This window comes from Meriones unguiculatus, chromosome X, assembly GCF_030254825.1.
Source record: "Meriones unguiculatus strain TT.TT164.6M chromosome X, Bangor_MerUng_6.1, whole genome shotgun sequence".
NCBI lineage: Eukaryota > Metazoa > Chordata > Mammalia > Rodentia > Muridae > Meriones > Meriones unguiculatus.
This window is the reverse complement of record NC_083369.1, coordinates 13,654,921-13,727,009: the sequence shown is the minus strand read 5'-3', so window position 1 is coordinate 13,727,009 and position 72,089 is coordinate 13,654,921. Positions and strand designations below refer to the sequence as shown.

The window sequence follows — 72,089 nt, the reverse complement described above, 5'->3', positions numbered from 1 at the left end:
ATGGGAACCAACTGCACACTCAGAATTTCCCTTACCCACCATCTTGTTTTGTTATGCACACACAATGTTAGTCTTCTGTTACCATGGTCAAATTTTTTTTCCTCTGCCTGGGAACACATAATGAGCCTACATTTTTTATAGTTCATTTGCATGCTATCTCTAATTAAAACAGTACCCTGAATCTCAAGTAGAGACTGCCATTGTAAAATTGTAAATCAACAGATCAGGCCCCTGAGGACATATTTGGGGTCATAATAGTCTTTCTAGGTTTCATACCATGTACAGGAGTGTCTATTTGGCCTAAGAAGTGAGTTGCTCATTGTCAAGTTGTGCTGTCTTTTCCACTTTCGAGGTATTGAAATAGCCTGCTACCAGCTGGACTGGCAGCTATTTTGAATACTAGTTTACTATGGCCTTATAGTTAGGGATTGAGTCCTTAATAAATTGCCTCTTTAAAGGCAATTTCAGTGACTTACCAGCATATTGGATCTGGGTAAGACATAAATCAGACCGATTATAGATTTCTGAAAAAAGAAAACTACCAAAAAGACACTTGCCGTTTTATTCAGTTTTTATTTCTGCTTTTAATCATAAATTGGCCCTGGTTCACTGGAGAGCATTTTAAATCGCCCAGAAAAGGGTTTTCAGCTTTGCTACAGAAAGGGCTGTCTTTGGGATACTTTTTCCTATTGCAAATATTCTTGAAAAACAGACTTCTTGGCTTCTTTTGCAGTAAATGTCCTTGTTCCATTAGATGAAGTTGTTCTTTTTCTCCCTCTGCAAAATTAACCTATAAACATTTTGAAATATAGTAGTCTTGTATTCTTCCTAACATGTTGAAATTGTTTAAATTTTTTAAGGTAGCCTAACAAAAGCTGCTACATGCACATATTTATATGAAAATGACTGTTGTCTTTCTTTCTTTACAGTTATAAACTGCAGCTGGAGAGCTTCTTCCCCCCACTCTTAGCCATTGGCATGTTCTGGTTTATGGTAAGAGAGAATTTTTTTTAATGACCATGTCTTAGAATGGGCCTCTCTATGGTTCAGAGCCTCTCTATGTCAGACTTTTGAAAGACCTTTTTCTTCTTACTGCACTGCACTTTGAGGCATGAAAACTCATAAAACAAAGGCGCTGCTATGGAAAGAGATGCCAAGGTCACAAACATTTACCTGAAAGAAGTAACAGGATATAAGAGTCTAAAGTGAAATGAAAGCTGCTGTGGACAGCCCACGCCGCCCTGCCCTGAGGGGAATAGTAAAAGCACATATTTATTTTCCTTAGTCCTTAAATTAAAGGAGAATATGAAGTATGCATTCATGCTTCAAGAGAATTATTTTATATAATTTATTCTGTAAAGAGAGAGCAAAGAAAGATGTATATATGTTTGAACTAATAAAGAAACTAGTAACTCAGCAGAAGTTTTATTCCTGTGTAGTGTTCATATCTCTTTTCATGAACTATTCTAATAAGTCATCAAAGAACAGTATTCAGCAAGTTTAGTTTTGCCACCAAGGGAGTCTTCTTCATTTTAAATAAGATTGTTATGCTTTTGTTTAAATGTGTAAAACTTGACACATTGTTGCCTTTATGTAGGACTTAGAGTCACACTTCTTACATTTTAATTATAGATTCCTTAAAGTGCCTAGACAATATATATATATATATATATATATATATATATATATATATTCTATGAGAGTTATGTTTTCTTACAATGTCCCCCTACATTTTTCTGTCAACAAAAGTCACATATTAATATAAAAATTATCTCCTTGTATCTTTAACAATAATGAAAAAGTTGTGATCAAAGTGCTTATTTCTAGAACAGCTGTTTTAGAGAACCCTAACATTTGTTCCCTTTGAAAGCCTTGTCTTGAACTCATTCTCTAATTAGATAAATATGATCAAATTACAAAATTTAGAGCTAAAATGGGGAGGGAAATATTCAAAATGTTTATGCTTTGGAGCACAAAATCAGAGCAGAGTTTTGTAGTGAGAAATGATATAATATTAATCTTTGTTGAGGAAGAGTCATCATTTGAGAAATAAGAAGCATTAGCTAAAACAATCTGTTTGAGAAGTCCCAGTAAGTTATTGTTTGAGGAGTCCAGTAAATTCTTCTTTGCAGAGTCCTGGTAAGTTCTTGTTTACAAAGTCCTGGTAAATTCTTGTTTTCCAACAGTGAAGAACATCAGAATCAATGTGACAAACCCTAAGTATGCTGCAGCTTCTGTGGTATAAGCTTGTGTTTCTGAAAACAGGAGGTGTAGCTATTAAACATTATGTTGCCATAAACTAAAGTCAGAAATCATTGAAAGTCTTAAAATCATTGAAAACACCCCCCCCAAAGAGAAACCTTTATAATGTTAAACCACTTAATAATAAGGAACTAGAATCAGGAGGTATGTGACATTTATTTATAACTAGGGGATCAAAGAAGTTGCATATGTTATTTATGGCAGGGCAATTATTACTAATGCAAATGTTTGAATCCACTGTAGCTTTGTGGTTATCAGTACAAGGTTCTCCTAATGAAATGATACAGAGGTCTGGAGGGGGCCTCTATGAGTTGGAGATTGTCAGACTTTAAGTTTTCTGTGTTCTCTGTTCAATGAATATTTCCACCACACTTTGCCCTCTCTACTGTTGTAAAATCACAGCCTACAAATGGTGAACAGCTATGTGGACAAGAAGCTGTGGACTTCCAAACCGAGGAGGGAAGCAGCTGCCCTCTAGAGGAGGGCTGGAAAGGAGATTAGCTGAGATTTCTTTTCAAGGCAGGCTGCACTTTGAGACCCTTAGAAACTTGATAGCTTCCAAATGTTCTTTGTGTTCTTTACAGTAAAGGGTCTTTGAGGCAGAGCCAGACCCAGAGTCATACACAAAAGGAAATTATTAAATACATACTTCCCCTCATTGTGCCTCAGCCCCTTCCCCCACCCAGACTGAATTGGCCAAGATTAGTTACAAGAAATACCTTAAAAACAATGGGAAAACTGGACTAAACAACACTGCAGTGAAATAACTCGTGGGAGAAACCAGTCATTCAAATATTATTAACGCTGCGCTTGCCTAGAAAACCAGCAACTATCTAGCCAAAAATGTTCAGAGTTGAGTTACAGAGGCAATCGTCATCTGAATTTATATCCGAAACACCAAGAAACGGCCTTGTGAGCAATCAAATTGTTTTTCTTTGGAGCTCCATTCCTTTCTCTCTTACTTAATCTCTTAGGCCAGCAACCACATCCTGTCTTCTCTCTTCCTCCCTATTCTGGACTCCATTTCAACGACTCTGAAACTCACAAGCATTTTCCATTCCTTTGACTCTCTCAGCTTCCATATCACAGTTTTGGCAATCCCTACCTAGTCCTGGATCACTTCAGTGGTCCACTTTGCCTGTTCTTGTTCCCAGGCTGCTAATGACCTATCTGAGGAAAATTGCATATCCATGCTCATTGGCTCCACTACAAATGCATGCTCTTCCACCTTAGCTGGACCCTCAGCTCTTATCCCTAATCCTTTTTTCATCCATAGCTGGCTCCTGCTAGTATTTCCCACAGCAGCTGTTCCAAACCTTCATTTATTTCCTCAGGGCCCCACTTCTGGCTTCTCCACTTTAACCAGATGACCTACATTTCTGTTTCTTTTAAAACTTCCATAAAGTAACAGCATTCTCTCATTGTCTCAGCTGATGTCCTTTATTTTTTTCTCCCCTGTATTATTATTTTTAACTTTTATCATCTGTTCTCACAGCTAGGAAGTTTGTTCCAGTATCAAAGATTTTTGGGCAAACACCATTTATTATTCCTTCTCTTTACACCTCACTTTTTATTTGTTCAATTTTTTTTATTTAAATTTCTGGATATATTGAAGCAATAATTAGTATAAGATGTCTCTGGTTGTTTACCATTGATTTGCTTTTCAACCTACTTCAGGAGTTGGCTTCATGATTTTGATTAGGCTTTCCACAAAGACTCATAAAAATAATTCCTCCACAGCCCCCCCCATTTCTTTGTTTTCCCAAAACAATAATGCTCAAAGCTTGCAGCTGTGAAAGGAGTTGTCTCGAAGAGACCTACTATCTAGTATCTCAAATTTAGTTGTCACTTCTCCTGTTTTCTTTGCTTTTGTGAATTTATGATTATGAAAATACTACACTGTTGCATCAACTTGTTTTCAGGGTAAAACCAAATTAAATTCTTAGGTTAAATCAGTGATATTTCCTTAGATCTGCCTTTTTCTTTCTCTTGCTCCCATTATCCTGCCTTCCCCTCTAGTGGCCATTTCTCAGAAAACTGTCCTCAGTTTCCTGTCTCATTCTATTCTAACACTGTTCTCCTTCACTGAGAAGATGATGAGAAGATTCACTCCTTCATTTAAAAGATTCTTTTTTTTTTTTTTTAAGGCATGGTTTCTCTATGTAGTTCTGGCTGTCCTGGAACTATGGTAGACCAGGTTGACCTCAAACTCACAGAGATCCACCTGCCTCTGTCTCCCGACTGCTGAGATTAAAAGCATATGTACCATACCTGCCTAATTGTGTTTTTTTTAAAAAAAACATAATAATCTGTATCTTCACTCTTAAATTCTTCCTGATTCCCAGACTACCCACTTGTGCACTGAAATTATCCAACTAAGTGTTTTATAGGCTTGCCAAACTCATCTTAACCTCCAAAATAAAATGATCTTACCTTCTACATTTCTTCTTCTAATTAATGATATTATTTGTCATCAGAGGTAGAATATTCAGACTCATGTCTACACATTTTTCTAACTATGAATCTGTGGGTTTCTGTGGGTTTCATGAAGCAGAGATATCTCATTTATTTCTGGGCCTCCTAGCCACTAATTATTTCAGATACTCATATAAATTTGTTAAATTGATGGGAACTTGATTTTGGAATCTAGATACAGTGCAAGGCTAAAGTTGCCAAATAGACAATGAGGCACACACCAACGTGTTCTGCTTATGCATAGACAAATTGCTTATTTTATGAAAATTTTCCTTGACATGAAATTAAGTTAAACACAATTTGTGGTTAAAGTCACCTCTCTTGTTTTTCTTTCTTTTTTTTTAGCATTTGTATTTTTCTTTTTTTATAAATTATATTTTATTCACTTTGTATCCCCCATAGGCCCCTCCCTCCTCCTCTCCCAATCCCACCCTCCTTCTGCCTTCTTCACACATGCCCCTCCCCAAGTCCACTGATAGGGGAGGTCCTCCTCTCCTTCTATCTGATCTTAGTCTATCAAATATCATAAGAAGTGGCTGCATTGTCATCTTCTGTGGCCTGGTAAGGCTGCTCCCCCCTCAGGGGGAGGTGATCAAAGAGCAGGCCAATCAGATTATGTCAGAGGCAGTCCCTCTTCCCATTACTATGTAACCCACTTGGACACTGAACTGCCATGGGCTATATCTGTTCAGGGGTTCTAGGTTATCTCCATGAATAGTCCTTGGTTGGAGTATGAGTCTCTGGGAAGACCCCTGTGTTCAAATTTCTGGTTCTGTTGCTCTCCTTGTGGGGTTCCTGTCCTCTCCAGATCTTTCTATTTCCCACTTCTTATATAAGATTCCATGCACACTGCCCAACAGTTGGCCATAAGTCTCAGCATCTGCTTTGATAGTCTGCAGGGCAGAGCTTTTCAGAGGCCCTCTGTGGCAGATTCCTAGCTTGTTTCCTGTTTTCTTCTTCTTCTGATGTCCCTCCTCTTTGCCTTTCAGGATGGGGATTGAGCATTTTAGTCAGGGTTCTTTCTCTTGATTAGTTTCTTTAGATGTACAGATTTTAGCAGGTTTATCCTATATTACATGTCTCTGAAAAAAGAATTAGAAGAAGAAATCAGAAGATGGAAAAATCTCCCATGCTCATGGCTTGGCAGGATTAACATAGTAAAAATGGCCATCTTACCAAAAGCAATCTAGAGATTCAATGCAATTCCCATCAAATTACCAACACAATTCTTTACAGACCTGGAAAGAAAAATTCTCAACTTCATATGGAATAAAAAGAAACCCACAATTGCTAAAACAATCCACTACAATAAAAGATCTTCTGGAGGTATCTCCATCCCTGATCTTAAGCTGTACTGTAGAGCAACAGTAATAAAAACTGCATGGTACTGGCATAGAAACAGAATGGTGGATCAATGAAACCGAACAGAAGACCCAGAAATAAACCCACAAACTTATGGACACCTGATTTTTGACAAAGATGCCAAAACCATACAATGGAAAAAAGATAGCATCTTCAACAAATGGCGCTGGTCTAACTGCATGTTTACATGTAGAAAAATGCAAAAAGATCCATACTTATCACCCTGCACAAAGCTAAAGCCCAAGTGGATCAAAGACCACAACATAAAACCAGATACATTAAATTGGCAAAGGGCACTGTCGTCAGAACAAAACAACACCCTACAGACTAGGAACAGATCTTCACGAACCTCATATCTGACAGAGGACTAATATCCAAAATATACAAAGAACTCAAAAAATTAAACAGCAACAAATCAACTAATCAATTAAAAATGAGGTGCAAACAACAGATCATCTGGAAGTATCTCTATCCCTAATCTCAAACTGTACAACAAAGCAATAGTAATAAAAACGGCATGGAATTGACATAGAAGTAGGAAAGTAGGTCAATGGAACCAAATAGAAGACCCAGAAATAAACCCACATAACTATGAATACTTGATTTTTGAAAAAGAAGCCCAAAACAATTAAATGGAAAAAAAAAGACAGCATCTTCAACAAATGGTGCTGGTCCAACTGGATGTCTACATGCAGAAAAATGAAAATAGATCCAAATTTATCACCCTGCACAAAACTAAAGTCCAAGTGTATCAAAGACCTCAACATAAAACCAGATTCACTAAATTGGTTAGAAGAAAAAGTGGGGAAGACCTTGGAACTCATTGGCACAAGAGACAACTTCCTGAACAGAACACCAACAGCACAGGCTCTTAGAGCAACAATTGATAAATGGGACCTTATGAAACTGAAAAGCTTCTGTAAAGTAGAAGATATTGTCATCAGAACAAAACGACAGCCAACAGATTGGGAAAGGATCTTCACCAACCCTATATCTGACAGAGGGTTGATATCCAGAATATATAAAGAACTAAAGAAATTAAAAGGCAATAAATCAAGCAATCCACTTAAAAATGGGGTAGGGAGCTAAACAGAGAATTCGCTGTAGAGGAATATAGAATGGCAGAGAAACACCTAAAGAGGTGTTCAATGTTCTTAGCCATCAGAGAGATGCAAATCAAAACAACCCTGAGATTTCACCTAACACCCATCAGAATGGATAAGATCAAAAACTCAAGTGACAACACACACTGGAGAGGTTGTTGGAGAATTGGTAACCCTCCTCCATTGTTGTTGGGAATGTAAACTTGTATAACCAGTTTGGAAATCAATCTGGCACTTTCTCAGACAATTAGAAATAGTCATTCCTCAAGATCCAAGGATAGCACTCCTAGGCATATATCCAAAAGAGGCTCAAACAAACAACAAGGACATTTGCTCAACCATGTTCATAACAGCTTTATTTGTAATCTGGAAACAATCCAGATGTCCATCAACGGAGGAATGGATGCAGAAACTGGTACTTTTACACAATGGAATACTACTCAGCAATTAAAAACAAGGAAATCATGAAATTTGCAGGCAAATGGTGGGATCTAGAAACGATCATCATGAGTGAGGTATCTCAGGAGCAGAAAGACAAATACATTATATACTCACGTATATAGGCCTATAAGATAGGATAAATATACTAAAACATGTGCACCTAAAGAGGATAAACAAGAAAGAGGACTCAGGGTAAGTTGATCAATCCTCACTTAGAAAGACAAATAGGACTGACAAGGGAAGTAGGAGAAAACAAGAAACAGGACAAGAGCCTACCGCAGAGGGCCTCTGAAAGACTCTACCTAGCAGTGTATCAAAGGAGATGCTGAGACTCATAACCAAACCTTCTGTAGAGCGCAGGGAATCATATGATAAAAGGAGGAATTATTATGACCAGGAGAGGGCAGAAGCTCCACAAGGACAAAATATATCAGGGCACGGGGGTCCTCTATGACACTGTATCTCCAACCAAGTACCATATATGGATATAACCTAGAACCCCTGCTCAGATATAGCCCATGGTAGCTCAGTATCCAAGTGGGTTAGCCTAGTAAGGGGAACAGGAACTGTTTCTGACATGAACTCAATGACTGGTTCCTTTACCTTTCCCCCATCCTCTTGCTAGGGGATGGAACAACCTTGCTAGGCAACAGAGGAGGACATTGCAGCCAGTCCTGAGGATACCTAATAATTTAAGGTCAGATGGAAGGGGAGGAGGATCTCCCTGAACAGTGGACTTGGAAAGGGACAGGGAGGAGACAACGGAGGGAGGGTGGGATTGGGAAGGAATGAGGGAGGAGGCTAAGGCTGGGATATAAAGTAAATAACCTGTGATTAATATTAAAAAAAATAATAAAAAAAATGAGGTACAGATCTAAACAGAAAATTCTCAATGGAAGGTTATCAAATGGCAGAGAAACACTTAAAGTAATGTTCAGCATCCTTAGTCGTCTGGGAAATGCAAATCAAAACAACCCTGAGATTCCACCTTACACCTATCAGAGTGGCTAAGATCAAAAACTCAAATGACAACACACGCTGGAGAGGATGTGGAGAAAAGGGGAACCCTCCTTCATTGCTGGTGGGAATGTAAAATTTGTACAAATGCATAGGAAATCCATGTGGTCCTTTCTCAGAAAATTAGGAATAGTTCATCTGCAAGGTCTAGCTATACCACTCCTGGGCAAATAGCCAAAAGATGCTCAACCACATAACAAGGATATTTGCTCAAATATGTTCATTGCTTTATTCATTATGGCCAAAATATTGAAACAAAGTAGACATCCCTCAATCAAGGAATGGATACAATGGAACACTACTCAGCAATTAAAAACAAGGAAATCATGAAATTTGCTGGCAAATGGATAGAACTAGAATAGATCATCCTGAATGAGGTAACAGAGAAACAGAAAGATACATATAGTATATACACATTTATAAGTAGATATAATATAGGATAAACATACTTAAACCTATATTTCTAAAGAAGCTAAACATCAAGGAAGACACTAGGGAAGTGTCTGAAACCTCACTCAGAAGGGCAAGCAAGACAGACAACAGAAGTAGGAGAAGACAGGGAATAAGACAGGAGTTTGCCACAGTGGGCATCTGAAAGACTCTATCAATCAGGCTTTTGAAGGAGATGCTGAGACTCATAGCCAAACTTTGGGAAGAGTGCAGGGAAACTTACAGAAGAAAGGGGAGATAGAAAGACCTGGAAGGGACAGGTGCTCCACAAGGAGACCAACAGAGACAGAAAAAAACCTGTGCCCAGGGTAGGCCTGCAGAGACTGATACTCCAACCAAGGACCATACATGGAGAGGACCTAGACCCTCTGCTCAGATGAAGCACATAGACCTCCCAATTTCCAAGTGGGATCTCTAGAAAGGGGATGAGGGCCTGTCTCTGACATGAACTCAAGTAGCTGGATATTTTTATCATTTCTCCCTGGGGAGTACACCCTTGCCAGGCCTCAGGGGAAGATGATGCATCCAGCCTCGATGAGTCCTGATAGAAGGCCAGATAGAAGGGGAAGAATGGACTAGTTTAGGGGCATAGTGGGAGAAGAGGGAGGTTGGGTTGGTCTCGAAGGAGATAAGGGCAAGGTATAGCCGGGATACAAAGTAAATAAACTATAATAACTAATAAAAAATAAATACTACTAGTGACAGATAAAAACAAAAGTATTATAAAGGAATTTATAAATAATTGTATGTTAAATTTAAAACATAAAGAAAATAAATTCTTATAAACACACAAACAACTAAATTTAGAAATAAATGGAAAATGTGCATAGTTAAACTCCAAAAGTGTTTAAATTAATGTTTTAAAAATTCCAATAAAATGTTAAGGGGACAGATGTCTTTATAGGTAGCTTTTCCAATCATTTAAGGAACAGTAAAAATCAATCCTCACATACTTCCCTGAAATAAAATATAAAGGAACATTCAATTTGCTCTCTAAGGCTCCTCTTTTGTTTCCTTAATATCAAAACAAATTACAAGAAAGATACTGATCAACATTATTAGTAAATATGGCATGGAACTCCTTCAAGTATAAGGAAATAGGGGCTGGAGAGATGGTTCAAAGATTAAAGGCACTGGCTGCTCTCTAAAGAACTCAGGTTTAATTTCCAGTACTCACATGGCCTCCCACAACCATTTGTAACTCCAGTTCCAGAGCATCTGACGACTTTTTCTGGCCTCTGCATGCAATACATGCACATAGTGTACAAACATACATAATTGTACATAGAAAAATAAATATTTTTTTAAAAAATTAAATGTATCTGTGGTTGTACAGGATCATTTTGGCAATTCTGAGTTTTTTGTTTTTCCATATGAAGTTGAGAATTGTTCTTTCAAAGTCTGTGAAAATTTGTGTTGGTATTTTGAAGGGAATTGCATTGAATCTGTAGAATGCTTTTGGTAAGACGGCCATTTTTACTATGTTAATTCTACCAGTCGATGAGCATGGGAGATCTTTCCATCTTCTGATATCTTCTTTGATTTCTTTCTTCAGAGACTTGAAGTTTTTTTCAAACAGGTTTTTCACCTGATTTGCTAGAGTCACACCTAGGAACTTTATGTGATTTTTGGCTATTGTGAAGGGTGTAATTTCCGTAATTTCTTTCTTAGCCCTTTTGTCTTTCTTATACAAGAGGGCTACTGATTTTTGTTTTTTTAGTTAATTTTGTATCCAGACACTTTGCTGAAGGTGTTTATCATCTGAAGGTGTTCTCTGGTTGAATTTTTGGGATAACTCATGTATACTATCATATCATCTGCAAATAGTGATACTTTGAGTTCATCCTTTCCAATTTGTATTCCCTAAAGACAACTCCTTTAGTTGTCTTATTCCCTAGCTAGGACTTCAAGTACTATGTTGAAGAGATAAGGAGAAAGTGGGCAGCCTTGCCTTGTCCCTGATTTCAGTGGGATTGCTTTAAGTTTCTTTCCATTTAGTTTGATGTTGGCTATAGGATTGCTGTATATTGTCTTTACTATGTTTAGGTAAGTGCCTTGTATCCCTGATCTCTCCAAGACATTAAACATGAATGGGTGTTGGGTTTTGTCAAATGCTCTTTTGGCATCTAAGGAGATGATTATGTGGTTTTTTCTTTCAGTTTGTTTATATGGTGGATTACATTGATGGATTTCAGTATATTGAACTACCCGTGCATGCTAGGGATGAAGCCTACTTGGTCATGGTAGGTATCTTTTATGTGTTCTTGTATTTGTCTGGAGGTATCTCCATCCCTGATCTCAAGCTGTACTACAGAGCAACAGTAATAAAAACTGCATGGTATTGGCATAGAAACAAAGTGGTGGATCAATGGAATCGAATAGATGATCCAAAAATAAACACACACACCTACTTGATTTTTGACAAAGTAGCCAAAACTATAAAATGGAAAAAAAAAAAAAGCAACTTCAACAAATGGTGCTGGTCTAGCTGGATGTCAACATATAAAAAAATGCAAATATATCCGTATTTATCACCCTGCACAAAACTAAAGTCCAAGTGGATCAAAGAACTCAACATAAAACCAGACACACTAAATCTGTTACAAGAAAGAGTGGGGAAGAACCTTGATCTCATTGGCACAGGAGACAACTTCCTGAACAGAACACCAGCAGCACAGGCTCTAAGATCAACAATCAATAAATAGTATCTCATGAAATTGAAAAGCTCTGTAAAGCAAAGGACACTGTTGTCAAAACAAAAAGTCTGCCTACAGACAGGGAAAGGATCTTCACCAACCCTATATCTGACAGAGCAGAGCGCTAATATGTAGAATAAATAAAGAACTGAAGAAGTTAAAAAGCAACAAACCAAGTAATTCAATTTAAAACTAGTGTACAGAGCTAAACAGAGAATTCTCTATAGAGTATTATCTAAAGGTAGAAAAACAAATAAATGCTCAACGTCCTTAGACATAAGGGAAATGCAAATGAAAATACCCATCAGAATAGCTAAGATCAAAAACTCAAGTGACAATATATGCTGGAGTGGATGTGGAGAAAGGAGAACCCTCCTACATTCCTGGTGGGAATGTAAACTTGTACAACCACTCTGGAAATCAATCTGGTGCTTTCTCAGACAATTAAGAATAGCACTTCCTCAAGATCCAGCTGTACCACTCCTAGGCATATATCCTAATATGCTCAAGTACACAATAAGGACATTTGCTCAACCATGTTTGTAGCAGCTTTATTCGTAACAGCTGGAACCTGGAAACAACCAAATGCCCCTCGAAAGAGGAATGGATACAGAAATTGTGGTATATTTAAACAATGGTATACTACTCAGCAATTAAAAATAAGGAAATCATGAAATTTGTAGGCAAATGGTGGGACCTTGAAAAGATCATCCTGAGTGAGGTATCCCAAAAGCAGAAAGACACACGTGGTATATTCTCATTTATAAGTGGATACTAGACATATAATATAGATATACATTTTAAAATCTGTATACCTAAAGAAAGTAAGCAAGAAGGAGGACCATGGGTAAGATGATCAATCCTCACTCTTTAAGGCAAACAAAATGGACATTGAAAGAGGGAGAAAATAAGGAACAGGACAGAAGTCTACCACAGCCAGCCTCTGAAACACTATACCCAGCAAGATATCAAAGCAGATGCTGAGACCCATAGCGAAACTTTGGGCAGAGTACAGGGAATGTTATGAAAGGAGGGGGAGAAAGAAAGACCTGGAGGGACAGGAGCTCCACAAGGAGAGCAACAGAACCCAAAAAATCTGGGCACAGGGGTCTTTTCTGAGACTGATACTCCAACCAAGGACCATTCATGAAGATAACCTAGAGTCCCTTCCTCAGATGTTGCCCATGGTAGTTCAGTATCCAAGTTGGTTCCATAGTAAGGGGAACAGGGACTGTCTCTGACATGAACTCAGTGGCTGGCTCGTTGATCACCTCCCCCTGAGGGGAGAGCAGTCTTGCCAGGCCACAGAAGAAGACAATGCAGACAGTCCCGATGAGACCTGAGAGGCTAGGGTCAGATGGAATGGGAGGAGGACCTCCCCTATCAGTGGACTTGGAGAGGGACATGGAAGGAAATGAGGGAGAGAAGGTAGAATTGGAAGGGAATGAGGGAGGAGGCTACAGCTAGGAAACAATGTGCATAAACTGTAATTAATATAAAAATTCAAATAAATAACTAAGAGTATGAAGAAACACATAAAAAAGATTGTGTTTCATGACCAAGTAAATTGCGTACTGGAATACAAGGTTGCTACAACATATAAAAATATCTAAGTAAGTCATCATATTTGTAGGATAAAGTAAAAATATTGATAGACAATAACACAACAAAAATAACTGACACAATTGAATAGAAGTTCAAGAACATAACACTAAACAGACCATGTATAGAACCGAAACTCAATATGCTGAACTTTATCTTTAAAAAATAAAATCCAGAGCCAATGTCATACTCAATAAGAAAAGACTGGAAACATTCTCCCCCAAGTCAACAAGAATGAATGTCTGTTTTAAGTATTTCACCCGACAGAGTGCTAGAAAAAAAAAAAAAGAACAATTAAGCAAGAACAAGAAAAAAATTATCATCCAACTAGGAAAAGAAGGACTACAATTTTCAAACAGCATGATCATGTATTTTAAAGCAGTTCAAAGAGTTAGAAAACACCTATTAAGAGAATAAACAAGACTATAGGTTTCAAGATATAAAATCATTAAATTCTGTATACTAGCAATGAGCAATCCAAAGGGAAATCAAAAGAACAATCCAATTTGTTTACAATGGCAAAACCCTAAAGAAAATACTTGGGGCTCATCAGGAAAAAGTGCATATTTCTCCTCGGGAGATCCCAAGCTCGATACCCAGCATCAATATGGGCAGTTAACAACTATCTGAACCTCCAGCTCCAAGGAAACTCTGCATCTCTTTTCTCTGTGAGCACTCAAAATGATGTACACATACTACCTAACACACACACACTCTCTCACACACACAAGTGAAAGAACAAATCTTTTTTTAAAGAAAAGAATTGAGAAGAAATTTAACAGATAAATGCAAATTTGTATATTAAAAACTAAAAATGACTGTTAAAAATTATTGTTGAAAAGGATTTATAAGAATATTTAAATAATGGAAAGAATATTGATTGGATAGCGAAATATGTTGGGGATAACAATACTACTCAAACAGATTCACAAATTCAAGATAGTTTACAATCAAATTACAATCAAGCTGTCTTCTTTATAGAAAATGACCAGGTAAAAGTTCCATGGAAATGCAAGAGACCATTCAAATGGCCAGAATAATCTTCACAGAAAGCAATAAACAAGCTGATGTAATTACTCCTAACCAATTTAAAAACTAACTATAAATTTATAGCAACCAGTAGTGTGAGGCTAGCATAAAGAAAAATAGAAACAGATCAGTCATAGCAGTGAGAATTCACAAATGAGCCTACATAGTCTAACTAGTAGCATCATGACTGAGTGAAGAAAATAAATCCCTTTTAGAAATTGTGCTAAACCAATACAAACATTCTAAAGACTAGTACTCCTTATTTAACTCAGTGTGAATCATTTACCTAAAATTAAGAGACAAAATTATGAGACTTTTAAAGTAATCAACGCGTAAGCCTTGTGCTTAAGAAGCCATGACTTCTAAAGTACAATATCAAAATTTTAAAGTATAAAATGGAATAATAAAAAGCTAAGTGTTATCAACGTTAAAACTTCTGTCAATGAAAACCTATCCCCAAGAAAGGGAGGGAAAAGGCAAGATTCTCAGAAGCCTAAGAATGACTGCGTTAGTTGCACTACAAGCTGGATGTTAAGTGAAGACAACTCTAAAAACTAACTAGCACAATAAACTGGGGGAAGAAAGAGAGGGAAAAGACAACATATGAAATGAGAGCAAACATTTATTAATTAGTTACCTAGTGTGGAGAATATATTTATTTTAAAACTTTTACAAGTCAGTGCACTTTTTTTTTAATTTTATTTTTCTTTTTAGTTATATTTTGTTAACTCTGTATTCCAGCTGTATCCTGTTCCCTCATTCCCTCCCAGTCCCTCCCTCCCTCCCTCGTCTCCTCCCTGCCCCTTTCCAAGTCCACTGATAGGGGGGACCTCCTCCCCTTTCATTTGACCCTGTTTTATCAGGTATCTTCAGGGCTGGCTACAAAGTCCTCCTCCGTGGCTTAACAGACTGCTCCTCCCCTGGGGGTGGGGGGGGAAGTAGGGAGGTCAAAGAGCCTGCCCTTGAGATCCTGTTGAAATAGTCCTTGTTCCCCTTACTTTGGAAAACTACTTGGTTACTGAGCTACCACGGGCCACATCCGAGCAGAAGTTCTAGGTTATTTCCATAGATGGTCCTTGGTTGAGTGTCAGTCTCAGAAAAGACCCTGTGCCCGGATATATTTGGTCCTTGTAGAGCTCCTATCCTTTCCATATCATACTAACTCCCCTTCTTTCATACGATTCCCTGCACTCTGCTGATGGTTTGGTTATGAATCTTAGTGTCTACTTTGAAACACTGCTAGGTAGAGTCTTTCAGATGCCTTTTGTGGTAGACTCCTGTCATACGTTCAATGCACATCCCATTTGTCTTTCTAAATGAGGATTGATCATCTTCGCCTGTGTCTACTTTCTTGATTATCTTCTTTAGGTGTGTAGATTTCATTATGTTTATCATATCTTGTAGGTCTATATAAGCGAGTATATACCATGTTTGTCTTTCTCCTTCTGGGATACTTCACTCAGAATGATCTTTTCTAGATCCCACCACTTGCCTGCAAATTTCATGATTTCCTCCTTTTTGATTACTGAGTAGTATTCCATTGTGTAAAAATACCACAATTTCTGTATCCATTCCTCCATTGATGGACATCTGGGTTATTTCCAAGTTCTGGCTATTACAAATAAAGCTGCTACAAACATGGTTGAACAAATGTCCTTGTTGTGCAATTAAAAAATGCAATTTTAAAAGAGAAAAAAAAAATCTGAACTGGCATTTACAGATGAACAGCCCAGTAAAGATATGAGAAGGTCATATAGTCATGAAGAAAATGCAAAACAAGCCCCAAATGAGATACTGACTCACATACCCTGGGATAGCTATCATCAAATACTATCTATAAGTGAAGTGCTGCAACTTAGAAAAACAAGTTGGGAAATTAATTAATTGTAAGATCAAAATTCTGCTTTTTTTTCCAACCGTGTTATTTTAATGTAGTTTATAAACTTTATCTTAGCTTCTCATCTTAGTGGAATTTCAGAAATAATTAACATTAAACAATGTATACTTTATACTCATTTTTTCTTTTTTAACTGAATTTTATTTTTTTTTACATTAATTATATTTCTTTGTATCCCAGCTGTAGCTACCTCCCTTATTCCCTCCGAATTCAACCCTCCCTCCCTCATCCCTTCCCAAGGCCCTCTCCAAATGCACTGATAGAGAAGGTCCTCCTCCCCTTCCATCTGACCCTAGCCTCATCAGGACTGGCTGCAATGCCCTAGGTCTCATCAGGACTGGCAATGACCCTAGGTCTCATCAGGACTGGCTGCAATGCCCTCCTCTGTGGCCTGGCAAGGCTGCTCCTCCTGTGGCTGTGGGGGAAGGTGGTCAAAGAGCTAGCCAGTGAGTTCATGTCAGAGTCAGTCCCTGGTCCACTTACTAAGGTACCCACTTGGATACTGAGCTGCCATGGGCTACATCTGAGCAGGGGTTCTAGGTTATAGCCATGAGTGGTCCTCAGTTGGAGTATCAGTCTCAGAAAAGACCCCTGTGCCCAGATATTTGGTTCTGTTGCTTTCCTTGTGGAGCTTTTGTCCTCCCCAGGTCTTACTAACTTCCCCTTCTTTCATATGATTCCCTGCATTCTGCCCAAGGTTTGCTTATGAGTCTCAGCATCTGGGGAAGAGCCTAGAGCTCATTGGCACATGAGATGACTTCCTGAACAGAACACCAACACCACGGGCTCTAAGATCAACAATCAATAAATGGGACCTCATGAAACTGGAAAGCTTCTATAAAGCAAAGGAAACTGTCATCAGAACAAAACAACAGCCTACAGACTACAAAAGGATCTTCACCAACCCTATAACTGACAGAGGGCTAATATCCAGAATATATAAAAAACTAAAGAAGTTAAAAAGCAACAAATCAAGTATCCAATTAAAAAATGTGGTACAGAGTTAAACAAAGAGTCAAAATTTTAAGATTGTAAAAAAATGTTACACATAGTTACATATGTGCAAGTAACTTCACTCCCTTAAATAGAATCAAAGATGTTAAATGTGTATCTGTCCAAAAACATATACACTAATGTTAATAACAGTGGCATTTGTAGTAGCCCAAAATGACAAAACACAGATAATAGTTCATTAATTTATAAGTAAATACATAAAATGTGACACATCCGTACAACAGAATATCATTTAGCATCATAAAAAAGTAATGGAGTACTGGCCAGGCATGGCAGCACATGCATTTAATCCCAGCACTCTGGATAGATCTCTGTGAGGTTGAGGCCAGCCTGATCTACACAGTGAGTTTCAGGAGAGCAGGGACTCTGTAGAGAGACCCTGTCTCAAAAGAAAATGAAGTACTCATATATCTATTAAACCTGAAAACATTCTGTTAGGGAAAAGACAGTCACAAAGGATCACAGATTGTCATGTGATTGTCATATCCTTGTTGTAAGAAATGGCTGAAATAAATCTCTAGAAAGAGAAAATTAGTTGTGTAGGGTTATATTGAAAGAAGGTACAGACTATAGTGACTACTACTGAGTTCTAAATTCACTTCAAGGCATGAACACTTATATATCTGGCTATTGTAACAATTACACTGCTCAGTGGTGAATGAACAACAGAACCATATACTTTAAGTGGGTAAAATTTAGTGATATCTAATTTTTATTTGAGTAAAGTTTGTCAAAATAGAAAAGACTTAACTAAACGATTCCTAAAATTGAAAGGGCCTTCAATTTTGGAGTTTGTTGTTGTATTCACATACAGACAGAAAACAGAAAAGGGCGGTTACAACCCTCAGGTAATGCTCCTAATGACCTACTTTCTTCAAGTATTCCCCATCTCCCAATAGTGTCACCATATTATTACATATCCAGAGAATTAATACATCAGTGATATCAGAGCACCCACGGCCAGAATCTCTCTGGAAACATCTGTGTAAGCATACCCAAGGGCATGTTTTTCTCACCTCCTAGGAGGTTCTTGATCCAATCAAGTTGACAATCAAGATTAACCATGAAATTATCACAAGTCAGGTGTATTCATACATGTAATCCCATCATTTTGGTGGCTAATGAATGAGAATTTTAGTTCCAGCCTGCACTACATAATGAAGTCTTATCTTCTATACGTGTGTGTTTGTGTGTGTATAATTGTCCACACAGATCTTTCCATTGAAATTGCTGAGAATCTCAATGACATGTTTTAAATCATTTTTTTTAATATTATAATATAATTACACCATTTTCCCTTGCCTTTTCTCCCTCCAACTTTCCTCCATTGACAGCTCCTTGCTCTTTTTCAAATTAGTGGCTACGTTTTTTTCCTTAACACATAAATACTACCTGCTTTGCCTGCACATTGTTACCTGTATGCAAGTTTTTCAGGGTTAACTTTTTAGTGTTGGCTAACAAATTGGTGTGGTCTTCCCTAACTAAGACTATTTCTACTGCTCTCAGCATTCCTTAGTGTCTGTAGTTCTTTTTGTATAGCTGAGGTCTCATGCCTAGCCCACATTGGCATGTTCATTAGTGTCATCCTTTTTAGGCTCACATTTTTGGCAGTCATGTTGGTGAGATTTTATGGGTCTATCTTCTGACATTCCTAGAAAACATAATCTCACAGCAGACTCCCTGCTCTCCTGGCTCTTACAATCTTTGCACCCCCTCTTCCACAATGTTTACTGATCCTATCATATGTCTTCTGATACTTTCTTGAAGAACTTTCTAAATATTATTATTCAGTGTTCATTTACACTGTTTATGCCTATGCTCCACTAATTTAAAAAACTCAGACAGGAATACATCTTTTATTAATTCTTGTATCCTTCAATTATTTTTCACAAGTCTTGCACATAGTAAAAACAACTTAATATTTTGTATATATGTATGATATTCAATAATTTTTGTGCATGTTCAGATGCTTGTGGTCACATGTGTGTGCATGCATGTGGAAGCCTGAAGTTGATGTTTGTGTCTTCCTCAATTACTTTTCATTTTAGTTATTGATACAAGGCTTCTCTAGCTATCCAGTTTAACACAGAGATTTCCTGTCTCTGCCTCCCCAGTGCTGGGATTGCAGGAGATGATATGTCTGCCCTCACAATTGGGCAGCAAGAATTTTATCTTATGAATCATCTCTCTAGTCTGAGAAACAATTTAATAACTATTTCTACACTTCATTTTTAAAACAGCCTAAATTTTTTTCATAAGTTTCATGAGTTTTCAGTTCTTGATTCATATAATCAATCCTTAAATCAGTACACCAAGAGCAAACAGTAGTCATTTGTAATCTATAACATTATTGTACCTGTAACACAAGGACCTAGGTGAGGGGCTCTTAGAAATTGGTAGAGGAAAAACAACAACAACAACAAAACAGAAATGAAAGATGAATCCTATGCACAAGAAGAAAATCAAGGTAAAATGTAGGAGAAAAACTTTGGTTTTTTTATGTTATATAATTTGAGGATGTTCTCTGATTTTTATGTGGTTCTCATTGTTAGGATTAGAATTAAATGGGTGCAAAGGTATTCTTCTGTCTAATAAACAATTTAGAAAATTCTTTGATAAATACTGCATTATTGGCTTAAATAGATTGTTTTCCCCCCTCAAATATATTGACTATGCTTCACTGTGGGGTACTTGAACCCCTTGTAACCAGGGGAACCAGTCTGGAGCTAGAATGAGGTCAAGACTTGTCCAAACCCCCAAAACCTCAGTCTTGAGACTGGCAGGAGTAAGGATCGTTCCCTCCCTGTTCTGTGCCTGAATGCAAGGAGTCTTGTGACCCCCATCTCGGCCATTCTTGAGAGTGTCACGTAGCCTGGTGACCAGGTTCGGATTTCCTCATAGAGAAATATCCAGATAACATCTGCAAGTCCTCTCCATGCAAATGAAGCATTCCCAGTGCCTCAACTCCAGCCAATGATGTACACTCACCAGAAAACCCTTACCCAGTTCCCTAAGGTTTATATAGTTAGCCCTTATCTCTCCACCCCCAATAAAAGGAGGTATATCACTGGAAAAGCTATGTTGCTGAAAGGGCTGTATCACTGAAAACCATATAAGAGAAGGCTTTCCCACCCTCTACCCACCCACCCCACATCTCACACCCTCCTCAAAGCATTATGTTTGAAATGCCAAAAAAGATTGTGAACAATGAAATTTTACTAGTACAGTGCTCATAGACAAAGAGAATTCTTAGTTCTTTGAATGCATTAATTTTACCTCTTCCCATTATTTCTTCTAAGAGCTGTTTTTGTTTTTTAATTTTTAATTTTGTTCAGTTCAAGGATCCTGATTCTGAAAGTTCTAAATCCAAAGTGACCTAAAATCTAAAATGCTTTAGGTTCTAGGATAATGTTACTGGTAAAATATGATACTCTTGACCTCATGTGATGACTTTCACACAATGTTTGAGTAACTGTAAATATTGCATAAAATGAGCTTCAAACTAAATGATTTAGACACATATGAAACATAAATGAATTGCATGCTGAGGACTCTCATTTTCATGATATGCACATACAAATGTTTTACACTAAACATTTCAGATGTAAGATATTCAAACTGTATTATCTATCTAACCCCAACTATGGAATCCTTTCTCCACGAAGTAATAGAACATTAGAGGCTCTGACTAAGATTCAAGACATTTGAATGTCTAGAAGACTAGGAGACAATTTTACTCACAGAGACAGAGAAAGTGAAGTAAATGCTTTACAATTGTTTTTATTTCCCCTAAGAACTTGACTTTTTGAAAAACAAGAGAGTGAGTAAGTATATACCGTGTGTGTCTTTCTGCTTCTGGGACAGCTCACTCAGGATGATCCTTTCCAGATCCCACCATTTACCTGCAAATTTCATGATTTATTTATTTTTCATTGCTGAGTAATATTCCATTGTGTAGATGTACCACAATTTCTGCATCCATTCTTCAGTTGAGGGATATCTGGGCTGTTTCCAGCTTCTGGCTATTACAAATAAAGCTGCTACAAACACGGTTGAACAAATGTCCTTATTGTGTACTTGAGCTTCTTTTGGATATATGCCCAGGAGTGGTATGGCTGGATCTTGAGGAAGCGCTATTCCTAGTTGTCTGAGAAAGCACCACATTGATTTCCAGAGTGGTTGTACAAGTTTACATTCCTACCAGCAGTGGAGAAGGGTTCCTCTTTCTCCACAACCTCTCCAGCATGTGTTGTCTCTTGAGTTTTTCATCTTGGCCATTCTGATAGGTGTAAGGTGAAATCTCAGGGTTGTTTTGATTTGCATTTCCCTAATGGCTAATGAGGTTGAGCATTTCTTTAAATGCTTCTCTGCCATTCGATATTCCTCTACAGAGAGTTCTCTGTTTAGCTCTGTTCCCCATTTTTTAATTGGATTACTTGGTTTGCTGCTTTTCAGCTTCTTTAGTTCTTTATATATACTGGATATGAGTCCTCTGTCAGATAAAGGGTTAGTGATGATTCTTTCCCAATCTGTAGGCTGTCGTTTTGTTCTGATGACAGTGTTTTTCGCTTTACAGAAGCTTTTCAGTTTCATGAGGCCCCATTTATTGATTGTTGCTCTAAGAGCCTGTGCTGTTGGTGTTCTGTTCAGGAAGTTGTCTCCTGTGTTAATGAGGTCAAGGCTCTTCTATATTGTTGATTTTCTCAAAGAAGCAGTTCTTCCTTTTCTTGATTCTTTTAATTGTTCTCTTTGTTTCTAATTTATTGTTTTAAGTCCTGGGTTTGATTATTTCCTGTTGTCTACTCCTTTTGGGTGTGTCTTTTTTTTTTTTTTTTTTAGTGCTCTCAGCTGTGCCATCAAGTTGCTTATATGAGATACACTGAATTTTTTTATGAAGGCACTTAGTGCTATGAATGTTTCTTTTAGCACTTCTTTCATTGTTTCCCATAAGTTAGGGTAAGTTGCACCATAATTTTCACTGAATTCTTTAAAGTCTTTAATTTCTTTCTTTATTTCCTCCCTGACCCAATTGTCATTGAGTGGATAGTTTTTCAGTTTCTATGTGTGTGTAGGCTTTTTGCTATACTAGTGCTGGGGGAGCCAGAGAATATTTCCTGGTATTAGCCAGGTGTCCTGAAGATGGACCTTTGAGTATCGCCATGGATACTCTCACCTGAGAAACACAGATGTAGGGTTCTGCGTTCCACAGTATGGCCTGCAGGTCACCCTGCTCTCACTGCTGAGCTGCTGTTCAGATACCCTGGGTGGTTCATCCTGTCATCTTGGATCTCCCAATACTTTTATTTTTTAAGTACAACAATTACGTTTACTATTTTACCTTTGATTTTATCTAGCTAAAAGTTTGTCAGTTTTGTTGATTTAGTCAAAGAAGTGACTTTTTCTTTTGTTAGTATTTTGGAACAAAACCTGCTTCTGGGTTACCTAGCAATTTATGATGTCATCATGTGTTGCTGGCCAGTTGGCCGCACCTGGAAGGTATGGTTACTTTGCCCCTTAAAGGGACAACTGGACAACATGGTCGTTCTCTTACTCTTCTCTCTTATTCTTTTCTCTTGCCCTCTTGTTCTCTTGCTCTTCCTCTTGGTTCCTTTCTCTATTGGGGCGCCCCTCAGTCTCTCTCTTTCTCCCCATCATGTCCCCATCATGGTCTCTCTCTCTTAATATCCACCTAATAAGCCTCTTGCATAGAAGATCGGTTGCCAGCCTCATCTTTTATTAATAGATCTAATAACTTTCATTATTTTTTCCATTTCTCCTACTACATATTTTATTTTTTTATATACAGTAACACTAATTCTTTTCATGAAGTTTCTTTGGATTTGAGTAATCTGTCTAACTATCTGTCTATCTATCTATCTATCTATCTATCTATCTATCTCTACCTAATCTACTTATGATCTGTTATTTGTTTATTACTGTCTAAGAGTAAAAAATAGTCTTTTATTATTGACTAATATATTAATTTCCCTCAGAGAAGTGTTTTTGTTGTATTATTAATTTTTTGATATATATTCATTTTTATTAATTTAAAAATGTTTCTATAATGATTTCTTTTTGATATACTGATAATTGGAAATTAATTATTTAATTATCACATGATTTTAATTCCCCAAATTTCTTTCTGTTGATTATCTCTAATTTAATTTCTCTAGCATTATTTATGTCTTTCATGACTTTAATCTTATTTTCTATGGCTTAAGCATGTGGTCTATCTGTAGTATGTTTAATGTGTACTTGAAAAGAATGTCATGTAAAAATATAAACATGTCAGGAATAGCATGATTGAATACAAAATCAAACCAATTAGACAGACTGTGAGACTGAAGACTAGTTCTTAAGCCAGGGATATAGCTCAGTAGTACAGGACTTTTCTAGCTAGCAAGCAAAAGTCTGGGTTCAATCCTTAACATTCAGGCCAAACGTAAATAAAAGCATGCCTCAACTCTAAGCAATTGAAATTTATTGAGTGGTACTCAGTTATGAAGAAGAAAAGCCCATCTGTTTGAGAAACAGCTAAGAGATGGAGGAGACCCAGTATGAAGGATAGGATGAAAACAAAATCTCCCAGAGACTGCTCTCAAATCTCTTTCCTGTTCGTTCAAGGATGCAGTGTCTTAAATGAACTGGTTGGGAATCTGACCTCTTGATCCTTTCCTCCCCTTGAAACAAAAGAAGACCGTATACAAAACAATGGCTATAAGAGTCTTTGTTTTCTGAAAGGTTTCAAGGTATTTGTGAAAGACTGTGTAGCTAATTAATGCAAAGTTAGTAATTAATTGGGTCCTTTTCTCTATAACACTGCTTTGAGGTTTATATAGGCAGTATATTTCTTGCAGATTTTTGAAAGTTACTAAAACTGTTAGCTAGACTTTAATCCATACTCATAGTTAAAATCCTTTGGTATTTGTACTGTTTCTAGGGAAACTAGCATAGTGTTGCGCTGCTGGCAGTTGGGGTGAATTTACCCAGTCCTTTGATATTGTTAGTAGAAAGAAAAACTGATTTAGGTTTGGAGAGTGAAGGTCTTAAGAGTCTACTTGTTTTGATTCAAGTGTATAAATTTCCAGGTGGAACTTAGTTATATTTCAGTTGCTTTTTTTTCCTCAAACAGATAAAAAGTGAACCATATACTTCCCCAGATTATTTTGAAAGCACTTTTTCAGCTGCGTATTCGTTCTATACCTTCTGTAGCAAAAACAGCAACTCAGTGGAGCCCTGTTTTAAAGGATATTTTGAATTAGTGTGGCTGTAAACTGGGGCTATTTGGAGATCCATCCTGAAGAGCTTTCATTTTCTTCTGCCTTTCAGATACCAAAATAAGCAAAACTACAGCGTTTGCAGCATGGAACAGGGTGGTAGAGCATAAGTTTTCATTTTTGGCAATAGGACTTTTTCCCCTTTATGTGTGTACTATTTGGCTTTATACAGCCCCTTGATGTGAATTAGTATGAAGTTGTATGAAATAATAGCATGGGTTTTCAGCAGGAAAGTTTAAAAAAAAAAACAATAGTTACTTTAGTTGCTCAAGATAAAGGGTCAGGAAGAGGGATTTTGTGAATGGTAATTTGCAAATAAGGGGATATGGAACTTTGGCGCTTGAATTGGGAGAGATTAGCAATAATCAAAATGTCATGCAAACAAATCACACAAAACACCTAGGTGCCCCTGCACACATGTAGCTGAGGGGAGGCTTGGTCTTCAAATGGAGTACCAGGTGAGTGGAGGGGGGCTGCTTCTAACATGGACTCTATTGCCTGCTTTTGGATCACTTTTACCTGGCAGGGCTGCCTTGCCTGGCCTCAGGGGATGAGGATATGTGCAGTCCTGATGTGACTTGGTGTGTTGGGGAAGGTTAATATGGAGGGTATCCCTTTTCTGGGAGAAAAGCTAGAGGGGAAGGGACAAGGAGGAGAAGTGGCCAGACTGGGAGGAGGGAAGGGAGAGGGCACCCTTGGAATGTAAAGTAAATGAACTAATACAAAATTTAAAAAAGAGCTTTGTTCGTGTCCTCTTTATGTGACTCTAATATCTGGATAAGCATAGAATTGAGATAATTTTCTTGTATTTTTTATGAATTAAAATGTCCACTGATATTTGGGGTTGCTAATAAAGCCATGATGTCCTGATTTTTGTTGGATATGTTCCTATGCTGCCCTCTAGCCATCTGCTTATCAGTAACCTTCGCTGTTTGTTCGTGGAGCCTGTACTTCATACTAGGTCTGTCTTTCTCTGGTGTCTGGAGTATTTTTCAGGAAGATGAGAGAAGTCCACTGTTTTGAGAGTGGATGTTGGTGTTTCAGCTGTAGTTAAAGGAGGACTGTCGCAGGCACAGGTGCACAAGTGAGGGAGAGCAATCGTGGGTGTGTGTGAGGAAGTGTGCCTTGAAGGACAGGGCGTTAGAGTGTGTAGATGCCTAGAATGTGGGGCTTAAGTGCAGGAGGGGGTATACACTGGTGTCCGGAATACCTCAGTGGCTTACAGGCCTGTGGTACTATCTTCCTGGTGTTCAGATCTGTCTGGGCTCCAGGAATTGTTTGTCTAGACTCCACTGGTAGACCCACAGAACAGGGGCTTCCATGTTGAGAAGGCTGTCCTAAGAATTCCTATGTTGCCCACAGTGGGTGTGTGGGTGGGAGGAATCCCATGTCTGCCTGCTGGGATAGAGGGACCTTGCATCTGGAGTTCTATAAGCACTCACTTGAAGGTACACTCACTTGCAACGGGCCTAATAGGAAAGCACAGGTTTTCCCCCATTCTCTACTCTCAGATTTGGGCCTGCAGGGGCAAGTGAGAATGTGGAAAATCAGTCAGCTCAGTGGTGTCCCCTGTTTATCTCCTGCGCAGGGAGATCCTTATTTGGGGTAGCCACTTCTGTTTCAGTTAGGGAGCATGGAGGTTCCTATTAGGGCTAGCTACTACCCAGCAGCTCCCACCGCAGACCTTGAAGGGTTGGTATAGCCACCAGCTGGGAGGCTCTGGGAGGCCCATACAGCTGCCTGCCCCTGCTGCAGACCTGTGAAACCTGTATGGTCACCCACTTGGAGGTCCTGGGAAGCCTGTACAGTGGTCAGTAGTCCTGGGGCCTATACAGCTGCCCGCAGACCTGGAAGGTTAGTACAGCTGCCCCCTGGGAGGCACTGGGAGGTCCATACAGCTGCCCGCTGCTGCCCTCAGACTTGGGAGGCCCATTCAGCAGCCTGTTGGGAGGCCTATACAGCCACCCTCAGCCACAGAACTGGGAGGCCTGCCTCTGCTGTCTCAGTTACAGAGCACGGAGGTCCTTGCTTGAAGTAATGGGTACTATGAGCTGCCTCCTCTGAGGAGGGAGGCCAGTCAAGGGGAAGTCCAAGGGAGTTGACTATTCACCACTCTTAGTCCCTGGAGATATCCGCAGGTGACCTGGATCCAAATGGTCTCAGATCACAGGTTGTCCCCTCGCACCCAGGAAGCCTCAATGTAGATGTTCTGGCTCCAGCTATCCCTCTAATCACCAATTTCGGATCCTGTGTTTCTCAGATATGTTGGTTGCCGCCATCTTGGATCTCCTCAGAGGGGAGAATTGGAAATGTCCATAGTGAGAGAAACCAGAAATTATTCTAAAAAATAGAAATGAGTTTTAACCAAAGTTTAGACAAAGAAAGAGTGATAATCTGGGGGCATGTGATTATTTAAAGACCTTCTAAGAGGTCATTTTGGAGATAAATCAGAAAGATGCTTGCATCCCATAAGGAGAAATGAAGAGAGATGTGTTGGAAGACTAAGGAATGTTTATCCCTCTGAAAGATGGTGAGCATCACTACAGATTAAGACTGAGCTCAATGCAGCCACTCCTGATGAGATCTGATAGACTAAGATCAGAAGGAAGGAGAGGAGGACCTCCCCTAACAGTGGACTTGGGGGGGGCATGGGTGGAGAAGGAGGGTGGGATTGGGAAGGGAGGAGGAAGGGAGCTACAGAGGGGATACAAAGTGAATAAATTGTAATTAATAAAAAACAAACAAACAAACAAACAAACAAAAAGAAGCATCTCCACATTAAAAAAAAAAAGACTGAGCTCACTATTGCACTGAGTACTACAATAAGAATATTTCTCAATGTCTCAATGGCTCTTCACCTCACTTTTCTTTTCACTTCACAACCAGGCTCCTCCTCTCCTGTCATTCCTCATTTTCTGTATTTTATCATTTCTCATAAACAGCCTGGAAAGTTATCCCTTTTCGTTTTGTTTTACTTAAGCTCTGGTCATTCATAAAGTCCTACTCAAACCTCACATTATCTGGGAAGCTCTTTTGGCTCTAACTCTGGTGCGTTGTTTTCCTTCTCTGACCTACTGCAGAACTCCCCCCCCCCCCGTTTTTTTTTTTTATTTTAATCTGTTCGGTGTCTCACAACTCTATATGTCTTTTTACCTTCCACTGAAGAATGAAACTCTGCAGGAGAGTGACTTCATCTGTAACCTTTTCAGCCTACGGAAAGCTGGTCTAGGCCCAGTGTAAATGAGGAGATAACTTGTGATGATGTAATCAATGTTAGTGAGAGACAGAAATAAACTAACCTGAGATAGGCTGAGGGGAACAGAAAACAGGGATGTGTGTGTGGGGGTTGGGGAAAGGCTGTAGAAAAGAGATTTTTATAGTCAGTTACAAGTGTCAACTTCATAATCACTTATTAAAGGTCTAGATGGTTAGTAAGGGGAACCCCAAAACAGGTCTGAATAGACTGAAGATCAACAATCATGAAACATATTTTGTTTGGGATTTAACTTAACTATGTGGATTTAAGTTATGAAGCAGACAGAGCTCTCCCATTGCTCTGGGGACATGATTCTGCCCAGAAAAAAAAAAAAAAAAAAGAAAGCAAGTTATCCCTGCCAAGGGGTTTCATTCCTAAGAAGAGGCAGGGCGGTACTGTTGTTGTTGGTTTTGGCATTGTGTGGAGATAGAGGAGAAAAGGATGCAGCGGGTGCTGGTAGTAGGGAAAGGCTAGCAATCACTGTTCCAATAGTGAAGTTTCCACAACAAACTCAGATCAGGGTGAGGGAGGAGAAGAAAGAAAACTGGGGGGTGAGAGGGTGGAGATGAGGGGGCCGGGAGAGGGGAAGCAGTGTGGTTGACCAAGGACCAAGGCATTTCACCTCTATGATTAAGAGCTTGTCTAGGGGAGAAGTGGGGTAAAATTGAGGATAACTGCTCGCTGTGTACAGAGTGCATCTGTACTAATTATTTTACTTTTAGTAAACCTGTGAAATTTTCATGGTAATTAGACTTCTTGCCACGCAGTGATTTAAAAGAAATGACTCTCCTTTTGCTATAGAGTACCCCCTGGATCAAGTAAGGGGAGTGTTGTAAGTCTAGGAATTTAGCACACCTCCACCAGGATAGTCTGAGAGCATTTTTTTTTTTCTGGCTTAAGCAAGTTACTATGATACTGAATTGAATTTTGTTTTGGAGAGTGACAGAAATCTAATTATATGTAGTGTAATAACCATGCATTTCCGGTTCCCTTAGCGTTTTCCCTGTCCTCTACTTAATTCTTACTAATGTTGTCGGTTGTGATTGTTTTAAACAAGGAGGATCATACATTGGCGGCTCCTCCCAGTTTGGAGTTGTCTCCTCCTTCTCATTAGAATTGTAAGAGGGTAGCGGTCCTCCGGCAAAGACAGGCAGACAAGCTTTCTCTGTAAATTAATTGGTCAGGAAAGACACTTTTTATCCTGTCAAGTGGCACTTAAGCTAATTCTTGACTGTGAAACTGCTTTTCCCCGGCAATGCTCTTTAAGGAAAAACTTCTTCAGTCCACCCATTGGTGACTAAGGGAACTATGAAGCACAGGGGATTGGGCGGGATCACGGCTCCTAATAATGCCTCCTTATCCAATGAAAAGCATTTCCTATTGAGACCCCCAAGAGTTCCCCCGGGCGGCCCTCGGCTCCAGCAAGGACTTTGGGCCTTTTCTTGTGTCCTGGTTTTTAAAGGCATGCGAGCTACAGCCTTCAAGAGTCCTTAACAAAGGGAAAGAGATAAATGTAAATAAGCTCACATTTTCAGAATGAGCGGTTTGCAGTAAGGAGCTGCACCAGCCGAGTCTGCTCCTTGGGGCTGGGCTAACCTTTCCCTTTTTTTTTCTTCTTGTTGTTGTTTGTTTGTTTTGTTTTGTTTTGATTTTGTCTTTTGGTTTCTTTTTATGGATAAAAATATGCACTTCCAAAGTGCGAATTGCCCGTTTACATTTGATTAGCTAATTATCTACAGGCATGAGCACATTCTCTCATCTAGCACAATCTTTTTTGGGGTAAGTCTCTTTGAGAAAGATTTGATTTTGGCGTTTGTGGGTGGGGGATGGTGTAACAAACTTCAGCATTGATGCTTTGAGTGTTAGAGAAAAGAAGTTAGACTTCAGTTCTGAAGTACTGAACAAGGATCATCGTGTTGAACGGTTAAAAACAAACAAACAAACAAAAAACCCAAAAAAGAAAAACCAAGAATTTCTATTGTTTTGGCAATAATATTATTTCAGTGGAAGAGAGACAGGATTTTCAGGCTGTTTCATGTAAACACAGTTCTAAAGAGCTGATTCAAAATCACAGGGTAGAACAAATTAGAAAGTCTTGTCTAGCGTTATATTTCTATGGTTTACAAAAGACTGTGAGCTAACGTGGCTTTTATTATGATGAGGTTTCTTCTAGTAAAACTATACACTACATGCCTTTGATGCTTAATTGATTTATGAAGAATGTGACATTTGCTATATTGAATAATTCATGAACTTGCCCATAAAGGAAGAATCATGTTTGAATGAAAACTTAATTCTAGCAAAACATAATTTTTGATTATACATGAAATTAATTGCTGTTTGCCATGTACATGCAACACAATGTGGCATCTTTAAAACTCTGTTCTTGCATAGTCTGAATAGTTTAAATATTTTTAGTGAAAAGACTTGTTGAATCAATTAGTAATGTATGTTAGGTAATTTCTGTTTTGGGAGGAAATGGAGCAATGTAATTTATCATGATTTTTGTGTGATAAAATGACCAGAGGAACTGAATAATTAGAGTATTTCAAAGTTTAATGGTGTTATTCATTTTGCTGCTTTACCAAATTATGACATCTTTCATTCTCCTTGAGTAACATAAAAACATCAATAGTAACTTACAATCAAAATTACCCAGTGACTTTGCCACATATTTACTTTTCAGAACAAAATTCCAACAGCTTGTCCCATCAAAACTAGATTTTAAATCCCTTTGCCTTGTTAAAATGAGAAGTTGCACTCTTGCAAAGGATGAGTTCAGCTGATAAACCTCATGGCTACTACATTCTAAAGCACCTCCTGCTGCCAGTCAGAGCTGTGAATGCAAGCCCCTTTGGAACAATCAGGGCAGCCTTTCAGAATGTGTATTCTCTAAGTTAAAAAGGACTGGGAAGATGCCTCATAGCAACACTCAGGCTAGGCTTAGACAAAGTTTCATCTATTCAATTCCCTTTGTGGGAGAAAATGCACTGTTTGTTGCCCTTGCTGTGAGTTGGTCTGTGCTGCCTTTTAGTCTCTGTCTATCATCATACACAGTCTGTTCTTGGCATTCTACAGTGAGGAAGAGAAAAAAACCTACATTTGTCTATGTTGGTACTGAAAATTGGGAATTTCACAGAAGGCCACTCAGTACTGAGAATCCAGTCTCGGTTTTTAGGGGATAAACAATTGATAAGAAGGGTGCATATGTAGTCCACTGATTCTGCAGAGTTGTACTCTGGAGTTGGCTGTTAACCCCATATGGTAAGGGACAAGGTGAAAAGGTAGGAGGACTGAAGAGCTGAGACCTCCAGAATTAAAACGGATATGCCTGTTGAATAGGCGGTACAGAAGATGAGGAAGATGAGGGCATGAGGATGACTTTAGGAGGTAAACGTCATCTTGCTCTCTAATTCTAAGTCAGCTCTTCATAGTAATTGATATTATTTATTTCTGACATTCAAATAAATATATCAATTGTTGTATTTGGTATAATAAAGTTAATGACTCTTAGTACAGGCTTTTAGGGTTTTGTTTGTTTGTGTGTTTGTTTTGCCATGACAAGCAAACAGAAGTGAAAATAATTGACAGACAGGAACAGCCAGTGAAGACACTACCATGGCACCAGATGAAGGCTTCTTTCAGTCAGTGTCAAATACGGACAGTGAAAAGAAACTGAGGCCCAGAAAATAACTTCTGCTTACTGTACCATAGTTCACTTTTGATGAGGATAGTAAATCAATACCTTTATATTAGATAATTATCTGTAGGCATGAGTACTTTCTCTCATCTAGCACACTCTTTTTGGGGGTAAGTCTCTTTAAGAAAGATTTGATTTTGGTGTTTGGGGGTGGGGAATGCTGTAACTAACTTCAGTCGAAACATTGATTAAAAACCTTGGGTATTTAACCTCCTACTTTTTTCTGTATTTCAAATAAAAGAGGCTTATGTATAGTTTACATCAAGAAGGAGGTCCATAAAAGAAAGAAGTGCTAAAATCTCATTTTCTTTTCAGGCAAACCAATATAATAATATTTATTTCATATCAGCAATATTGCTCTCTAGAGGTCAATGAAAATCAAATCTCTTTAGTAATAAGGTGATCCTGTGTATTTTATGTTGTCTAATGGTTTTATTTGCTTTGTTTCTTATGTAAAGAAAAAACATTTCAAGAGAGTTGTTGGGCCATTTGGCAGCCTGCTTTGCTTTAGTTTAACTTTTGTTCAGAAGAAGGTGGCTGTACGAACCATATCAGTTTGGATTAGCAGATACTTATGCTTTACAGGTACTACAATGAGTAGGATCCAAATGTAGGTGCCACTTGTAAGAATTCAAGCACGACATCTATCTTGTTTCATATGAGTATGCTGTACAGAGCTGTGATTTTCAATATACATATATCCTATGTTAGGTATGTTTAGGAATCTTTAAGATATGCGATTTTCAGTAAGCCTGCAAATACCTAATAGTGGAAGTTTTTCTCATACAGTTCAGGAGAGGAAGAAATTTAATGGAGTTACAGGCTGGAGACAAGTCAATGGAATCCTCACCTGTTGTCCCAGTCTTCCTTCCTTTTTCCTTTTGTCCAATCATAACAGTTGTTGCCAGAAGACGAAAAAAGAAAATGAAAAAGACAACAGAAAACATGCTAATATAACTTTAGACCACCAAAGACATCTTTGTTCATTTATTTTTCTTTATGTATGTGAGTAGGAGTATTTTTATGCTCTTTTTGTCATTAGTTATCTTAAATGATTTTAAGTTACTCTTTTACATTTTAGGCTCCAGTCAATACCACTAATAAGATATGTCTGCAGCAGTGATAGATTTGGAAAATAACTGCTATCTTCAACTGCGGTATAATGAAATCAAAGACATTTATTATCAACTAGAAATAAGTTGTTTCTGATACTCTCTGCTTATATTATGTAATGATTTTTTTTTTTACATTATAGTCCTGGCATATGTTTTATTGAGAAGCTGTCTTTCTGGAACAGTATTGTTTATTTTATTCCACAGCACTCAACTGAGGAAATCTTTGGTGATCTGCCTCCAGAAAATTCATTGACTATTCAAGTCTCAGATAAATTTGGTGCCAGAATTTGGTTTGAACTAATGTGAGTACCATTGTTCAGAATTCATCTTTTTTTTCATTTTATTCTTCATTTATTTTTGTAACTAGTGATTTTATATTATTACATACCATGTGATTCAAAGTTTCAGAATAAATAAAGTAGAGGCATTCTGGTTGTTTATTATGATACCGGCAATTTCGTTGAAGATGAATGTTGATACTTTGACTCATTTCTTCTTTGTCATTAACAGATAGATGATAGACAGACAGACAGACAGACAGACAGACAGATAGATAGATATGAGGCCTGCTTTTATTCATATGATCAGAACTAGTATCCAAGCATAGCAAATAATTTGTGTTCAAACTGATTAATAATTTGTGTGTTTGGTTACAGGGATAAATCTGAGTCCTGTTGGCATTTGAGTCTTGCATAATTTGAAAATGAGATCTTTCAGGAACACCCAATAATGTTCTGTGAATGTCTGGGGCTTCTACTAAGATGAGATATTGAGCCTTAAGACTCCAGGCAATTTCATCATATTAGATAGTGCAATTTCTCTGCAGTTTTCTTAATCTCTAACTAGGTACTAAGGAAAATTCTGCTTTAGTAGTTCTGATGCAATCTTTGGTCCCATCATATTGAGCACTATACCCCAATATTCCCAAAGGGTTGTCATGTGCCATTAGGTGAAGGGTTAGTTATTTTGGTGAAAATAAAAATATGATGAATTTAGTCACTGAAGTTAAGTTTTGTTCATATTGGAGCTTCTGCCCTTTCTTGATGTCTTCAGATTAGTTGGCCACAGTGACAGAAATAACCTTAATTATTTCAGTGAAAATCAGTTTGTATATAGACAAGCTATTTAAAAAGAGGTGTTAATTGTATCAAACACATACGCTTGATATGGATCAATATTAACCAATGCATAGGAACATCAACTGGAACCAGGTGTTACTTATGCCTGTGACTTGGCCTACATTATTACCATCAGGGAAACTTATCTGTTAGCAGCCCACTTGTTTGAGGAGCAAAAGTCTAGATGTACTTCCCATTGCTCTATCAGAATGGTTTTGCATTCGCTTTGATTTACTGCTACAAGGTATAATCAAGAACACACCGGGCTTCAGTTTTCAGAAGCTTTGGCCAGAGCAAAGTGCTTTAGTGGCCACAAGCACTCTGACCTGCCCTAATGTCATGAAAAACTGGAGCAAATTTGAGCATACTACATGTGGGGGTTTTTATTTTCCTGGGCTCTGGACTGTGTTAGACAGGGAACAAAGTTAAGTCAAGGCTTTCTAGGGTATTGGGTTTATGTCAAAACTTATAATTTTGTTTTCAATAGAACTTCTGAAATTTTAACAGGCTATAAAGTATTTAATATATGTATTTATATGTATTTTATATGTATTTATATATATTATATGTATTTATATGTATTTATATGTATTATATTATATGTATTTAATATATGTATTTAATAATCCTTATAGGGAACAAAGGATTTCTTCTAGTGGTCGCCCAAATTCCAAATATGGTATATGCCATTATTATTGGGCATCAGAAAAAGAAAAAAATGGAAAAATATAGACATTATTATGAACTCCCTGAATGGGCTCTGGTAGTCAAAGAATTAAAAAAAAAATGATAGCCAGATTTTTTATTGTATAAAATATTTCATTATTGTCTAATAATTGCACAAAATAATTTTATGATATTTTCATGAATATATATAACATATTTTGATCATATTCACGCCCACCTTACTCACTCTTACACTTCTTCACATGAAGCCTTACTCTCAGGTCTATTTTAAAAAACTTTTACATTTTATTCTGTGTGTGTGTGTGTTTGTATGTGTATATGTGTGTGTACATGCATCTGAATACTATGGTACATATGGAACTCAGGACTACTTGCAAGAGTCAGTTCCTTCCTTCCACCATATGGGGATCCAAGGATTGAACTCAGGTTGTCAAGTTTGGTGTAAGTGCCTTTATCTGTTAAGCCATCTTGCTGCCTTTTTGGATTTCTTCTTGATCAAAGTCCAGCTGACCTGGTTTCTGACCAATATCAATGAAAATATGTGTATCCAACACTGATCCCTCCTTTAGTTCAGTATGTTGGAATAATTGGTTATAAACATCTTCACAAGACAATAGCCTGGAGCTCATATAGGCTATTTCTTCCGTATTTCTTCAAATATTTAAAATGTTACCTGTACATTTAGTGGACACTATGTTAAACATTTAGGAGAAAAAAAAACAGTCCTATTTCTTGAATTTTTAAAAAATTCTCTCTCATAGTCACCTCAAGAGGCAAATACTATTCTCATTTTTATAAACTGGAGCTCTATGTGGGATGTTCAATGGGGACACCTTCCGGAATTCCTCTGTTAGAAATAAATTGTGTAGTTAAGAGTTCAAACCCAAGGGGGGATCTTTTTGAGGTTAACAGAAGGATACATTTCTAATACAAAGTTATGGATACTTATAAAGATGGATGGGGACTTCTAGACATGGATAAGAGGAACAGACTTCTATAATGTTTCTTTGTGGTAGGGTTGGAACTGGCAAGCTCCTCAAAGTACTCATAAGCCCTGTTGAATCTTCCTAGCCTCAGCTGTGAGGCTCAGTGGTAATGTTTATTCAGGAAAAGAGAAAACAGTATAGCCAAGTTACAGAGTGAACGGTGTCTGAGTCAGAAATAGATCTTTCTGCTTCCAGTGCTGTATTAGGACAGGACGCCACACCCTGCCTGCTAGACAGCAAAGGTGCTGTGTGTTCAAGCAAGGGAGAGCTATGAATAGGGCTGTCGTGGCAGTTTTCCCATGCCCTCCCTTTAAGAGTGAGACTGTACTGCTTTCTTGTCTGTGGTCCTCTCTCTCCCATCGCAACAGAGTAGAACTGTCATACATTTACAGACTTCCTGCTGTGGGTATAGTGTGTATGTTCTGTGGGATAGAAAACTGAAGTTCAGTGATGGATGTATTAATCAACTTGATTTAATCACCTTATATTGAATCAATATAAATATGTATTGATTCATTTATAAATCACATTGTATTCCATAAATATAATGCAGTGATTTATGATTTTTAAATTTAGAATAATGTGAATTAACAAATAAAACAACATGATTGTATTTCTGAAAAAAAAAAAACTGAATGTAAAAGTAGGATACAAACTCAGCTATTCAGAATACGTATGTAAGTACAAAATAAGACATAGCCAGGGAACTAGTGGCACTCTGGGCATAAATATAAGCAGGGGATATAATGTGAGGGGCCTCTGTGAAGAGGTGAGAAGCCTCCTAATGTGGAATCCTTTACCAAGTTAAGTAAACTTGCTTGCAGTGTTTATTGTATAAGATAGATGCAGGCAATCATGGATGAAGTCTGGTTTTGCAATCATGGATGAAGTCTGGTTTTAATGTTGGGTTTTATAGTCTTTAAATGTATATGACTGTTAATAGGAAGTTATTTCTTTCATTGTCTTCTTGGTTTCTTCCAGCAATGATTTTATTTAATGGAAATTGTGTTCTTTTGTGTAAATGAGTCTTATGGACTAATAGACTCAAGAGATTGAGAAGTTTGGCATTATTTTTTTTCTACTACTACATTGGTGAACACAGGTGCAAACAAAAACAGAAACAACAAAAATTTGTGCCTGTAGCTATGAGCATCATTAACTGAGACTTTTGAAGGTCTTTCAGTTTCAGCTGATTGTCTTCAGAGTCCTTAAATACAGCAATTCAAAACTATCTTTTCATCTCACAAACACGGAAATCATAAGATAAAGTAGTGAGGGTGGGATTAGAGGAACCTCTGTCAAGATTCTTAATACAAAGTAGACGGCCCAGAAAAGTCCCATTTTTCTAACTCCCTCTTTCTCTTCATACCTCTGTTTATCTTTTTCTGGCACCTTCTTGCTCATCTCCTCTCTGACTTCCCTGCCTATTTTTATTTATTCCTCATCTGGACCATCTCTATTAGACTTTACTTGGTCAAAGTCACTACTATACTTTGCTTTTGTACATCAAGGTTGCTTTGGGGAAAAGTTGAACTGGGTCTATGAGGTGAAATGGCCAAGAAGAAATATGATTTTAGGTGAGTGACTTCATAAAGACTTATTGAATGGTGATTCATGATAACAGGTTCCAACTGTAACTGGGACACTGTTAAAATGATAATCCTATGTGTTTATTCCATATTATGAAAGTCATCTCTCCCTCTGGGTACTGCAGTGAGGGACTTTTTCTCAAGCTAAGTATATTTTTCTCAAGTCAGACACTTGAGGTGACTTCAATCTTCTGTATTTCTAGCAGATTTGTCATTTACTCTCTTCTCTAATGCAAACAGATGTCTGTTGACTTGTTTCCTCGGTGCCTAGAAGGGAAGAGTGAAAAAGGGAATCACTTCAGAAAACAACTGTTTGTATTTTACAACACAATCATGTGAAAACTCATTACTGCCTATGTCAGAGAACAAAGGCTACTTTCATTTCATATCTCTACTCAAAAGAATCATTCAACAGTTACTTATGCACAATGTATTTTGGGACACATTTGAAAGACAGACTAGTAGCTATCAACCCAGGAGAAAGTTGATAAAATTTCTACATGTATCTTCAAACCCTGTTGGCCTAAATATGTACACAGACAATTGAATTAATGGCTACCACATATAAAAAAAAACTGTGTTGGAAAGAAAGCCTCTAAATGACCAGATCAGATTTTGTACAAAGAGGTATGAGGAGTCTGTTCTAGCCCCAAATTTCATATCCCGTTTGGAATTTTTTGCTCTTTATGTTGAGACAGCTTCTGAATATATAGTTAAAGCTCACCTAGAACTCACTATGTAACCCATTCTGGCCACAAACTTAGAGAAATTCACCTACCTGGGCCTCTCCAAGTGCCTGAGGTTATAGGCATGATCCACCATACCCAGCTGTCATTTGTGTTTGATGAGAAAAGTTTATATTGACTAGGTCTATTTTAGCAGAGGAAGGCATTAATATGGGTGATGGGACAAGCAGTGGGTGAAGAAAAGGAACATATATATGTTAGGCTAATGGTATAGCAAGGAAGAGAATCATGTAATTCCTGAAGGAAATGAGTAGTTTGACATTTTCATCTCTTTTTTTTTTTTTGGGATGGCCATGTGATGTAACAGTGCAGAAACATTTATTTTTCACCTTGAAATTTTTTCCATACAATATATTTTAATCATATTTCTTTTTCTCTTCCAGTTTCTCTCCAGTTTCCACCTCTCACCACCCAACTTAATATTCCTTCTCTCTTTAAAAAACAAACAAAAAACACAGAGTACATTTCAATTGGGGTAGAGCAGTAAAAAAAAAATCTTAACTCACAGATTTGATTAACTAAAGATCATGTCTTCTGAGTTTCTGTTTTATAATTAAAAAGGTAAACCAATACATTGCTTTAATAGTTTATTGATAACTTTTTAGAGCTTGTGCTGGAGGCTTTATAGCTATCTGCTATCTTATACAATAAAGTTAATAATCAGAGAAGGTATTTTAATTATAGTGGGGAGTAAACAGTACACATTTGAGTAACTTGAAAAATTTATGCTTTAGGAATCAATGCTGTGATTTCTGGTCTTGAATAATTAATTCAAATCCTTTTTTAAAATATTTTGAAAGTTGAGAGAAGATCTACAAATTTCACATTAACAACATCTTTGCTATCAAGTATTTCTCTTGAATAAGTATACACCTTATTCATATTCATTGTCATGCTCTGCTTATTGTACTGTATGATTTCTCCTATATCTGCAATATATCCTTTGTAGTACATTTACATGTGGTACATGATAACAAAAAAGTACTTGCCAAGTCAAGTAGATTACATATATTTTCTTGCCTGGGTAAGTAGAATATTTTATTCCACAGAAATCTTGAAGGGAAGACAGATTGGTGACTCATTCTATTTTGTCTCCTATAGGAAGAATACATTCTCTCCTGGTTCCTAATCTCAAGAGTGGCGAACCTCTGCTGCTAGCAGGCTCCCTGGGAGAAAAAAAAAATCCATGGGTGACAGAAGATTTATTGACTTTCAATTCCAAGATTTAAATTCAAGTCTTAGACCCAGGTTGGGCAATGCAACTGACAATAATGCTTGCATTGTTGATGACTCCTTCAAGTATAATCTAAATGGTGCTGTCTACAGTGTTGTGTTCATTCTGGGTCTAATAACCAACAGTGCCTCCTTGTTTGTCTTCTGCTTCCGCATGAAAATGAGAAGTGAGACTGCTATTTTCATCACCAACCTTGCCCTCTCTGATTTGCTTTTTGTCTGTACCCTACCTTTCAAGATATTTTACAACTTTAATCGCCACTGGCCTTTTGGTGACACCCTCTGTAAGATCTCAGGTACTGCATTCCTCACCAACATCTATGGGAGCATGCTCTTCCTCACCTGCATTAGTGTGGATCGTTTCCTAGCCATTGTTTATCCCTTCCGATCTCGTACCATTAGGACCAGGAGGAATTCTGCAATTGTGTGTGCTGGAGTCTGGATCCTAGTCCTCAGTGGTGGTATTTCAGCCTCTTTGTTCTCCACCACTAATGTCAACAATGCCACCACCACTTGCTTTGAGGGCTTCTCCAAACGCGTCTGGAAGACGTACCTGTCCAAGATCACCATATTTATTGAAGTTGTAGGGTTCATCATTCCTCTGATATTGAATGTTTCTTGCTCTTCCGTGGTGCTGAGAACCCTCCGCAAACCGGCAACCCTGTCTCAAATTGGGACCAATAAGAAAAAAGTGTTGAAGATGATCACAGTGCATATGGCAGTTTTTGTGGTATGCTTTGTACCATACAACTCTGTTCTCTTTTTATATGCCTTGGTACGCTCTCAAGCCATTACTAATTGCTTATTGGAAAGGTTTGCAAAGATCATGTACCCAATCACTTTGTGCCTTGCAACTCTGAATTGTTGCTTTGATCCTTTTATCTATTACTTCACGCTTGAATCCTTTCAGAAATCCTTCTATATCAATACACATATAAGGATGGAGTCCCTGTTTAAGACTGAGACACCTCTGACCCCAAAACCTTCCCTTCCAGCTATTCAAGAGGAAGTTAGTGATCAAACAACAAATAATGGTGGTGAAATAGTGTTAGAATCCACCTTTTAGGTACGAGAACTGTCTTTCAGGTTCAGCTACAGTGTCTCATATGAATTTTTTTCTTATGCTATAAATAAGACAAACAAATTGAAGCTAATGATACTGAGAATAGATTAATGTACCAAATAGCCAGATACATTTGTTTGAACACTTATTGTACATATTCTGTTTTGTTCAGTAATTATAGGTCAAGTCTAATTACAACAACCAAAACAGATCATCAGACTCTTCTGTTGAGTTGAATTTTCATTACATAAATGGCAGGTGGTCTTGACTTTTAGTGATGTGGGGGTTACTTTAAAACTTAAAAAAAAAAAAGCATTCCAGTGATTTTGGTAATTGGGTTGGGCCTATAAATATAGAACAAATTCAGGGATTATTTAAAAATGTTTATGTTACTACTGATGTATGCTAGTACTTTTTTTGAATTATCATTGAATTTATTTTACTAAAAAAAAAACTTATTTTTGCCTAATGTTAATAAGACATATTGAGAAAGAGAAATGTGTTTAATTTTAAAGGAATGGCAAATTTTATCTAGATTTTGAAAACAGAAATAAACTGTTTGAATGAATATGGTGGGAAAATTTGGAATATAGATAATATTTACACATATATAACCACATTTAGTACCAGCTTTTAAAACATTATTTAAAAAAATAATACTAAAGTTTTCATATGAAATTGTTAATTCTGAAATTTGCCACATGTGTGCCTGGCAGGTGCAAAATGAAAAAAAAATTACAATGTCAATTGAAAAACTTTAACCAATACTTCATTAAGACTTTTACTTATCCTTTATGGGGGTGGTGACTGGCTTGTAGAAAATATTTATTCTTCATATTAAGTATTTGGGACACAGTATAGCCACAAAGCTACATTATTTGTACCCAGGTCAGGAGCAAATAGAAAAGAGAAGTGAACAAATTAATAGCAGGAATATATCTTCTAGCTTGTATCAGTAGTTTTTGAGATGGGGATTAGATAGCTGTAACTTTGAAAAGCATATTTGTTTATGTAAAATGTTGAAGCACATTGTAGCCAAGGTGCTGCTGAATTTGTGCTCAGGTTGGGAGCATATTGAAAAAAATGTGTACATTAAAAGAAACAAAAAAGAAAAAATAATAAAAAAACCCACAAAACTAGAAAAGGGGGAAAAAAAAACAAATAACAAAAAATAGTTCCTAACCCTTGCATTACTGTTTTATTATTTTTGAAGTTCTATAAACTTAAAAATACTATGCCATTTAAAAAACATTTTTAGTATAATTCAATTATAAATCTGCCAAAATTTTGTCTAATGAAGGATTGAATTAAAGAAAAAACTACATAATTTCTGAAACAAATCCTTATAAAACAATCACTTCCAAATTTAGCTGTCCATTCATGTGCATCTATAGCATTTTCAAGTGCTACAAATTTCAGATGATGCATGCCTTGGATTAAAACGCTCCTAAGAAACTGCTAAACTGGTACCAAGTTTGAGAGGCAATGAATAAAAACATCAATTTAAAATTTACAAATAGAGAAGAATCTTGTTTATAACCCACTTAAAAAACAGAAAGAAAAAGAAATCTTTACAATGTTAATTTTTCTAATGTATGGTAGATGTGCCTTAAATGTGCATCAGTGTGCTTAAAAAAATACATAGAAAATGTGGCAATTTAAAAATGCAGTGATTTTTCATGTAAATTTCCAGGAATAATACATCTTGTATATTAGAGAACTTGTGCCAGAGAGTGGTTAAATTAAAAACCACAAAACAATGATGAAATGGTAAAAATTCCAAAACAATGAGCAAATTCTTGAAATTCTTTAACTTGTTTTTCTTTCTGGTGATATGTAGGCTTAAAAATAGTAATAATAATAAAATAAAGTAAAAATCAGTGAGAACAATGCAGTTTTAACAACAGCTGAATTTAGGCTTGGGTTAGGAACTAACTGAAAAAAAAGTTGCTAAAACAATAGAACAATAGTAAAAATGAATTCATGATTTAAACTCCTAAAAATAACTATGTTATATTGTCTTGCAAAGAAAGGTAATAGTTGGAATACATAAGAGTGTAGGCTCAGTTAGACAAATGTAGGCTAAGTTAGATGAAGTTTAGTTGTTAGGTTAATATTGTAAGTTCGAATTAGTAAACAAAATACAAGAAACTTGTTTGTTTCCTTTAATTTTTTTTCTCTTTTTGTAATATTGAGATATATGTGAACTCTTTGTACTCTTAGCTGTTAAAATTATGGAATTTTAGGATTATGGTATCAAATCATTGAATTGGATGTTAACTGAATTGATATAAGATACATTTTAAAATAATTATCCTTTTGTTTAATTTCCATGTTTCATGTTGCTTTTTCTTTCATATTTCACATTGTTTTGGTTAATTTTCGTTTTTATATTTAATATAATTTGATAGTAATAAAATTGTTGATATGAATAGTATAACCAGCAAATTGTAATGAATACCTAAATATAAAGTTGAATTTATTTTACATTTATAAGCACAGGTAATCCTTCAGCTGTGATTACAACTTTCATTTAATTTTTATTAAATGCAATAAACATTTGGATTATTAAGCTATTATTCTTTGGTCAGTTATGTACTTATTCAATTCTGTTTTTCAGGCACCTGAAGGTATTTCCTTTATCTTTCCCTTTCCATCCATCTATATATATATATATGACCTCCTAGGCCAAGTCCTTAGAGATCATGGTGACAGACACTGTTTGTTTCATATCTGTTTTCCTTTTTAATCTGCTCCTAAGCTCGTACACCTGTGTTAGTATGATTGTCTAAGTTTCATTCAATCTACTTGTTTTCTTTGTAACTTTTATACCCTTCAGTATTTCACCTAGAGAAATACTGCTTCTGCCTGGTAAGAAAATGATACAGGAAACTGTGTTAATACAGTGGCAATGGGTTGTGAATGATTACCCCTTCCTTTGTCTTCTATCCATTTTATTTCTTTTGCCAGTGTTTCATCTTAGAAAGGGCATCGTATTAATTCAGAGAACTGTAAAAATTGTGCCAATGAGGTTGTGATGGGGAGAAATTACTGCTGCAGTAAATAGTAAGTCATCTGTCTGTTCAGCCTCAGCCTTCCTTGTTTCATGGTAGGACCTCAACATTGTACCTTCCTTTCTTTTTATCTCTTTTTTTTCACTAAACAAAGAAATTTATTAATATAAACATGAACTCTAAAGATTAAGAAATTTAAATGAGTATGTTGTAATAAAACCCGTAGTTATTAGAATGGTTGAAGGACAATGCAATAAAGTAGATTCCTGTGATAGAATTATATTTCAGTCAAAGTTGTAGGAACACATATGCCCAACTATGATGGATTTTAAAGTAATTTTCTTTCATTGACAACCATGAGAGACACTAGATTCATGGAAAGTAGTGCAATCAGTATTTTTCAGGCAAATCAAAACTCAAAGTCTAGAGGTTTGGAGGGAAAGAATTTTTATATTTCTGATTAGGTGCCATCAAATACAGGAACAGCTTTTTGATATTACAGTCTCCATGATCATTTTTTTTTTTTACAGAGAAAGCTAAAGCTGCCACATACTCTATTGTTCATAAGTATATAACTGAAATAATGAAAGACAGCACAGATGCGTTGAACTCAACTTCACTGTAGTGCTAGTCAATAACAAATATATGTTTTGTAGTTGCTTATGACACTCTGGACAGCTGTCCAAAATCAGTACTGGATCTGCATACACTGAGTGTTTTTGCCCCAACCCTTTCTAGCAAACCATGTTTTCCAAGAAGACTCTAAATGATAAAAAAGTCAGTGCTATAATAAAGAGACTTGAGCCAAAGGGCCAAATTTTTATTTTTATACTCAACTCTCCTATTCATTTAGGTAAATCTCTCCCTCCTTTTGTGTCTAAATTCCTCTATTAATAAAAGGATCAGGCTAGATCACTTTTGAGTTCCTGATGGTTCTAGCACTGAAACTCTGAGCACATGCATGCTGATCCAGAACAAGTAGCTCTTATTAGTTTGGGTACATGGACGGTGGTGTTCACTGAATATTAGATATGATATTAAGCAGTCTGTTACTTTCAACCAGTCCTATGAGGAAGAGCACTTTCTGTACATGAGAAAATTGAGACCCAAAACACTGAAAGGTTTTCAACCAAGCATGGGGCTAGTAAGGCAGAGTCTGGCTTGATGATAGTTCTGTGTGTCAGTTAAGTGTATACTTTATATCCATCTATAGCTATGAATCTCAAGGAACATTTTTTTAATTTTCTCAGAGAATACACCCCAACTTCAATTGCCCTACCAACATTCCCCTCTACCCCATATCCGTTTCTCCATTTCTATCCAGAAAAGAGCAGGCCTCCTAGGAATATCAACAAAACATGGCACAGCAAGGTATAAGAAGACGAGGCACAAATCTTCGTATCAAGGCTGGACACGGCAAAACAATACGAAGAAAAAGGTCCCAGGTGCAGGTAAAAGAGTCAGATATAGCCAGGTGTGGTGGTGCATGCCTTTAATCCCAGAGTCCAGGAGGCAGAGACAGGTGGATCGATGTGAGTTGAGGCCAACCTGGTCTACAAAGCAAGCCCAGAACAGCCAAGGTTACACAGAGAATCCCTGTCTTGAAAAACCAAAGGGAGAAAAAAAGAGTCCCAAGAACATAAAGCTACACAATCATATGCAGAGGCCTAGCCAGATTCGTGCAGGCTCCAAGACTGCCCCTTCAGAAACATGTTTTTTAATGGCAGGGTCTCATTATGTATGCCATGTTGGCCTCAAACTCACAGTGCTTTTGCTTCAGCCTTTCAAGTGTTAGAATTATAGCCCACCATGTTCAACAAAAAGAATTTTTAATGGTGGAATTTTAACCATTAAAAAGAGGGATAAAAGTTGCTCCATTTTTTTTAATAATTTCACAAAATGGACGTTTATACCTTCTTATACATGAGGCAAGAAAGAGTTTGAAATATAACAACAACATTAATACAAACATTTAAGGTGACCACATATGTCTGAAAGTAGCATATACAGAATTCTGAAGGTATTCATTGATTTTGTTATTGGTAATTAAGCCTTAGGAAACCCAGGTGTAGAGTTAATAAATTGAAAGATCAGGACTTAAACAGGAGGAGGGCCCTAGGAGCCATTGGATTCTAAGCTGAGTGAGGCATGCAGTCTTTATCTAATAAAAAGTAAAAACAGCTAAGATTTATTGAGTTCACACATATGTTAGGTTCTGTCTTAAATATATTATCTGCTTTAAACTTTACTACAGCATTAAGAAGTAGGCGCTTCCCACCAATAAAATATTGTTGATTACTTTGAAAAGTTCACATAATGCACCTTGATCACACTCATTTCCCAGTCCTCTCAGGTCCACTCACCCCACTGGTATAACTTCCCCAATAAAAAAGAAAGAAAAAGAAAAAGAAAAAAATGTATGCTGAGTCCAATATGTGTTGCCCACATATTCACTCATTAGAGCATGGTCAAACTCCCAATGGCAAGCCCCTGAAAGAAAACTGAGTCCTTCTCCACCTCCCACACTTGCCAGAAGCCATCAACTGTGAAGAGCTACATAAAATTGGTACTTTTATTCTTTATATTAGAGAATGAACAGAAGACATTGGGAGTTAAGGTACTTGTCTAAAGTCTTATAGTGAATGAACAGAAGAAACTGGGAGTCAAGGAACTTGTCTAAAGTCTTACAGATAGTAAATTATTGCTGCTATGAAGCATAGCTAAGAGAAGAACTCCATAACCAGGCATTTACCTTATATGTCCAATGTGTGTGTTACCACTATTATCTTCACTTTTAAGTGGACATGCACTAATTGTTGTGCTGTCCATTAGAATGAAGCTCATTCTTGGTTTAGTACCTTTGTGTTTGTTGGAGCCTTTGTGCAGATTATTTTTCCACCAGGTCTTTATGTGGCTATGTGGCTGCCTCTCATTATTCAGGGTCAAATGCCACCTTTTCATATATGCTTTCTTTGTCATCTAATCTATAGTAGATGCCTTAACTAAAGTCTTACACCATTTTGGTTTTCTTCTCAGTGCTCTCTGAAAGTCCCCCTTTTTCCTCTTGAATATTCTTTTTCATTGGTTGCCATGCAACTTTCCCAATAAAATGTAAACTCCATTAGGGAAACCAAGTTTTTTTTTTTAATACAGTATTCAGTACAAGAAATGCTTAAGTCACACTTTTGAAATGAAGAGATGTGGATATTCTAGAAGAACTGAGGTCTCTTTGATGTTAGAACCCTTCCATACTCTACTGCCTTTCAATTTATTCCTTGAATCTTTTTTTTTCTTTCTGAGTCCAACATAATTTCCAATCCCTTTATGCCTGACAACCTGTATGTTGAAGAGTATAATCTTTGTTTTACTTTCCAGTGGTCAACTTTATTTCCTAGCTAAAATGTGCTCACTAGTCTGCCTTTCTTAGTATTTTTCTGCAGAATACAGGCGTTCTCAAATAAAACATTAAAGGAAGAGCGCAAAGAAAGACATGTCTTGAGTATATTTTAAACTCTTAAGCTGTATGCAGATCCCAAGTAAATAACTCCACTTTTCCTTTCGCAGTTTCCTCTCATTTAATTTGTCCTCCCTGGCACTTGCTGGCACTTGGAGTTATATATTAGACTGGAACCTTCAGTCCATATGGCATGCCACATACCACATAAAGCTGACTACAAAGAAGTATCTTGTTACTGGTAATTTTGAAAAGCTCCCATTCCTTTTAGCACACATTCCTCTAGTTGATTTGCAAGCTATTTCTTTACTATAAACCACTGTCTAGCCATTCAGAGGACATGTTTTTACTAAAAACAAAGAAAAAAAGAAGTAAAAGCAAGCAAGACGGGAGGGGAAAGTGCTATGTAATTGGATGCCATCCAGGAGGCACACACATAGCCTCAACTGTAATGGAGTATAATGGCAGCCTTTTTCTAGGAGGATCTGTGGCCAATGCTCACAGTTTTCTGTTTGCAGTTTTACTGGGAGAAGTCTGTACTGGCTTTTCAAATAAAATGCACTGCTATCATCATCTGCCAAAATGCTAACTGAAAAGATCCATTATTTTTGATATTTAATACCTTATAAATTATATGGAGATTGTGCTGACCAACATGGACATCTGGGATGACGGTTAGAGATTTTTTTTGCCTAGGTCAGGTAGACTGAGTGAATGCCTGTTCGTTCATCAATGACCGATTATGCTTTCATGGAGAAAAGGTCTCTTCGCAGCTGCTGGTCAGCTAACCTCAGAGGAACTGGAGTGGCTTGTGACGAGGGAGGGGATGCAAATGAACAGCGCCTAGTTGGAATTTATATGGAAAATGTATAGCTCTCTGTTTTCGAACAAACGTGAATTGTGGGCTGGCCAGAGCTGGAAGGACAGACAAACTCTATCTTGGTTAATCAGAGATGAATGTGTTCTTGGAGTCTTCCCTTCTCTCTAGGCTGTCTCTTGACTAAAGGTGTTTGGCACTTGAGTACTAACCAGAAATGACCTATTTTCTAATCACTCTTCCAGCTTGCATCCAGATTAATCTCAAGAAGAAAAAAATGAAAATTCAGAGATCCAATTTGTTATGGGGACTTTCTACTCCACTGTTAATTTATCAGTTATTATTTAGCTGAAACACTTGGAGGTATATTTGCCACAGCTTTGGTTTGCAATGGGCCATTTTTGACTTCATGTTTAAGTTTCAGAATAGGGAATGCCTGACACACCTCTCTCTAAAGCAGAGTGTGCCTGGGGATTAGCTGTTCTCAAAAACCAAGAAGGATTTCTATGAACTGTTCATTCTGCCTTTTGCAGCCTTCTGTGACAAATGGCATGTGTCTGCTAAGCGGAAAGATAGGGCTGAACTACAGAGTGGTAAAATGCTTGAATAAAAAACTCTTTTACTAAGTTGAAAAACAGGGCATAATTAATGCTAATAAAAAATAGACATCTTCACTGAATTACTAGAAGGTAAATTAAAAAGAAATTACATTAGATCTTCTTAAAATGAAATTATAGAATACAAAAGCACCCAAATTGTTCTTATAAACTTGTTTTTGTTGGTTTTAAAAAAAGTTCAAAACAGAATTTAACAATCAGCATCAATATTTTCTGTGCCCCAAATTATGCACTCAGTTTAACCATGTTTGACAGTCATCATGAAGCTCGCTGCCCATGAATGAGCACTTGTGCATATATAGTTGTCTAGTATATACTGCACTCATAGACTTAAATATCATATGCAATAATGTTTTTGAATATGTTTATGTATGGTATGTGTATAATATGTCTTTTTAAAGTAATTTTTATGAATAGTCCGAGGAGTGCAAGATGTCGGCCACTAGTACGCACCACATTTGAGGAGTGCACAGGATCTGAAACTGAAATTGGTGAGTAGAGGAGCAGCTAAAGCCAGAGAATATAGACATTGAGGTTTCCTTCTGCAAGAGGGGACAACTCGTGATCTGGGCCAGTTTAGATCCAGGTCACCCTTGGACTTCTCAGGGGAGTGAGAGTAGCAAATATTCAACACCTCTACACTGCGCCTTGCCCCAAGCATGGGCCTCCCTGCTCAGCGGAGTCGGCAGTGTTTGCCCCAAGTACTATCCTCCAAGCACTGTGACTAAAACGGCCTAGGCAGTCTCCCAGGGCTGCTGCTTCAGTGGGGCAGCAGCTAGCCCGAGCAGGAGACTCCATGGTCAGTGACTGAAACAGCCTAGTAAGTCTCCCAGGGCTGTGGCTGCCGAGGGGCAGCAGCAGGAACCTCCGTGCTCTGTGACTGAGACTGCAGAGGCAGCTATCCCAAGTACAGGCCTCCCCATCCTTGCCTGGCGGCCAATCAGTGGACACCACTGAGGTGATGAATCTCCTACACTCTCATTTGCCCCTGCAGGCCCAAATCTGAGAGCAGAGAACAGGAGGGAAACTGCTGTGCTTTCTGAATAGGCCTGCAAGCAAGTGAGTGCGCCTTCAAGTGAGTGCTTGCAGAAGCCCAGATCCAGGGTCCCTCTACACTAGCAGCCAACATCGGATCCCTCCCACCCACACCCCTACTGTGGGCTACATAGGGATCCTTGGGACAGTGTTCTCAACATTGAAGCCCCTGTTCTGTGCATCTATCAGTGGAGTACAGTCAAACAATTCCTGGAGCCCACACAGATATGAATTATGGGAGGATAGTACCACAGGCCTGAAGGTCACTGAGGTATTCAGGGCACCTGCACATGCACATTGTGCCCTTGAACAGCGCCAGCATCTGCACTCTCTCCTGCTCTTAAGCCCTTCCAGGCATATACACAAACTAGCACCCTGTCCCTCAAGGCACACTTGCACGCACACATACATGCTTATGCACATGTGCTTGCAACCTTCCTTCCTTCCTTAGCTACAGCTTAAACACCAACATCTACTCTCAAACTGAAGAATACTCATCTTTCTGAAGAATGCTCCAGACACAAGAGACAGATGGACCCAGTTTGAAGTACAGAGTCCAGGAACAAAAGGTGATGTTTAGTTTACAGATAAGCAGATGGCTAGAGGGCAGCATAAGAACACATCCAACAAAAATCATGATATCATGGCTTCAACCAGCAACCCTCAATATCAATGGATCTGCTAATTCATCTGAAACATGGAAGAATGATCTCAAATCTGTGCTTATCCAGTTATTAGAGACACATAAAGAGGAAATGAACAAAGCTCTCAAGAAAAACAGGCAAATAGATGTACATATAGGGGCACAAGTAGAAGCATATAGATAGGAAATGAACAAAGCTCTCAAGAAATATGGACAAATACAGGCAAACAAATAGAGCCACAGGTAGGGGTACAAGCAGTCGCATAAAGAGAAGAAATGAAGAAATAAACAAAAAATAGAGGTCATTATGTAAACACGGGAATCCATATTCAAACAGATGAATGAAATGGTGAAAGAGATGAAAACAAAATTAGAATCAATAAAGAAAACACAGACAGAGAAAACACTGGAGCTAGAGAACTTAGAGAAAATATCAGGAACAACAAACGTAAGCATCACCAACAGAAGACAAGAGATGGAAGAGAAAACCTCAGTCGATAAAGATATACTGACAGAAATTGATACATCTCTCAAAGAAAAAGTAAAATCAGAAAAGTTCCAAACAAAAAAAAATCCAAGAAATCAAGGACACCATGAAAAGATGAAACCTAAGAGTGATAGGAATAGACAAGAAAGAAAATTCCAGGCTCCAAGGTCCAGAAAATATTTTCAAGAAAATCATAGAAGAAAATTTTCCCAACTTAAAGAAAGAGATGCCCTTAAACATACAAGAGGCCTACAGAACACCAAATAGACTAGACCAGAAAAGCAACTCCTCACATCACAAAATAGTCAAAACACTAAATGAACAGACCAAAGAAAAAAATATTAAAAGCAGCAAGGGAAAAGGGCCAAGTAACTTTATAAAAAGTAGACCTGTCAGAATCACATCAGACTTCTCAACAGAAACAACGAAGGCTAGAAAGGCCTGGACAGAAGTCATGTGCACCCTAAGAAACCACAGATACCCACCCAGACTACTATACCTAGCAAAGATTTCAATCAACATAGATGGAGAAAACAAAATATTACATGACAGAACTAAACTTAAACAATATCTACAAAGCAACACAGCCCTACAGAAGATACTAGAAGGAAAACTCCAATCTAATGAAATCAACTACACCCAAGAAAGCAAAAGATATAAATAATTTCAAAACAAAAAATAAAAGAAAATAAGCATAGGAATACAGTAACAAAAAGAACTAACATTCATCAGTCACTATTATGTATCAATATCAAAGGACTTAAGCCTCCTAAAAAAGACACAGACTAACAGAATGGTAGCAGAAACAGGATCCAACATTCTGCTGCATCCAAGAAACAAACCTCTGCAGCAAAGATAAACACTACCTCAGAGTAAAGGGCTGGAAAAATGTTTTTTAAGCAAATGGACCCAGAAAACAAGCTGGGATAGATATCCTAATAATTAATAAAATAGGTTTTCAACCAAAATTAATCAAGAAAGATGAGGGGCTCTTCATTCTCATCAATGCAAAAATCCACCAGGAAGACATCACAATTCTGAACATCTATCCCCAAATACAAGAGCACATACATTTTTAAAAGAAACATAATTAAAGCTGATATCACACATTTATCCCAACACCATAATAGTGGGAGACTTTAACACAACACTGTCACCAAGGGACAGATCATCTAGACAGAAGATGAACAAGGAAATGATGACACTCACAAAGACCCTCAATCAAATGGACCTAACAGATGTATACAGTACTATTCACCCAAACACAAAAGAGTATACATTCTTTTCAGCACATCAAGATTGAAATAATACTTTGTATCCTATCAGACCACTATCACTTAAAACTAGACCTCAACAACAACAAAAATAACAAAAAGCCTACATACACATGGAAACTGAACAACTCTCTACTCAATGACAGCTTGGGCAGGGAAGAAAAGATAAAAAGAAATTAGAGTCTTCCTAAAATACAATGAAAATGAAGGAACAATTTACCCAAATTGATGGAACACAATGAAAGCAGTGTTAAGAGGAAAGTTCATAGCACTAAGTGCCTCCAAAAAGAAGTTTGGAACATCTCATCCAAGAACTTAACAGCATACCTAAAAGCCCTGGGGAGGGAGAAGAAGACATACCCAAGAGGAGTAAACAATTGGAAATAATCAAACTCCTAGCTGAAATCAATGAATCAGAAACAAAGAAAATAATTCAAAGACTCAACGAGACCAAGAGCTCATTCTTTGAAAAAATTAAAGAGATAGACAAACCAGTAGCCAAACTAACTAAAAGGCAGGGAAAAACTATCCAAATTAGCAAAATCAGAAGCGAAAAGAGGGACATAAGGACAGACACTGAGGAAATCCAAACAATCATTAGATCTTACTACAAAAGCTTATATGTAACTGCAAAATTCTACTGAAACATCTAAGAGGAGCTAACTCCAATTCTCTTCAAACTATTCCATAAAACAGAAACAGAAGGAACATTACCAACCTCCTTCTATGAAGCCACAGTCACCTTGATACCTAAATTTCACAAAGATACAACAAAAAAAGAGAATTTCTGACCTAGCTCTCTTATGAACATTGCTGCAAAAATACTCAATAAAATACTTGCAAACTGAATCCAAGAACACATAAAAGATATCATCCACCATGACCAAGTACGCTTCATCCCAGACATGCAAGGGTGGTTCAATATAGAAAAATCCATCAACATAATCCACCATATAGACAAACTGAAAGAAAAAGAAAACAACAACAAATGATAATCTCCCTAGATGCTAAAAAATCATTTGACAAAATCCAGCACCCATTCATATTGAAAGCCTTGGAGAGATCAAGGATACAAGGCATATACCTAAACATAGTAAAGACAAAATGCAGCAAGCTTATTGCCAACATCAAACTACATGGAGAGAAACTTAAATCAACCCCACTGAAATCAGGGACAAGGCAAGGCTTTCCACTCTCTCTTTATCTCTTCAACATAGTACTTGAAATCTTAGAACAATTAGACACCTAAAGGGGATCAAGGGGACACAAATCAGAACGGAGGAACTCAAAGTATCACTATTTGCAGATGATATGACAATATACATGAGTGATCTCAAAAAATCAACCAGAGAACACTTTTAGCTGACAGACATCTCCAGCAAAGTGGCTGGAGATCAACTCAAAAAATTTCAGTAGCCCTTCTGTACATGAAAGACAAAAGGACTAAGAAAGAAATTAAGGAAACAACACCTTCACAATAACACCTTGGTGTGATTCTAACCAAGCAAGTGAAAGACCTCTTTGAAAAATATTTCAAATCTCTGAAGAAAGAAATTGAAGAATATATCTAAAAATGGAAAGATCTCCCATGATCATGGATCTGTATAGTTAACATAGTGAAAATGGCCATCCTGCCAAAAGCAATCTACAGATTCAGTGCAAACCCTATCAAAATACCAACACAATTATTTACAGAACATTAAAGAACAATTCTCAATTTCTTATGGATAAACAAAACAACAACAAAAAAGAGAATTGCTAAAACAATCCTGTACAAGAACAGATCATCTGGAGGTATTTCCATCCCTTACTTCATGCTGAACTTCAGAGTAATAGTAATAAAAATTGTATGGTACTACCATAGGAACAGAATGATGGATCAATAGAATGGAATAGAAGACCCAGAAATGAACCCACACACCTATGGATACTTGATTTTTGACAAAGTAGCCAAAACCATACAACGGAAAAAATACAGCATCTTCAACAAATGGTGCTCTTCTAACTGATGTCTACATGTAGAAAAATGCAAATAAATCCATATTCATTACCCTGCAAAAAACTAAATCCAAGTGGATAAAAGACCTCAACATAAAACCAGAAACACTAAACCTTTTAGAAGAAAAAGTGGGAAAGAGCTTTGAACTCATTGACACAGGAGACAACTTCCTGAACAGAACACCAACAGCATAGGCTCTAAGATCAACAATCAATAAAAGGGACCTCATGAAAATGAAAACCTTCTGTAAAGCAAAGGACACTGTCATCAGAACAAAACAACAGTTTACAGATTGGGAAAAGATCTTCACCAACCTCATATCTGACAGAGGGCTAATATCCAAAATATATAAAGAACTCAAGAAGTTAAACAATCAAGAAATCAAATTAAAAACTGGGGTACAGAGCTAAAGAGAGAATTCTCAATAGATAAATATCAAATGGCAGAGAAACACTAAAAGAAATGTTCAACATCCTTAGCCATCAGAGGGATGCAAATCAAAACAACCCTGAGGTTTGACTTTACACACATCAGAATGTCCAAGATGAAAAACTCAAGTGACAATGCATGGTCGAGAGGTTATGGAGAAAGGGGAACCATCCTCCATTGCTGGTGGGAATGTAAACTTGTACAACTACTTTTGAAATCAATTTGGCATTTTCTCAGACAATTAGGAATAGTGCTTCCTCAAGATCCTGGTATACCACTACTAGGCATATATCCAAAATATGTTCAAGTATACCACAAGGACATTTGCTCAACCATGCTTTTAGCAGCTTTATTCGTAATAGCTAGGATCTGGAAACAACCCAGATGTCCCTTAATGGAGGAATGGATACAGAAATTGTGTATCTAAACAATGAAATACTACACAGCAACTAAAAACAAGGAAATCATGAAATTTGCAGGCAAATGGTGGGAACTAGAAAAGATCATCCTGTGTGAGGTATCCCAGAAGCAGAAAGACACACATGGTTCATACTCACTTATAAGTGGATATTAGATATATAATATAGTATAAACATACTAAAATTTGTACATGTAAAGAAGCTAAGCAAGAAGGATGTTGAAATTCTCAATCTTCATTCAGAAAGGCAAATGATATGGACATCAGAAGAGGGAGAAAACAGGGAACAGGATGGGAGCCTACCACAAAGGAACTCTGAAAGACTCTACCCTGCAGTGTATCAAATCAGATCCTGAGAACCATAGCCAAACTTTAGGCAGGGTACAAGGAATCTTATGAAGGAAAGGGCAGATAGAAAGATCTGGAAGGTACAGGAGCTCCACAAGGAGAGCTGGAAAACCATAAATTTTGAGCACAGTGGTCTTTTCTGAGACTGATACTCCAACCAAGCAGCATACATTGAGATAACCTAGAATCTCTGCAATGATGTAGCCCTTGGCTGCTCAGTCTCCAAGTGGGTGTCCTAGTAACAGGAACAGGAACTGTAACTGACATAAACTCAGTGGTTGGCTCTTTGATCACCTCCCCCTAATGGTTAGCAGCCTCACCAGGTCACAGAGGAAGACAATATGCCACTCCTGATGAGACCTAATGGCTAGGATTTGAGGGAAGGGGAGAAAGACTTTCTCTATCAGTTTACTTGGGGAAGGGAAGGAGAAGAGATGAGGAAGTGAGTGTGGGTTTGGAAGGGGACAAGGGAGTAAGCTAAAGCTGGGGTGTTGGGATCCATAAGCAGGCATCTCTACAGCCCCAAGGGACCTGACAAACTGATTATTGGGATTATTGGGCACTTGTGAGGCCACCTACGGACCCTCAAACATTTATAACTTGAATTTACCAGCCTTAAGATGCTGTCTTAGGCTCTTGAACATGTATAACTGGGGTTTACCAACCTTAAGACACTTTCTTACACCCTCAAACAACATTTTTTGAGGTGGGCCTTTGTATCTAGTTATTTACTATGAGACATAGGTGAGACTGCTATGAACATTTATTGTCCTTTAGCTAAAATGATAGTGAAAGGATCCATTTGGGCCTGTTTCTTGAGTCTGGCAACAAGGCATATTGTGTCTAGGCCTGACAACAGCAACTCTAGGACTCAGGCTTAAGGCCTGGTCTCCTGCACATGAAGAGAACTGAGAAGGCACCTTAAGTCTCCCAAGATAGAAGTTGGGGTTCGTGGGACCCCAGTCTAAGGCCAAAACAGACCTACAATGTTACCCTGGGCTGGACGAGAGTGGTGGAGATCGCTGTTTCAAGGAGCCATTTGTCCTCAGCCAGGCCAAGGAGCTGGAAGGCTGGAAGTCTTTGGCTCTTGTGCTGGTTGAGCCTCCACCGCTGGGCACAGAGGACAAATCTACATGGGAACATTTTGACTTCCAGAGGACAGTCTGCCGGCAGGCAGCCATGGCTTGTTGAGGCAGCCATGGGACCAGAGTCCCCTTTGGCTGCATTTGAAACAGTCACCAGGCAGAATTGACATCTGGCTATACCCCTGCTGGATGGGGCATCGTAGACATCTCGTTTTTCTGTGTGGGAATGACAACAGCCTCAGAGCAGCAGCCAAGGTCTGGAGCATAAGTTTTTGCTGTAGATGAGTTTGTTGGGGAAGGCGCCTCTCTTATTATTTTTACCAGCTCCTGTATGGTGACTCAAGGACCATCCTCAGCTGTTTATTAAAGATGGCAATGAGACCATGTTTGCATCTGTAGGACTATAAATATATTTTTGGACATGTTAGAGGACTTGATTATGTATGAGATGACTATTTACTTGCGTTTGTTAAGCACTAAATATTAGGACTTTAGGTTTTGTCCCTGTTAAGCTGGAGCCTTAAAAATCATAAATATAGTCCATTAAAGTGAGAGCACAACAGTTTTGTGTATGATTTAGTATATAAAAAGTACATAGCTTATAAAAGTCTAAGGATATACTATAGATTAATAAGAATGCCATTTTTAGAAAACAAGACCAAATATATTTTAAACTTTTGATAGTAAAGACATAGCGCAATGACCAAGTTTTAACATAAATACCTCTGAAATTAATAGATCTTAATTTAGAATATTGGTAAAAACTTGTATGTAGTAACCCCTGAGTTATGAGTTTTAAAACCAACAATATCGTAGAACAGTATAAGGCAATTTTAAAATTATACTTGAATTTATTATATCAAACCCATTAGCCATAAAGCCTAGTGGTCAATCTTGATCATAGGCAGCTCATGGCAGGAGAAACAGCATTTATTAATTTAGGAACTGATAAAGACATAGGCAGTGAGACATACATTTTAAATTAGCTTAATTTAAATAGACCTTTATAACTTTGAAATTTTATCATTATTGAACCAGGGTTGAATTATATATATTATAAAACATAACTTTGAAGTTTTATAAAAGTACTTACCAATTTAAAATGAGGCTTGTTGTTGTCCTAGTCTAAAAGAAGATAAAATAAACAGTTATGATTAAGGAAGTCTTATAAATATAAACCCAATGAAAAAGATAAATCGTTAGATAAGAATTTAAAGCATTATACACACACACACACACACACACACACACACACACACATATATATATATGGAGAGAGAGAGAGAGAGAGAGAGAGAGAGAGAGAGAGAGAGAGAGAGAGCACAGTGTACAGAAATCAGGAAGAAAAGATTTTTTTTGAATTTTATTTTTTTCTTATCAGTTACATTTTATTAACTCTGTATCCCAGCCGTGTCCCGCTCCCTCATTCCCTCCCCGTCCCTCCCTCCCTCATCTCCACTGTGCCCCTTTCCAACATCAGGGGGACCTCCTCCCCTTTCATCTGACCCTGTTTTATCAGGCATCTTCAGGACTGGCTGCAAAGTCTTCCTCTGTGGCCTAACAGGACTGCTCCTCCCTTGGGGGGGTGGGGAGGCCAAAGAGCCAGTCATTGAGTTCCTGTTAGAAATAGTCCTTGTTCCCCTCACTTTGGGAAACCAATTGGTTACTGAGCTACCACAGGCTACATCTGAGTGGAGGTTCTAGGTTATATCCATACATGGTCCTTGGTTGAATGTCACCCCAGAAAAGATTTTTTTAAAAGCCTGGAAGTAGCACCTTAGGTCAGAAATATTGAGAGCCAGTGTTTGAATGTGTGCAGCTTGGAGTTTTGCAGGAGTGGTAGAGAGGAGAGCACATGGCATGGCTTCTCTATTTCAAAATCAACATGGCTCTCACACATGGGGTACAAAATGAATAAATTGTAATTAATAAAAAATAAATTAAAAAATAAAAATTATGAATAGTCAGCAATACATGAAATAGGTTACTACAAGTAGAAATCCTATGCTAGCTTTTAAGTAAATGTAAGAAAGACTTTTTTTTCTGAAAGAAAGGTGTGATGGTTGATTTCTTATTTTATGAGTAAGAAATTTCATTTTTGTTGCTTTCTAGGAACCCCAAATATTACATGAAGTGTTATATGCGCTGTCAAAATGGAACTCAATGGTAGAATAGAATAACCCCTGCTATTGTTTGTGTTCCCTAAGGGCCTATCCATTGGAAGTCTTGTCTCCAGATTGGCAGTGCAGAGATGACAGAATCTACAGAAGGTGAAGGCTAGTTAGAGGTCAGTGGAGTTGTATCATCAAAAAATAAATGGAAAGAATGAAAAGATTAAGCCAATTACACTTGCTCTTCTGAGTCAGCCATCATGTAAGGGTTGTTATTAACAGAATATGCCCGCTCCTCACTCCATCCCACCTTCACCTGGCTGTCTAAATTGTGAAGTAATTGGTAATTTTGCATGTGTCCACCATTATGGCATCTGCCACAAGTGATATGCAAAATGTGATCCTTATTAGAACAGCTCTGTGCTATTTGGACTTTCATCCTCCAAAACTGTGAACTAAATAATTCTCTTTTCTATATAAACCCAGTCTCAGGTTTTCACATGATACTAACAGAAAATGGACAATGTGCTCTGTCAAATTCATGGCAGTCTATTCATCAAAATTGTGAATATTCATTGTTCATTTGTTATTTATTTAATTTTAAAGCCTTTTCATTGAAAATATTTTTATATAATATACTTTGATCACAATTTCCCCTTCCCCATCTTCTTCCATATTCTCTCCATCTTCCCATCAATCGAACTTCGTGCCTTTGCCCTATTTTCCTCTCTCTTCAGAAAACAAACAAACTGGGAACTAAAAAATACAAAGAAACAATAAAATACCACAAGAAAAAAAACAAGTAAAGAAGAAGCACATACACATACAAACTCCAAAGAACAAAACCCATAAAAACATGAAATCAAAAGCCATTATATACAAAAGACCAGTAAGAGTTAAAACATACAAACAAAAACAAACAAACAAAATCAACAAAGTAATCTGAGACAAAACAACCACAAAAATGTCATTGAGTCCATGTTGTATTGGCCATCTTCTGCTGGGCATAGTGCCTATCCTTAATTATGTTTTTTATATTCACTGAGACTCCATTGGAGAAAACTAATTTTTCCTTGTCAAATGGGTGTTAATTGTAGATAACTTTTTGGTTAAGGATGAGAGCTTGTGAACACTTCCTTGTCTCCACTCTGGGACCCCATCTGGCTTAAACCAGTGTAGGCCCTGTGGATACTGCTATAGTCTCTGCAAGTTTATATGTACATCAGTTATGTTCTGTTCTGCCTGGAAGACACTTTTCTTGGTGTGATTCATCCCTTTTGCTCAGACATCCTATTTAGAAGGAATGTGCCAAGGTCTCTCACTCTCTGCACATTGTCTAGTTGTGGGTCTCTATGTTAGTTGGCATCTAATGAAATAGGAAGTATCTCTCATGGTGGCTGAATGAGGCACTGATGTGCCAATTTAGCAGAATGTTGCTAGGAATCTCTTTATTGCTACGTTCCTTTAGCAGAACAATAGTATTTGGTTTTTCCCTAAGCCCATGACCGATGTACTCTTGGGTTTTTGGCCACCTAAGAAGTGTCAGGAATGCTTTCCATCTCATGCAGTGAGGCTTAAATCCAGTCAGAGTTGTCATTTATAATTATCTCTGAAATCTAAGTTCAGATGTTAAGCCTTTCTCATTGTCCTCAGGCAGAACTACCTGGCTGGTCTATACTCTGAGTTAGCATAGGACTTTGTCTATAACTATAGTATGACATGTGTATCTGCCTCTCCTATTTAATATGTTTTCTTTTGTGACATAATTCATCTGGTAGATAAATGTTTTTTTGTGTGAAAGAACCAGAGGGGAAGGTGTCAGGTTGTGAGCTATGTACTTCAAGGAACTCAGAGGACATTGACTGTAATTTCTGAATCAATTTTCTGGACTATGTTCTGTTAAGTGACTTTTATCATCCTTCTTTTGGTGAGTAGTGATTGTCAATGTGTTTTTGTTTTTTTTTTTTTGTTTTTGTTTTTTGTTTTTTTAGGATTTTATCTTATTTTTCTTTTTTTTTTAATTTTATTTTTTCTTTTTAGTTACATTTTGTTAACTCTGTGTCCCAGCTGTATCCCACTCCCTCATTCCCTCCCCAACCCCACACTCCCTCCCTGGTCTCCTCCCTGCCCCTTTCCAAGTCCACTGATAGGGAAGGACCTCCTCCCCTTTCATCTGATCCTGTTTTATCAGGTATCTTCAGGACTGGCTGCAAAGTCCTCCTCTGTGACCTAACAGGACTGCTCCTCCCCTGGGGGGGGAGCGGGCAGGTCAAAGAGCCAGTCATTGAGATCCTGATAGAAATAGTCCTTGTTCCCCTTACTTTGGAAAACTACTTGGTTACTGAGCTACCACGGGCCACATCCGAGCAGGCTTATTTTTCATTACCTACACATGTACATATCCTGAGTATGTGTATGTGTACATATATGTAGCCTTTGGCTAGATCTTGAACCTATAATTTTCTACTTCTACTGTAATAAAGTCCCTGGCTGCCCTCTTTATGTTTTTGTTTTGTTTTGTTTTTGTCCTAGGAATGAAGCAGGTCACTACAGAGCCTGAGAACAAGGCTACCTTTGGTACTATCCTGTGTATCTATTAGGATTGAAAGAGCTATGAAATATAAGCTTGCCCTTGCTTTGACCTGGGAGTTGACAGCCTCAAGAAAGGAAAGAACATGCCCTAGCTCCTGTAGTTTCTGATGTGGATGATACTTATGCAAGTAAACCCAAGTGTCAGTGAGAACATCCATTCTTTTTGGGAGATAAAGGCATTTTCTAAATGTTCTTGTGCATTGAGGTAGCGAAGCAGGAGTCCTGGAGAGAGTAATAGCTGATAGTTAAACAGTAATCTACTACTTCTAACTTTCAGGGTTCATTTTCTGAACCGTTTGTGGAGGCTACATGAATGCATAAGGTCTGTACAAAGTACCATCCGCTTTCACTTTCTCTGTGCGTCTGCTTTTCAATTCCTCCCCTTGTGTAAATACTTCATGCTTGCCTCATATTTGTCTACTGGATGCCTCAAGGAAAAACAAATGAAAATAGTTGTAAATCTGTGCTTCATGAGCAGCAAGTGTCTGTGCAGACTAATTGTGGAAATGTGTTACTTCATGAGTGGTCAGAAAAGGCCTAGTCACAACCAAACCCACGAACAGGGGAAAAGAACTGTGAAAGGAATAAAAACATGAAGATTCTCAACTCTTCTCAAGTACCCTTTTCTTGTTTCTGCAAATAACGTAATTATCAAATATTTCCAGAAACTCTACTGGAAATGTTGCTTTTAGCTAGTGGACTGGGTATCCTAGAATATCGATAGTGCATGTATTTTTTTTTTCAGGAAATATTCTAGGCATTGTTCATGTATTTTGCAGATCCCTCTGTGAAGAATGCCTTTGTGGTGAGAAATTAATTCTATGAGAAGGGTTTCCAAGGTTCAGGCTATGGTTATTGATTTAGTGAAAAGAAGCATTCAGCTCTAAGGAGGTTTCTTCTGGTTGGAGATAGACAGTCACTTTCTTTCTGGAAACAGCCAGAGAGAATTACTTTTCTTGAAAAGCTACTATTCACTGGACAGCTGCACTGTGTAATTCACTAGTAAGAGACAACAAAACAGTAGGAAGAGAATTTACCTTGGACTCAGATGCAGGTTCAGACCTTAACTTTTTCACACAGTACTTAAACAGGTTTTGATAAATAACCTGACATTTCTGGAATACAAAATCTTCATTAAAAGTGAAATATATAAAAATATCAGGCCTCAAAAATGGCTTAGTGTTGAGGATGCTTGCTACCGAGCCTGATGGCCTGAGAAGAGAACTGACTCTTGGCAAATTGTCTTCTGATTGTACTTCTACATACTCACTATGGCACAGGTATACCCCATGGTCATATATAAATATTTAGTTTAAAAAATGAAAAATGTAAATCTTATCAATTATTATATTGATCAGTGATGGGTTGTTACTATACCAAACCTAGCAGTTATGTAAGTATGTATAGAATATGAGGTAAGAAAAATGAATTGAAGTTTGTGATTAATAGCTATATGGTTCTAAAGAGAAGCCTTCACTTTTCAGGGTTCAGGTTTCTTTATGGGGAAAGGGATTGACTTATTAGATATTGATGCATAGAACATATTTTTCTCTTTCATGTATTGAGACCACTAAAACTGAGTACTTACTGTATTTCACTGATTAGTTCTTAGGCTACAATAAGAATGAAGTCATAGTCTTTACAGTCAAGAAATTCATTAAAAATGTAGTCATTCATACAATAAATATTGATTAAGCCCCTACTGTATTCTCAGGCTTGTGCTAATCATAAAATGGGTATTCCCCTTTTCATAAGGCATTTGGTGTATTCCTTGAAACATTCTTGTGCTATCAACTATTGGGCAAGTTCAATATAACAATCAAACTTCCATTTTTGCCTTTCTATCCAACAACACACAAATTATAACCATTTACCTATTTAAAAGAATTTTCTCTACTTTGCCTAATTTAAGAATTTTATCTTTATTAGGTGTGGTGGCCCACACCTTTAATCCCAGTATTCAGGGTGGCAGAGACAGACAGATAACTGTGAATTCGAGGTCATCTTGGTCTACAAAGTGAGTACAGGACATCCAAGGCTACACAGAGAAACCTTATCTTGAAAAACCAATAAACAGAAAAACAAACCACCACCAACAAAAAGAATCTTATCCATTTTGCTTAATTTCTGCAACAGAACTTCTAAATCTGTCATTGATAGCTCTAACTGAACATATCATCTTGTCATAAGACCTGAAAATCTCCATCAGAGACAACTAAGATATAAATGTAAAACCATCCATAGGACACTAACTTAACCATGCCACAGAGCTATTTACACATCTATGTTTGTTGCAACACTATACACAATATCCATCTGTAGAGCCACCTATCTATCAACACAGGAATGGATGAAGAAAATGCCGTGCAATGCATGAGTACAGTGGAGTTCTATTCATCCATAAAGAACAAAATTATGTCATTTGTTCTTTTTGTAGGAGAAGGATGGAATTAGAAATTACCATATTAAGTGAATACTATGATGCTGTACCTTACTGATATGTGATTACTATGTATCACCTTAAGTATATAATGATACAGTGCTAAAAGAGTGGTAAGAAATGGATGTAGAGCCTTTCCCAACTTTTATGTTTTGTTTTGCCTTCATCTAGCAATTACCTTTTGATTGCTCTTATCATTGCTCATCATCTTTAACATTCCAATCATGCCACTAGAAAACCTAAGCTTAACATCCAAACCATCCAGTGAAATAGAACAAGATCATACAAATAAAGTTTGTCATCTACATGTCATTCTTGTCAATGAGATAGGAAAGGAGCCAGCCATGACTAGTCATGAAATAATCAAAGCACATAGCTGAGTGGGAGACAAAAATGGATAAATCACCCATATTATACACAATGCCTATATGAGAATAAAACCTACTTTGTTCAGGGGGAAAAAACCCTTTCAAAGGGATTGGTCTTACATATTTACTGTTCAGTTCCTTGTTATATTAGACATTGACTGGGGAGAGAGACCTTGTCTCCCCAGTTAGAGAGACTATACATGATCCATTTCACACCAAGTGACTGAGGTCTAAAATAAGACTTGTAATAGTGCAGTGCTTTTCAATCCATGGGTTGTGACCCCTTTGGGAGTCAAATGACACTTTCACAGGCGTCACATATTAGATATTCTTTATATCAGACATTTACATAAAAATCCATAGCTGTAGCAATATTTCAGTTATGAAGTATCAACAAAAATTATTTTGTAGTTTGGGGTCACCACAATCAGAAAAATTGTATTATAGGTTCACAGCATAAGGAGGTTGAGACTCACTGTAGTAGTGGGATTAGGAAAGAAAAATATCAGCCTAACTTTTTTTTTTAAAAAATGTGTTACATCAGTTGATCATGTTCCTATGGAATGAATAAATCATCTTAGTTTTCTTCTTCCATGTACCTGATAGACGCCAGAAAAATTACCAATGAAACAGATAGTATGTATATTATAAAAGAAAAACAAATAAAAAATACCCAACATCACTCTTTACTAAACCAATCTATATAAAAGAGGACCAGCATCTCCAAACATTTTCATGGGAATAGAACGTTTTCTTCCACTTTAATTTCCCCTGACCCGGATTTGCATTTGTGCATCACTTCACTTGCCAAGCCCAAGGATCTGCCAATATGTTATTTGAAAAATATCTCTCCTACTTGTGTCCTTCTGAAGAGGTAAGAAAAGAATGACTTGATCTTTTCTGCAAGAAAAATTAGCTTTATTTGTTATTTTTAAATTTCCAATTTATGTTTTCTGAAAACAAACGCTTGCCTCTTAGAAACAGACATTTTATAGACACGCTGAAGACAAACTGGAGGTAAAAGGGAACTGTGCTACTTTGTTGACTTCCATATGTGGTCCCCTCCCTTTCTTTCCTCCGGAAGCCCCAAAGAGCTTTCATATTTTCCCAAGCCCACCATCACCCAATGGTGTGATTATAGGGACCAAAAAGATCTAAATTAGAACAGGCTTCCTTTTTCTAGTGTCTCTGGCCTAGAGAACTTCATAACTAGACTAATTGTTTGTAGTTTGTGTGTGGCCTGGCAAAGAAATAGAAAGTGGAAATGGGAACTTTAAACTCAAACTTTTACAAGTCCTCTGTCTCTTGAACTCATGTGTGTGCCTCCTTAGTAATGCCCAACATTACCCACCTGACTAAAGTTATGTTATGTTATATCAAGTACACATCCAGAACCGCCTTTCATAATCTTGTACATTATAGCCTTAAGGAACAAATGTTTAAAAAGTTTTTTCCTTAGTTTTATTTAATATGTATGAGTATTTGAATGTATGAATATTCCCCACATGCATGCCTGGTACCTGAGAGACTTCAGATTTTTGGGAACTAGAGTTATAGGTAATGGTTGTACCCTTCTTTTTTGACATATTCCCAGTTTCTGGCATATATGGTGTCAGTTATGTTAGAGGTGGCATGGCTTATTCTCTAAATAACAGTGTAGATGGTTAAGATTCCATATAATCAGTACATAATTTAGTAATTTGTTTTTGAAGACAAAATATAAAAACTAAAGCAATATTGGAAATTAGATGTATAGTCTTCAGTGATAAGATCTGGCATCCAGAACTGATTGAATAAGCTTCCTTAGCTGTTCTTACTTTCAATGTTTTCACACTGAAAAGAATGCTACCTTTCTCTGTGTCTAAATAACTTATATTTATATTTATACCAAATTCAATATATTTATATTTATACCAAATTCAAATTATTGCTTTTTTTCTGTGCAATAATGTTGTGTCTGTGAGTTTCTAAGAGAAAAACTTTTTATTCTTTTTTTTTTCAGAAAAATTTTATTAAGCAGTCTTAGATAGTAATACGGTATCAGATAGTATAGTAGGAAATGTATGGAGATTGTTTAGATCCTCTGTCATGTGCTAAACAGATTCTTATGCGTGTATTTGTGTCTGTTAATAATCATAATACTCCTATGATGAAAGTGGTATGGGTATTAATATCTATGTTTTATAGAAAACTGAAATTCACAGATATTAAATAATTTGCCTCAAGCCACATAGCTAGTAGAAAAGACTCAATAGTCAAATACAAGTGTGTATGCCTGTAATACACATTCTATTTTATTTTTAAAAATAAAACACATTTAGTAGTATTGACTGCATTTAAAATCAGTGCCTTTAAAATCAGATAGTTAAAGCTTTCTTGAGGTAATTTACATCAAATCTAAGTTCATCTTTTTAAAAATGTTACCTCTCACATCTCCAAGTGTCAGAGGAAAAGTGTCAGGCATTTCACTATGATAACCAAATATTTCCAAGGACAGTTACAGAAAGAAACAAATACTGTATCTCACTTCTACCCACAGCTTTAAAAGTCCAGATCTCCAGATCTTTGCTTCTTGGTTATATTCATTCAGTTGCTAAAAATTCAGATGATTTTGTGACCTGTGAATGATAAGAGGAATCACATGAGCTCCTAGAAAACTAGTCTGCAAAGTATTAATATTCCTTACAAGGAATTCACTTGGAAAAGTGATTATGTGTCCCATTTCAAATACAACTGTGAAAGAATTTTCTGCATGCCTATAAATGGCTGCACATTATGGGAAACAGATATAAAAACACTTGTACACAAGGTTTGCATTTCTGTTTGAAGAGATTTGAAGTTTTTCTGTACCTTACCCGCAGATACTGAAGGGTTGAAGCTGTTAAATAGCAACCATTTTTGGGTTTTAGTGAGATTATTTTGAATGATCTATAGGGAATTGCTTATGAAAGAGAAAGGAAGTCAACAGAATATTTATGGTAATTTTATCAGTTAAGATGACAAATGTTCAGGTCTTGACTTATAAACAGGAAATAAAGAAGAGGCAACAAATTAGGTATGTTCATAAATAATTAGAAGGAAGATGGAAAGATGACCAGGATGATACCATATATATATATATATATATATATATATTTTTTTTTTTTTAACTGGGTCATTTGGACTCAAGAGTATGAAAAGTAGAGGTTTACTTTGGAAGTGGCAATGTGAGCAAGGAAAAACAAGTGTGATCCCTAAGTGTGATCCCTAAGGGTGTGAGAATCATGGAAGAACCATATCTGCTCTCTGATAAGCTTCAAGAGAAACAGAACTAAAGAACTGTTGCAGTCATAGAGATCTGAAATGGTCTTTTTTTCTATTACTTGATTACACTTTTACTTTTCTCCGTTCTTTACCTTTCACGTTTGAGTAAAAGGAAGGATTTGCATTGTAGCTCTGTTACTTAGACATGAGAGCCTAATACAAAATGGGTTATATTAGAAGACAAAAAGTGAATTTGAGAGAGAGGCAGTGGGGGAAATGCCTGCTTCAATACTTTAAGATGTAGGTGGTTGCTATACATTGTGGATTAGAGCATTTGGAGCTCAGAAAAAAATAGATAAGATATCAATCAAATGAGAACGTACTGAATGAAAAATGAGTATTCATACTAGAAGGAGCCCATGAAAGACTTCTATTTTCTTGCTAGGTACACAGAGAGAGTGTCATAAAGAGGAGGGAATGTCTTGCTTGTTTGTAAATTTCTGATGGGCCAAGGAGTCTTCTGATTAAAATAGTCTTCTGATTAAAATAGAAACTAAGGACTGACCAGTGGCCTTTGTGCACTTTGTAGCAGTGTTTAGAACAGAAGTTAAATGAAAGGATATTGAGGACTGAATCTGTTTGAGGTGGAGGCAGCTCATATGATTGTCTGAAGGAAAGTGAAGGCAGAGCAAATTAGAGGGGAAATGGGGCTTGCAAAGTTTTTTGATCCTATTGTGATATTCTTTAGACTGAAAATGCTTTAATTCATATGTTAAATGAAAAAAAAAAACAATGTTGTCAAGGAATCCAAGTGTTGAGTAGAAGGAGGAATACCTTTTCCCAGTGAGTTGTGAGGGGAAAAGGATTTAAGAACAGCTACAGATGTAGATAAATCTGTAGATCTGGAGTCAGGAAGTCGTGGAAGTTTCTGCCTAGTGACCTTGATTTTTTTTCTGGTGAGTAGGAGATGATGTCATCTGCTCAAAGAGAGAGGGAGGTGGTGGTGAAGGTTTAAAAAAAAAGTATTTAGATTTGCTCCTAAAAATAATGAGAGAAGGTGATGTCAGAATTTCTGAGCTACACAGAAGCCCTATTTGGTAGGGCTTTGCAGGGGTCACTCTTCAAGGTTGTGCAGAGACATCCCCCCCCCCCAAATTTGGCACTCCAATTCATGGGTGCAGCAGAACAGAAAATGTTCAGTTTTATTAGGGGACACATGTCTCAATGAGGAAAGCAAATGATTGTTGAGAGGGAAAAGCACAATTGAAGTGAGGCCCAACTTGTTCAGGCTAAATAGAGAAGGAAGTAAAACAAGAAAAAAGTTGTACCCTGAGATAAAGGGAGGATGTGAATGACTGTAGGTCAGAGAATAAGTGTACGCATAGAAAGTCACAAGAGAGCTAGATTCATGCTGCCTTAAGGTTCCTTAGTGAGCTTTATAAATTGATGTTTAATAACTAAAGCTCAGATGTGGTCAGAGGTGTGTGTAGCTGAAGCAGTTTGGAAATTATTCACTGTATTTAAGAAAAGAATATCTAGATACCATCAGTTGAAAATAGGAAGTGGTTTATTCAACAAAACTGAAGTTTTTTTTTAGATGATGCAAGAATATGCCACAGTAAAGTACCTTAGCATATAGTCTACATGAAAGAAGTGGGTCAGGGGTCAACACGCAGCATCAAAGTGAAGGGAACATTGATATAGCTGGATTGTCTGCATCTTTTTTTTTAATTTTATTTTTTTCTTATCGATTGTCTGCATCTTAAAAGACAAAAAAAATTAAGTGTGAAAAGTAGAGGTTTAGTTTCCAAGTGACAATGTGAACAAGAAAAAAAAAGTGTGATAACTACTTGTGTGAGAGTCATGGAAGAACCATATCTGCTCTTTGATAGGCTTCAAGAGAAACAGTTAACTCAGTATTGACTACTTGTTGCAGTCATAGAGATCTGAAATGATTTTTATTCTATTTGTTAATTAGACTTTTAATTTTCTCTATTCTTTGCCTTTCACGTTTGAGTAAAAGGAGGGTTTTGTGTCGTATCTCTCCTACTTAGACGTGGGAGGCAAAGACAGGAGAATCAGCTATAAGTTCCATGGAGAGTAGTACACAGGACAGTGACAGAAACAAGAGAGGTTGACAGTTGTCCTCTCACCACCAGAAGTGCATTCTTTCTTTCTTTCTCTCTCTCCTAACTCCTCTCTCTTTTCTTTCCATCCTCATTTCTTTCCATCTCTCCCTCACTCACCTCTCTCTCACACACAAAATAAATAAATAAATAAATAAATAAATAAATAAATAGGTTTGTCTGACTCTAAATCCCATACATCTTTTTAATTACTTAAACTTGCAGTTCTTTTTTAGTATGTATAAATAGATTTAGTTAGAAGGAAGCTGTTATAAGTCAAATGAGGCATAATAAGAGTTAAACAGTGTGATGAACTCTGGAATTAGAGTGACTGGACTAGAATTTCTTATTCAGACCTTATGAGTTATGTGAATACATAAGTCATTCAAAATCTTCACCCACAATTTCCACTTTGTAAAATGATGACACGGATTTGCATTTCTCAAGGTTACTATGAGTAACAAATGGGTAAATAATCAGGCACAATAAATATTAGTGAGTGAAGAACTAATAATAAATATCAACTAAAAAAGAACCATATCTAAGGACATACTTCTATTTTAGGTAACTAAAATGTAAAGAGCTCAGGGAAAAATATTTGTTTCACTTATGTTTTGCAATGGTATTTTTAGGAAACCATGGATATAATTTACTAATGAGTGCTTCTCCCTCAAGAATCTTGTTTTCATTACATCTGGACCATCGTAAACATTAATAAAATTGTTCTTATCTTCTCTTGATAATTTTAGACAGAATGAATCATACTTTTGTTAAATAATTAATTTAATGAAGCACCTGGCTTAGTAATTCAAACAGCTAGATAAATTGCTAATTACATATATAGTGTTGGATCAGTTAAAACAGCAGAAAAGTAATATACAATGCTTGAATTCTGTTGGCTTTTACACTTGTTATCCAGAAATATTTCCACAGTGAAAATTGGCCTCCACAATTTTTACTTACTCTCAGTCAGTAACCTATTACCCTTATGCGATACATATTGTCATATGTCACTGTGAAAAAGAGAAAGAAAGTATTTTGTTTAATCCTACTGAAATCAGAGTTCTGTGTGTCTCAAAGTCTCAAAGACTTCCCAGGGATTACAGAAAACAAGTAAATCCCCTTTTCATACAAAACAAACATCTTCTTCAGACCCGTATGTGTAGAAATTCCCAGGTCTTGCCAACATCGGCTTGTGATCTAAGTTACACATGTAGTGAGACAACATCAGAACTTAAGACAAAATCTTAAAAGTCAGTGTGTATTTACCTTTCATTTTGGTCACTTTGATCTTTGTTCTACAGTCAATTGAGTAAATTTTTATTATCTTTATAGTGCTGCTTCTTAGGGCTGATTTCTCATAGACAACACAGTTCATTATAAGCTCACATTTTCCCATTGAGTGAGAAAAGATTTCAACAGGTGTGAAACTGAGTGTTTATTTCCACTTTACCTCATTCCAGACACATTAGTTAAAGTTGTTAACTAGGGACGTTCTGAATTACCCTTAAAGCGTTAAGGAGGGATACTATGGAATAACTCAAAATCAATTTCTTGTAGTCAAGTACAGAGACAAACTTGTCCCATTTGTCTACTGATTTATGCTGCTGCTTCTTTGAATTCATCTCACACTTACTTAGTCCTGAGAGATGATGTGGTGGAAAGGCTCATATACTGAATGCTTGTGGTGTTATTGAGAGATGATCAGATGATGAAAGCACTAACTTTATCCATTGATGATTTCATGGCAGAATGGCTTGTTAAGAGATGAGGCTTGCTCAAGTGAAGTAAGACATTCTGGACATGCTTTTAAATGGTATATCGAGTCCCTTCTCCTTCCCTATCAGTCTTACTACATTTTGTCAGCCATGGGGTGAACATCTTTCCTCACAACATTTCTCATACTGTGAGCTTTGAAACCTTTGGAGTTGTATATGAGATATTTACATTACTATTCATAACAGTAACAAAATTACAGTTATGAACTAGCAAAAAAATAATTTTATGGTTGAGTGTCACCACTACATGAGGAACTGTATTAAAAGGACAGAACATTGGGAAGGTTAAGAACCATTGTTCTACCATGTGCTCTTCATCATGATAATCTGCCTCATCTTTCTTCAAAAGCAATGAAGACAGCTGACATGGAAAGAAGCTTCTATGACCACGTCTCAAAAACATCTCTTCTTCCTTTCTTTATATCAGACATTTTTCTAACAATGCGAAAAACAATGATCTACACTTGTTGGAAATATTATCTGTACTCTTATACAATCCTCCACACCATTGGATTCCCTCACCTCAATTGAAGAAAAACCAAACCAAGAACACAACATAATCTTTTACCATTTTACCTTTTGCAGAAAACACTGGGTTGTTATGGAAGTAGTCAAAAAGGATTAAATTCATTCTTTCCTTACAGCCTCCCATGACATGAGAAAAGGAATATGTTGGTTCCATTCCTTGGGTCAAACTGAAAAAATGAGACAGACATAAGGCTTATTTAAATGAGGGAGTAGATAATTCACAGTTCTACTATGTCTTGACTACTATAAAAAGAGTTAGACTGAAGCTCAGGAAGAGGTCAATGTAAATTTGTAAGGGAAAACTTCCTGGGGAAAGAAGACTGAATCTTAAGTGTGGGTAAGATATGAGCTATGTAGCAGTAATAATTAAATGGAGATAGAGGATATGAGTTACCTGTACTATCAAAGCTTTTAATTTAGTACTAGGTCTCGATAGGCCCAGAAAATTTTGTACTAAATGATTCTGATGCTGTTGGTCCAAAGACTACACATTGCCAACCACTCATCTCTTTCATGTAAGTATAAAACAAAATTACAAACCACACATCATTGTTCCTCAACCATGTTGAAAACCTGAAAGATTAAGAAATACAGTACCATCAGTACTATCTGATGTAGCTGGTCATATTCAAGGTGTGCTCAGAGACAGCAATTGTGGTCTACATGCAAACTTTTGAAATAGCTATGATTTTCCCAACTTAGGGTTACCAAATGTAGGAAGGAAATGTACGAGCATATGTGTGATGGGAGAGGCAGAGATGTGTTTTGATTCAGTAGGTTACTCAGGCTTTCACTCTTACTTTCCCCAATTTCTTGAGATATGTTGGTAAAAAACAGACTTTGCTACTCTATTCCTGATAGCTATAGCAAGAAAAGACTTAAGAAAGCTGCATCCTCGACTGCTATAATAGAATTTCCTCAGTAGAGTCCAGTTTTACACTCCATAATTTAAATTGGTGTGATCCTACTTGGGACATCACAGTTTTGGCCAAGTCAACAACACCTATTAAAACTAGGTCAGAAATATGCATTCACTTAGCTCAGAAAAAAAGGCTTCTACAGGGTAGGTCGTGGAAAAGAACGAGTCCAGAACCAATGTTCCTGCTGACCTGATCCATTGAAGGTCCTCATTAAATGGTGTACATTTTGTCTGAATGCTAACATA

The 72,089-nt window shown here is 37.2% G+C and overlaps 1 protein-coding gene across 1 annotated transcript; it reads left to right on the top strand.

Moving 5' to 3' along the window:
* Window positions 1–29,070: 29,070 nt before the first annotated feature.
* On the top strand, window positions 29,071–42,769 carry Lpar4 (lysophosphatidic acid receptor 4). The gene is made up of 3 exons (XM_021627967.2): window positions 29,071–29,660; window positions 32,901–32,998; window positions 38,924–42,769. Exon 3 carries the CDS (start codon window positions 39,009–39,011, stop codon window positions 40,119–40,121), a length of 1,113 nt encoding a protein of 370 aa, XP_021483642.1. The 5' UTR covers window positions 29,071–29,660; window positions 32,901–32,998; window positions 38,924–39,008; the 3' UTR covers window positions 40,122–42,769.
* The last annotated feature ends 29,320 nt before the right edge of the window (window positions 42,770–72,089 follow it).

Coding starts and splice junctions, on each gene's coding strand:
- Lpar4 (XM_021627967.2), top strand. CDS start 39,009: ATGGGTGACAGAAGATTTATTGACTTTCAATTCCAAGATTTAAATTCA.